General features: G+C 46.2%; 2 protein-coding genes and 1 long non-coding RNA gene across 12 annotated transcripts; 2 read left to right on the top strand and 1 right to left on the bottom strand.

The window, feature by feature from the left end:
• Nucleotides 1-4,080: 4,080 nt before the first annotated feature.
• On the bottom strand, nucleotides 4,081-41,920 carry LOC311515814 (uncharacterized protein). Of its 10 annotated transcripts, none has more exons than XM_084619169.1 (4): nucleotides 41,430-41,840; nucleotides 36,424-36,491; nucleotides 35,599-35,725; nucleotides 4,081-7,623 (listed from the first exon to the last, which is right to left on the bottom strand). In XM_084619169.1, the coding sequence occupies exons 3-4, from the start codon at nucleotides 35,630-35,632 to the stop codon at nucleotides 6,251-6,253; spliced, it is 1,407 nt and encodes a 468-aa protein (XP_084475295.1). In that variant the 5' UTR covers nucleotides 35,633-35,725; nucleotides 36,424-36,491; nucleotides 41,430-41,840; the 3' UTR covers nucleotides 4,081-6,250. The 10 variants fall into 10 exon arrangements, 9 of the variants coding, with proteins under 9 accessions (XP_084475295.1, XP_084475293.1, XP_084475296.1 ...); XM_084619167.1 differs by having other exon boundaries at nucleotides 4,081-7,626; XM_084619170.1 differs by having other exon boundaries at nucleotides 35,640-35,725; nucleotides 41,430-41,839.
• Nucleotides 17,809-39,041, top strand: LOC311515816. Its single transcript, XR_014710239.1, has 2 exons — nucleotides 17,809-17,899; nucleotides 37,215-39,041. It is a non-coding gene; the product is annotated as an uncharacterized lncRNA (long non-coding RNA).
• A 267-nt stretch (nucleotides 41,921-42,187) lies between the features above and the next one.
• Nucleotides 42,188-59,846, top strand: CCDC166 (coiled-coil domain containing 166). Its single transcript, XM_084619176.1, has 2 exons — nucleotides 42,188-42,328; nucleotides 55,834-59,846. The coding sequence occupies exon 2, from the start codon at nucleotides 55,859-55,861 to the stop codon at nucleotides 56,726-56,728; it is 870 nt and encodes a 289-aa protein (XP_084475302.1). The 5' UTR covers nucleotides 42,188-42,328; nucleotides 55,834-55,858; the 3' UTR covers nucleotides 56,729-59,846.
• Nucleotides 59,847-71,728: the final 11,882 nt, after the last annotated feature.

Genomic DNA, 71,728 nt, shown 5'->3' on the forward strand with positions numbered 1-71,728 from the left:
CAAAGCCCATTAAATGTAAATATCACTATAAACAGTACAAGTCTCATTCCTCCTTACCTTGCAAGATTAAACACTATCCATAAACTCTGGCCAGTCCAGATTAAACAGAAAATCTAAATTGCAGTAAAGAACAGTGTGATGGGGCAGAGCGGCCCCACACTGGTACCACAGGGGTTAACCCTTCCTTCCTAGCAGAGAAAGCCCTGCCCCGGAAGCTCTGCTGGGCAAGCTCCAACTGAAGAACAGGGATAAAAGCCTGCAGAGCTGCTCAGTTGGGGCTGACTGCTGGAGGGGAAGGAGGCATGCAGCCAGCTCCCAAGGAGGGACAGCCTGGGTGCCAGAATCCGGAGGCCAGCCAAGTTGGGATGCACCCTGATGGCCAGACGCACAGCAGGGGGACAGACCAGAGGACCCCCTGAAGCGGAGAACCTGGCGTTTATGGTAGGAAGTGACCCAGGGGAACTTTAGAGGCAAACGGCGTTAGAACCGCACTGACACTCAGTGTCTTGCAGGCGGATCCCCGCCGAGCTGGTAGCAAGGGGAGCTTGTCACTACCAGGGCCCTGGGTCGGGACCCAGTGGAGAGGGCAGGCCTGGGTCCTCCTACCACTCCCCCATACCGCAGGAATCCTATGGACTCTGGCGGCTAAGCCACACTACCCCGCTTGCAAGGGGAATTGTATAGACTCTGGCCATTAGGTTGCACTGCTCCAACATGGGGAAAGATTTATATGGACCCTGCCCATTGGGTTACGCTGCCCTGACACTTGGGACGATTAACCTGGACTTTGGCTGCTAGGCTGCACTACCCCGACCAAGGGCCGATTGTGTGGAAGGAGGCCATTAGGCGGCAACCGGATGCCCACAGAGAGACAGGTGTGTGAACTTGGGAGTGGCGACGTTCCTACACCCCACCCCTGCCACAAAGAGGCAGTGCAGTGCCAGGCCTGCCACAAACAGGAAATACCACTGGGACCACTGCCAAAAAACAGTCAAAGGAAATAGGTTCCAGAGTGGTAGCCATGTTAGTCTGTATTAGCAAAAACAATGAGGAATCCTTGTGGCTGTTTAGAGACTAACAAATTTATCTGGGCATAAGCTTTCATGGGCTAAAACCCACTTCATCAGACACATGGAGTGGAACATACAGTAGGGAGGTATAAATACACAGCATATGAAAAGATGGGAGTTGCCTTACCAAGTTGTGGGGTCAGTGCTAACGAGCCAATTCAATTTAAGTTGGAAGTAGACAATTCTCAACAGTTGACAAGAAGGAGTGGAAATCAGTTTTGTAGTGTTAATGAGGCCAGTGTAAACAAGGTGGCCCATTACAAACACATGACAAGAAAGTGTGAGTATTTAGCAAGGGGAAATTAGTTTTTGTAAAAACAATGAGGAGTACTTGTGGCACCTGAGAGCCTAACAAATTGATTTAGTTTTTATAGTGACCCATCCACTTCCAGTCTTTATTCAGGCCTAATTTGATGGTGTCCAGTTTGCAAATTAATTCCAGTTCTGCAGTTTTCCATTGGAGTCTGTTTTTGAAGTTTTTGTTGTTGAAGAATTGCCACTTTTAAGTTTGTTATTGAGTGACCAGGGAGATTGAAGTGTTCTACTGTTTTTTGAATAGGAGGACTTGTGGCACCTTAGAGACTAACAAATTTATTTGAGCATAAGCTCACCAGCAACCACACACCACACAATAGAACCACTAACCCAGGAACCTATCCTTGCAACAAAGCCCGTTGCCAACTGTGTCCACATATCTATTCAGGGGACACAGCCTAATCACATCAGCCACACTATCAGAGGCTCGTTCACCTGCACATCTACGAATGTAATATATGACATCATGTGCCAGCAATGCCCCTCTGCCACGTACATTGGGCAAACTGGATAGTCTCCATGTAAAAGAATAAATGGACACAAATCAGACGTCAAGAATTATAACATTCAAAAACCAGTCGGAGAACACTTCAATCTCTTTGGTTGCTCGATTACAGACCTAAAAGTGGCAATTCTTCAACAAAAAACTTCAAAAACAGACTCCAGTGAGAGACTGCTGAATTGGAATTAATTTGCAAACTGGATACAATTAACTTAGGCTTGAATAAAGACTGGGAGTGGATGTGTCATTACACAAAGTAAAACTATTTCCCCATGTTTATTGCCCTCCTCCCCCCCCCCCACTGTTCCTCAGATGTTCTTGTCAACTGCTGGAAATGGCCCAACTTGATTATCACTACAAAAGGTTCCCCCCACATTCTCCTGCTGGTAATAGCTCACCTTACCTGATCACTCTCGTTACAGTGTGTATGGTAACACCCATTGTTTCATGTTCTCTGTGTATATAAATCTCCCCACTGCATTTTCCGCTGAATGCATCCGATGAAGTGAGCTGAAGCTCACGAAAGCTTATGCTCAAATAAATTTGTTAGTCTCTAAGATGCCACAAGTTCTCCTTTTCTTTTTGCAGATACAGACTAACACGGCTGCTACTCTGAAACCTGTTTTTTGAATGTTATAATTCCTGATGTCAGATTTGTGTCCATTTATTCTTTTGCGTAGAGACTGTCCCATTTGGCCAATGTACATGGCAGAGGAGCATTGCTGGCACATGATGGCATATATCACATTAGTAGATGTGCAGGTGAATGAGCCCCTGATGGCATGGCTGATGTGGTCACATCCTATGATGGTGTCCCTTGAATAGATATGCAGACATAGTTGGCACTGGGGTTTGTTGCAGGGTTTCATTCCTGGGTTAGTGTTTTTGTTGTGTGGTATGTAGTTGCTGATGGGTATTTGCTTCAGGTTGGGGGGCTGCCTGTAAGCGAGGACTGGCTTGTCTCCCAAGGTCTGTGAGAGTGAGGGATCAACCTTCAGGATAGGTTGTAGATCCTTGATGATGCGCAGGAGAGGTTTTAGTTGGGGGCTATAGGTGATGGCTAGTGGCATTCTGTTACTTTCTTTGTTGGGCCTGTCTTGTAGTAGATGACTTCTGGGTACCCTTCTAGCTCTATCAATCTGTTTCTCCACTTCACCAGGTGGGTATTGTAGACAATGGATCGTGCGATGTGGCCTGGATGAAAGCTGGAGGCATGTAGGTAAGTATAGTGGTCAGTAGGCTTCCGGTATACGGTGGTGTTTGTGACCATCGCTTATTAGCACTGTCCTGTCTAGGAAGTGGATCTCTTGTGTGGACTGGTCCAGGCTGAGGTTGATGGTGGGGTGGAAATTGTTGAAATCTGGGTGGAATTCCACCTCGTGAAGTGAAGAAACAGATTGTCAGAGGCCTGAATAAAGACTGGGAGTGGATGGGTCACTACAAAAATGAAATAAATTTGTTAGTCTTTAAGGTGCCACAAGTATGCCTCGTTGTTTTTACAAAAACTAATTTCCCCATGCTAAATACTCACAGCTTCTTGTCAACTGTTTGAAATGGGCCATCTTGTTTCCATAGGCCTCATTAACATTACAACACTGATTTCCACTTCTTCTTGTCAACTGTTGAGAACTGCATACTTCCAACTTAAATTGAATTGGCTCGTTAGCACTGACCCCCGACTTGGTAAGACAACTCCCATCTTTTCATGTACTGTGTGTATATATATATTCTGCCTATTGTATTTTCCACTCCATGCATCTGATGAAGTGGGTTTTAGCCCATGAAAGCTTATGCCCAAATAAATTTGCCAGTCTCAAAAGTGCCACAAGGACTCCTCATTGTTTTGTTTTTTTTCCAAAGGAAATAAGGTTTCCTGTGCTCCAAGGTAGTCTGTTAGACAAAGTCACACACACATAGCTTTCTGCTCTCTTTTGCTCTCTAACTCTAATTTGCCTCAGGTGAACCTCCTAGGTGTCTAGAAACACCTAGAATTCCTGAAAATTCCTGCCACACACTCCTTGAGTTTCCTGGCTGGCTCACCAGCCTGTTGCCTGATTTTTAGGAGCTTAACATTATTGTTTATATAATATGGTTATAGGCTCACCAATTACTCTGATCAGAAGATAATAATGTTCTTGTCCCAGAATCAGGGTACACAGGTTTGAGAAGGACACTCACACAGAGAAGAAAATATAACCTTAAAGACTTTTATTGAGATGAAATGGAATAATAATAAAATAGATAATAATCAATCAGAATTACAAAGGAAATAATATTCTTCTAGTGGCACATCTGGTATTATATATTTTAAAGCTTTTTAGATAACCTGGTGGTAAGAGACAAAGGACCAGCCTTACCTCTGGCATGCCAAAAGAGTCTGATTTCCAGGTTCCCCAGTTCTCGAGTGGGAGGTGAAGAGCTTAGGAGAAGCTAGAGCACTAAAAGCTATAGAAAGACATCATAATCTAATAGAGTTTGACCCAACTAATTTAAGAATTAAGAACTATAGAGAACTATAAGACTAAGACTATAGAAGCTATAAGGCTAACTTAACATGGTAGGTTGCCCCTCTTATAGAGCCTGAGCACCAGGTGCCCTCCTTCCATGTCCAAACTTAATTTCCTTACCCACAAAAATCAAAGTACATTTACCCTATAGGCTGGCATGTTCGTGTGAATTAATGACATATTCATACCTATTAATGACACTTAGCTCATTCTTATCTCTTATTTCTGGCCTAACAAGTTATTTCCATGTTCTCTGTGGTGTACCTGTTAAGTTTATAGAGGACATGAACTTAGGTAGCCCTCTATCTTAATGTTTCCTCACTTATCTATGCTAAAGATCACAAACATATATATATATACACACACAAACACACTTTATGCATTAGCTTATTATCATTTATATAGGCTAAAGGTCCCAAATATATGTATGCAAATTTGCCTTAACTCAACATACAGGATGTTGCCTCTAGGTTTCTTGCATTACAGCCAAGAATATGCTAGCTAGGCCTATGGCTTACAAAATGATCACACTATGTTTGAGATCCATTCAAATTCCCCTTCCAGATCTTTGACACTTTCATCTCAGACCCTAAATTACTATGTTTTAGGATGAAAGAAAAAAACTGATTCCCAAGCAGAAGGCTGAGAACACTGAATCATATGACACATTGAGAAGTGGAGGTATAGAATGTGGAGAAGATAAATTCTACATGGCACAGAGGAAATACTGCTGGGGTAATTCAGAAGGTGGGAATCCCTCTGACTCACTACTTCAGGTGCCACAGAGGTTGAAAAAACACTTTTTTCCCTATCCCCAATCCTGGTCCTTTCTCTTTGTTATATTTAAATATATTTAAAATGAGAAAAATGGTACAATAACAACTGCTATTGAACACAACCCAGTGTAACTTGATGACTAACAATCGCTTTGCAGTGGGAGGAAAAGGATAAATGTAATTCTCCAAATTTGTTTAGGCTAGGAAAAGCAATGGAGGTTATGTCAGGGCTAAATTACCATGGCCACTATAAATGGGCTATTTTCTTTACTGAAAAAATAGTTGCTTTTACAACAGGATAGCTACCTCAAGGTAGCTAACTCCATGGAAAATACTAGTGGAGTCAAGGCCCAGGTAGATTTAACCTCCATGTACCTAGTTGAGGTCACTCTTGGTCCCCCTACCTGGGGCTGAAGGACATTCCTGTTGGAGGGACATACACTTCTATGACATAGGACAAAGCATTTGATGAAAAGGACTGGGATTCACCCCAAGGAAGGGTGAGCTGCAAAAGGGAAAAGCAGACTACTCAGCTGAGGGAGCTGAGAGGCCATGGTGACACAAATGCTGCCTTAAAGCTCACTACGTGGGAATTAGCAAAAGGAAAACAAAATATTTTCTCAGCCCTAGACAAAATTTTTATGGTGTTTATCTCCCTTGCAACTTTTCTGATGATAAATAAGGGCGGACCTCTGCTGGAAGAATTTCCCACACTCGGAGCATTCATAGGGTCTCTCCCCTGTGTGGATCCTCTGATGTGTAATAATTTGTGAGCTCTGAGTGAAGGTTTTCCCACACTCACAGCATTCACAGGTAAGGTTAAGATTCTGTCACAGGTATTTTTAGTAAAAGTCAGGAACAGGTCATGGGCAATAAACAAAAATTTATGGAAGCCACAACCTGTCCCTTTTACTAAAAAACCCAGGGGGTGGGGGGAGAACAGTGCAGCTGCTCCAGCCCGCTGTTCCAGAAGGCTGGCTGGCTGATGAGCTGTTTAGTGGGGGCCCCGCGGCTGACAGCTGCTCCAGCCCTACCCCGGAGGTCCTGGAAAGTCATGGAATCCATGACCAAATCTTATCCTTATTCATAGGGTTTCTCCCCTGTGTGGATCCTCTGATGCCTAATAAGGTTTGAGCTCCGATTGAAGGTTTTTCCACATTCACAGCATTTATAGGGTTTCTCCTCTGTGTGAATGCTCTGATGCCTGATGAGGTGTGAGCTCCGAGTGAAGGTTTTCCCACATTCACAGCATGCATAGGGTCTCTCTCCTGTGTGGCTCCTCTGATGTCTAATAAGGGTTGAGCGCCTACTGAACTTTTTCCCACAATAAACACATGTGTTATTTCTCTCTCCTGTGTGGCCCCTCTGATGTGTAACAAGGTTTGAGCTAACAGCAAAGGTTTTCCCGCACTCAAAACATTTATAGGGTTTCTCCCCTGTGTGGATCCTCTGATGTATAATAAGGTATGAGCTCCAAGCAAAGGTTTTCCCGCACTCAAGACATTTATAGGGTTTCTCCCCTGTGTGGATCCTCTGATGTGTAATAAGGTATGAGCTTGAAGAAAAGTCTTTCCCACACTTGCAGCATTCATAGGGTTTCTCTGATGTGTGGATCCTCTGATGTGTAATAAGGAGTGAGCTTGTAGTGAAGGTTTTCCCACATTCACAGCATTTATAGGGCCTCTCTCCTGTGTGAATCCTCTGATGTCTAATAAGATTTGAGCTATCAATGAAGGTTTTCTTGCACTCACAGCATTCATAGGGTTTCTTCCCAGTGTGGATCCTCTGATGCGTAATAAGGGTTGAGCGTCTACTGAACTTTTTCCCACAATCAACGCATGTGTAATTTCTCTCTCCTGTATGAATCCTCTTATGTATAATAAGGTGTGAGCTATCATTGAAGGTTTTTCCGCACTCACAGCATTCATAGGGTTTCTCCCCTGTGTGGATCCTCTGATGTGTAATAAGGCTTGATCTCCAAGCAAAGCTTTTCCCACACTCACAGCAGGTATAGGGTCTCTCACCTGTGTGGATCCTCTGATGTCTAATAAGGTTTGCACTATCAGTGAAGGTTTTCCTGCACTCACAGCATTCATAGGGTTTCTTCCCTGTGTGGGTCTTCTGATGTGTAATAAGCTGTAAGCGCCTACTGAACTTTTCCCCACAATCAACACATGTGTTCTTTCTCTCTCCCTTGGGGATTCCCTGCTGGGCCATGCTTTCCTTGAGGCCTTTGAGAGTTCCCTGATAATTAACAGATTTACCAACCTTCTGCGCTGGTTGGTTTCCCTGCCACTTCTCTGGCCTGTGCTGACTCTCACAGGTTTTTCCCTGCTCACATCTCCTGGACACACTCCCTTTGCATCTTTGCAATAACACCCCATGTGATTCCACTTGCTTGTGAACTTCCTGATGAGGATTCTGCTCCATGGTCTCACTCACCATCCCATCATCTGCTGGGACAGAGAAAGAAAAACCTTGGAAACAGGAACAGTAAAGGAGAGAACAAACCAAAAGAACAGGTGGAGATGGGAAAAAAATCAGGGACTGAATTTCCCCAAACTCTTCCCCAAGGGGGAGAGAGGAGGGGGTTAATTCTGCATCTAGTTCCCATCCAAACATACAGGGAGATGGGAGTTTGGGGAGGGAGTTACTGCCAGGAGTTAGTCAGGATGGGTTGGAGGCTCTGAGCAATATCAACCCTAAGGATATGACACCTGCTGGGGACAATCCTGAACTCAAAGAGTTCACAAGGTCTTTGTTGGGAATCCCAGCTGTTTCTTCAGCCAGAGTTGGTTTAATGATCCTTCACCTATGAAGCTTCCTCTCAGGAACTCTCTTTCCTCTGAGCCCTGGAGATCTGGGGCCCATGGCTCTTATCATAGAATATCAGGGTTGGAAGGGACCTCAGGAGGTCATCTAGTCCAACCCCCTGCTTAAAGCAGGACCAATCCCCAACTCAAAGCAGGACCAATCCCCAATCTTCCCCTTGTTCCAGCTGGGAGATGACATGAGGTTTGGAAACAGGAAACACTGCTCAGGAGAAAGAAGACAAATGAGATCAGGTGAACTCATGGGACACTCATCACACACACAAAAAGTTCTGTTATTTTAACCACAGCCCATTTTAAAGCAGTAAACTCCTGGGGCCAGCTCCCCAGGTGTTCAAAGGTGCAGGACACTCTTCTTATGAAGGATTTAACTGTGTCATGTCTACAAAGAACATTGTCCCCACCCCTTACCACTGCCCCCAGCCCTCCTGGCCCACATGAGCTCTTTGCCCCAAATCTTCCTCTCCCCAGCTCTCTAACACCCTCCCTTTCACTATCAAGACCCCCCCATTATCATCATTTTATTATTTCAATTACTGTAGCATCTGGTAGTGATAGTCAGGGACCAGGATCCCATTCAGCTGGATGTTTTACAAACACAGAACAAAAAACTGTCTCTGCCCCAAAGATCTGACAATCTAAGAATAAGACAAGAGTCAGATACAGATAGAAATTGGTGTGACACAGATGGCAATTTCCTGTAATATCCTGGACCACCCTTACTGAATTAAGTCAAACTTTATTGAATTAAATTTCAGTATCCTAGGTGTTCACTGTATTAAAAATATGAGTGTGTATGTATTACTGTGGGATGGTCTGTAACATCTCCAGGGAGAAGAACTGGACAATATAAACCCTAGGAAGTGTTATCAGCTTCAAAGGACTCTTTGAAACAATGTGCTAGACAAAATTAAGTGGGATTTCTAAGAAAAACTTGGGGGGGGGGTGAGAGGCAAATTCTCATCTCCACAGGAAACCTATGGAAGCTGTACCTGGAGGAGAAACCATTGCCTGATGATCACCTGTTACATGAAGATAAGTTCAGAGGCCCAAACTGGATAAAAGGATGACTCACAGATGCATGGGCATTCTTGTTTTGAGTTAACAACTGTTAGCTTGTGACCAATGAAAAAAGCTCCCGGTGGGGTGTGACAACAACAGAATAGCTAACTTGGGTATGACCCATTACAATGTAACAAAAGGCACTGAAATTTAATCAAGGCTATCTACTTGTAATCAAGACAATCTTGGAGTCATTGTGGATAGTTCTCTGAAAACATCCACTCAATGTGCAGCGGCAGTCAAAAAAGCTAACAGAATGTTGGGAATCACCTCTATGTAAATTCATGGTATGCCGACATCTTGAATACTGTGTGCAGATGTGGTGACCACATCTCAAAAAACATATACTGGAATTGGATAAGGTATAGAAAAGGACAACAAAAATGATTAGGGGTATCGAACAGCTTCCGTATGAGGAGAGATTAAAAAGACTGGGACTTTTAAGCTTGAAAAAGAGACGACTAAGGGGGGATATGATAAAGATCTATAACATCATAGAATCATAGAATATCAGGGTTGGAAGGGACCTCTGGAGGTCATCTAGTCCAACCCCCTGCTCAAAGCAGGACCAATCCCCAATTAAATCATCCCAGCCAAGGCTTTGTCAAGCCTGACCTTAAAAATATCATAACTGGTGTGGAGAAAATGGAGTAAGTAACACTTCCATATTCTTCTCATAACACAAGAATTAGGGGTCACCAAATGAAATGAATAGGCAGCAGATTTAAAACAAAAGGAAGTATTTCTTTACACAATGCACAGTCAACCTGTGGAACTCTTTGCCAGAGAACGTTGTGAAGGCCAAGACTATAACTGGGTTAAAAAAAGAAAAGATGGTTACTCACCTTTGTAACTGTTGTTCTTCAAGATGTGTTGCTCATATTCATTCCAATTAGGTGTGCGCCCGCCATGTGCATGGCCGTTGGAGAATTTCTACCCTAGCAACACCCAGTGGGTTGGCTGTGGAGCCCCCAGAGTGGCACCGTCATGGTGCTAGATATATACCCCAACCGACCCAGCACCCCCTCAGTTCCTTCTTGCTGGCTACTCTGACAGAGGGGAAGGATGGCAGGTTTGTAATGGATATAAGCAACACATCTCGAAGAACAACAGTTACAAAGGTGAGTTACTGTCTTTTCTTCTTCGAGTACTTGCTCATATCGATTCCAATTAGGTGACTCCCAAGCCTTACCTAGGCGGTGGGGTCAGAGTGAAGTACCGTAGATTGTAGGACTGCTCTACCAAATGCCACATCATCTCTGGCTTGCCGGATGATGGCACAGCGAGAGGCAAAAGTATATACTGAAGACCAAGTAGAAGCTCTACAGATCTCCTGGATTGGAACCTGGGCCAGGAAAGCCGCCAAGGAGGCCTGAGCCCTTGTAGAGCGAGTGGTGAGGGGCAGGGTCAGAGGGACCGTCGAATCGTGGAAGTCAACGAATGGCTATGCAGGTGGTGTCGGAGAGAAGGCTTTGGATTCTTTGACCATGGGATGGTGTTCCATGAAGGAGGAGTGCTGGGCAGAGACGGTCTATCTTTGCCAGCATCTTTGCCAGCAGGCTGGCTAACCTAGTGAGGAGGGCTTTAAACTAGGTTCACCGGGGGAAGGAGACCAAAGCCCTGAGGTAAGTGGGAAAGCGGGATACCGGGAGGAAGCACAGGCAGGAATGTCTGTGAGGGGAGTGCTCCTGCCTCATACTGGGAATGAGGGGCGATCAACAGGTTATCTCAAGTGCTTATATACGAATGCACAAAGCCTTGGAAACAAGCAGGGAGAACTGGAGGTCCTGGTGATGTCAAGGAACTATCACGTGATTGGAATAACAGAGACTTGGTGGGATAACTCACATGACTGGAGTACTGTCATGGATGGTTATAAACTGTTCAGGAAGGACAGGCAGGGCAGAAAAGGTGGGGGAGTAGCACTCTATGTAAGGGAGCAGTATGACTGCTCAGAGCTCCGGTACGAAACTGTAGAAAAACCTGAGTGTCTCTGGATTAAGTTTAGAAGTGTGTGCAACAAGAGTGATGTAGTGGTGGGAGTCTGCTATAGACCACCGGACCAGGGGGATGAGGTAGATGAGGCTTTCTTCCGGCAGCTCACGGAAGCTACTAGATCGCATGCCCTGATTCTCATGGGTGACTTCAATTTTCCTGATATCTGCTGGGAGAGCAATACAGAAGTGCATAGACAATCCAGGAAGTTTTTGGAAAGCGTAGGGGACAATTTCCTGGCGCAAGTGCTAGAGGAGCCAACTAGGGGGGCGCTTTTCTTGACCTGCTGCTCACAAACCAGGTAGAATTAGTGGGGGAAGCAAAAGTGGATGGGAATCTGGGAGGCAGTGACCATGAGTTGGTTGAGTTCAGGATCCTGACGCAGGGAAGAAAGGTAAGCAGCAGGATACGGACCCTGGACTTCAGGAAAGCAGACTTCGACTCCCTCAGGGAACGGATGGCCAGGATTCCCTGGGGGACTAACATGAAGGGGAAAGGAGTCCAGGAGAGCTGGCTGTATTTCAAGGAATCCCTGTTGAGGTTACAGGGACAAACCATCCCAATGAGTCGAAAGAATAGTAAATATGGCAGGCGACCAGCTTGGCTTAATGGTGAAATCCTAGCGGATCTTAAACATAAAAAAGAAGCTTACAAGAAGTGGAAGGTTGGACAGATGACCAGGGAAGAGTATAAAAATATTGCTCGGGCATGTAGGAATGAAGTCAGGAGGGCCAAATCGCACCTGGAGCTGCAGCTAGCAAGAGATGTCAAGAGTAACAAGAAGGGTTTCTTCAGGTATGTTGGCAACAAGAAGAAAGCCAAGGAAAGTGTGGGCCCCTTACTGAATGAGGGAGGCAACCTAGTGACAGAGGATGTGGAAAAAGCTAATGTACTCAATGCTTTTTTTGCCACTGTCTTCACTAACAAGGTCAGCTCCCAGACTGCTGCGCTGGGCATCACAAAATGGGGAAGAGATGGCCAGCCCTCTGTGGAGATAGAGGTGGTTAGGGACTATTTAGAAAAGCTGGACGTGTACAAGTCCATGGGGCCGGACGAGTTGCATCCGAGAGTGCTGAAGGAATTGGCGGCTGTGATTGCAGAGCCATTGGCCATTATCTTTGAAAACTCATGGCGAACGGGGGAAGTCCCGGATGACTGGAAAAAGGCTAATATAGTGCCAATCTTTAAAAAAGGGAAGAAGGAGGATCCTGGGAACTACAGGCCAGTCAGCCTCACCTCAGTCCCTGGAAAAATCATGGAGCAGGTCCTCAAAGAATCAATCCTGAAGCACTTGCATGAGAGGAAAGTGATCAGGAACAGCCAGCATGGATTCACCAAGGGAAGGTCATGCCTGACTAATCTAATTGCCTTTTATGATGAGATTACTGGTTCTGTGGATGAAGGGAAAGCAGTGGATGTATTGTTTCTTGACTTTAGCAAAGCTTTTGACACGGTCTCCCACAGTATTCTTGTCAGCAAGTTAAGGAAGTATGGGCTGGATGAATGCACTATAAGGTGGGTAGAAAGCTGGCTAGATTGTCGGGCTCAACGGGTAGTGATCAATGGCTCCATGTCTAGTTGGCAGCCGATGTCAAGTGGAGTGCCCCAGGGGTCGGTCCTGGGGCTGGTTTTGTTCAATATCTTCATAAATGATCTGGAGGATGGTGTAGATTGCACTCTCAGCAAATTTGCGGATGATACTAAACTGGGAGGAGTGGTAGATACGCTGGAGGGGAGGGATAGGATACAGAAGGACCTAGACAAATTGGAGGATTAGGCCAAAAGAAATATGATGAGGTTCAATAAGGATAAGTGCAGAGTCCTGCACTTAGGACGGAAGAATCCAATGCACTGCTACAGACTAGGGGCCGAATGGCTAGGCAGCAGTTCTGTGGAAAAGGACCTAGGGGTGACAGTGGACGAGAAGCTGGATATGAGTCAGCAATGTGCCCTTGTTGCCAAGAAGGGCAATGGCATTTTGGGATGTATAAGTAGGGTTATAGCCAGCAGATCGAGGGACGTGATCGTTCCCCTCTATTCGACATTGGTGAGGCCTCATCTGGAGTACTGTGTCCAGTTTTGGGCCCCACACTTCAAGAAGGATGTGGATAAATTGGAGAGAGTCCAGCGAAGGGCAACAAAAATGATTAGGGGTCTGGAACACATGAGTTATGAGGAGAGGCTGAGGGAGCTGGGATTGTTTAGTCTGCAGAAGAGAAGAATGAGGGGGGATTTGATAGCTGCTTTCAACTACCTGAAAGGGGGTTCCAAAGAGGATGGTTCTAGACTGTTCTCAATGGTAGCAGATGACAGAACGAGGAGTAATGGTCTCAAGTTGCAGTGGGGGAGGTTTAAATTGGATATTAGGAAAAACTTTTTCACTAAGAGGGTGGTGAAACACTGGAATGCGTTACCTAGGGAGGTGGTAGAATCTCCTTCCTTAGAAGTTTTTAAGGTCAGGCTTGACAAAGCCCTGGCTGGGATGATTTAACTGGGAATTGGTCCTGCTTCGAGCAGGGGGTTGGATTAGATGACCTTCTGGGGTCCCTTCCAACCCTGATATTCTATGATTCCATGATTCTATGAATACTGGCCAGATCATAGCAAGCACAGATACAGGAAGTGATCCACGAGATCCGCTGGGAGGAGACTGTGAGGCCCTTCATCCAGTCCACCACCGCGACGAAGAGCTGGGTCATTTTCCTGAACGGCTTCATATGCTCGATGTAGAAGGCAAGGGCCCTACGAACATCGAGGGAGTGTAGCCGTTGTTCCTGATGAGTAGCATGCGGTTTTGGATTAAAAAAAAGGAGAAAAATGTCCTAGTTGATATGAAAGGTCGATACCACCTTGAGAAGAAAGGCCGGGTGAGGTCGTAGCTGCACCTTGTCCTTATGGAAGATCGTGTATGGTGGTTCCAAGGTAAGAGCTTTGAGCTTGGATACACGCCTCGCCGATGTGATAGTGACAAGGAAAGCCATTTTCCAAGAGAGGTATAGGAAGAAACAGGTGGCCAATGGCTCAAACAGGGCCCCCATAAGCCCGGAGAGGACCAGGTTAAGGTCCCATGTGGGGACTGGCTGCCATACCTGTGGGTAGAGACGGTCCAGGCCCTTAAGGAACCTAAGGACCATGGGGTTGGCAAAGACAGATCAGCCATTCGCTCCCGGTGAAAAGCCGAAATGGCTGCCATGTGGACCCTGATGGATGACATCACCAGGCCCTGCTGTTTCAGGCTCAGGAGATAGTCCAAAATGAGAGGCATGGATGCTTGGAGGGGGGGTGGGGGTGCCACGGTGAGAGCACCAGCATGAGAATCGCTTCCATTTAACCATATATGTGGCCCAAGTGGAAGGTTTCCTGCTACCCAACAAAACCTGCTGCACCAAATGAGAACAGAGGAGCTCTGAGTGGCTCAGCCATGCAGCATCCATGCCGTGAGGTGGAGGGATCGTAGGTCTGGGTGACAGAGGCAGCCGTGATCCTGAGTGATCAAGTCCAGAAAAAGAGGCAGCGGAACCGGGGCGTCCACCGAGATCTCCAATAGTGTGGTATACCAATATTGCCTGGGCCACGCTGGGGCAACCAGAATCAGCCGGGTTCTGTCCCTGCGCACCTTGAGCAGGACCTTGTGTACAAGGGGAAATGGCGGGAAGGAGAAAAACAATCGGCTTGTCCATGGGAGTAGGAAGGCATCTGTGAGAGAGCCCGGGGAGCGGCCTTGGAGGGAGCAAAACGCTAGGCACTTCTGATTGCTGCGTGAGGCAAACAGGTTGAGCTGGGGAAACCCCCACTTTAGGAAGATGGAGTGGATGACATTGGGATGGAGTGACCACTCGTGGGATTGGAAGGACCTGCTGAGGTGGTCCACCAATGTGTTCTGGACCCCTGAGAGAAAAGATGCTACCAGGTGAGTGGAGTGTGCTATGCAGAACTCCCACAGCCGAATGGCCTCCTGACAGAGGGGGGAGGAATGGGCCCCCCCTTGCTTGTTGATGTAGAACATGGCTGCGGTGTTGTCTGTGAGGACTGCCACACAACTTCCATGCAACCGCTCCCGAAAGGCTTGACACGCAAGATGCACTGCCATCAGCTCCCGTATGTTGATATGGAGAGAAAGCGCTTGGATGGGGCCCACAGACCCTGCGTCTGGATGTCCCCGAGATGTGCGCCCCATCCCAGAGCTGATGCGTCCATGACGAGGGACAAGGAGGGCTGAGGGATGTGGAAGGGGACTCCTTTGCATACTGCACTGGGGTCTAGCCACCAGTGGAGAGAGGCCAGGACCTTTTCCGGGACTGTGACCACCAGGTTCAGGCTGTCGTGACCTGGGCAATAGACTGATGCCAGTCAGGCTTGAAGCGGGCAGGGCCGTAATCTGGCATGCCTGGTCACGTATGTGCAGGAAGCCATGTGCCCTAGAAGACTAAAGCATGTTCTTGCCGTTGAGGTTGGGAAGCTTTGAAGGCTCCGGATGAGGCCCGACAAAGCTTAGAAATGAGCGTCCGGCAGGACTCGGGCCTGCATGGAATCTAAGACCGCCCCAATGAATTCTATTCTCTGGGTTGGCTCTAGAGCTGACTTTGCCACATTGAGGAGGAGGCCTAATTGACAAAACGTGTCCTTGACCAGTTGAAGGTGGGATTGCACCTGTTCTTTGGTGCAACCACGGATGAGCCAGTTGTTGAGATATGGGTATACTTGTATCCATCTCCGACGAAGGAAGGTTGTCATGACTGCCATACATTTGGGGCAAGTCTTCACTACCCGCCGGAAAGGTTAACAGAATCTTGGGAATCATAAGGAAAGGAACGAGGAGTACTTGTGGCACCTTAGAGACTAACAAATGTATTTGAGCATAAGTTTTGTGGGCTAAAACCCACTTCATTGGATGCATGCAGTCGAAAATACAGAAGGAAGAGATATATATATATATATACACACACAAAGAAAATGAAAAAATGTTTTTCCCCCTACTGATAATAGCTCACCTTAACTGATCACTCTCGTTATAGTGGGTATGGCAACACCCATTTTTTCATGTTCTCTATGTATATATATATCTTCCTACTGTATTTTCCACTGCATGCATCCGATGAAGTGGGTTTTAGCCCACGAAAGCTTATGCTCAAATACATTTATTATTCTCTAAGGTGCCACAAGTACTCCTCGTTCTTTTTGCTGATACAGACTAACACGGCTACCACTCTGAAACCTGTCACCATATAAGGAAAGGAATAGATAATAAGACACAAAATATCATATTGCCTCTTTATAAATCCATGGTTAGGGTTAGGGTGCACCTCTGGTCACCTTGGCTAACAGCTACTGATAGACCTATTCTCCATGAATTTATTGAATTATTTTTTTAACTCAGTTCTTATTATGGCCTTCACAACATCCCCTGCCAATGAGTTCCACAGGTTGACTGTGCAATGTGGGAAGAATTTTGTTCCTTTTGTTTGTTTTAAACTTGCTGCCTATAAATTTCATTAGGTGACCCCTGGTTCTTGTGTTATATGAAGGGGTGAATAACGCTTCCTTACGCACTTCCTTATGCACTTTTTCCACACCATTCATGATTTTATGGGTTACTCTATTATATCCCCCCTTAGTAATCTCTTTTCCAAAATGAACAGTCCCAGTCTTCTTAATTTCTCCTCATATGGAAGCATACCCCTAATAATTTTTGTTGCCCTTCTCTGCACCTTTCCCAATTCTAATATTTCTTTTTTCAGAATGGATGACCAGAACTGCATACAGTATTTAACGTGTGGACATATGTTGGCTTTATAGAGTGGCATTATGATATTTTAAGTTTAGGTTGGACATTAGAAAAAAACTTCCTAACTGTCAGAGTAGCTAAGCACTGCAATAAATTGTCTAGGGAGGTTATGGAATTTCCGTCATTGGAGATTTTTAAGAGCAGGTTAGACAAACACCTGTCAGGGATGGTCTAGATAATACTCAGTCCTCATATGGGTGCAGAGGTCTGGACTAGAAGACCTCTTGAGGTCCCTTCCAGTTTTACTGTCTATGATTTTCTGTCTTATTAGTTATTCCATTTCTAACACTGTGAGAAACACCATAAACACCATTAAGTGTTAACACCATTTTTTGACTGCCACTGCACATTGAGCAGTTGTTTTCAGTGAACTGTCCACAATGACTACAAGAACTCTTTCTTGACTGGTAATAGCTAATTTAGACCCCATCATTTTGTATGTATAGTTGGGATTATGTTTTCCCATGTACATTACGTTGCATTTATCAACATTGAATTTTATTTGCCATTTTGTTGCCTAGTCACCCAATTTTGTGAGATCCTTTTGTAGGAGCAGATTTTTGCTAGACCAGAGCCCAGTAACATCCCTGAACCACTGCCCGCAGCTGGAATACCAATTGTTATGTTTATTGCTGAAAGCAGCTAAAAGGAGGCCTTTCTGAAACCTTAGCACACCTAACAGACCAGGAGGGGAGGATGAAGTGAGTTACCACGAAGCGTAAACATGACCCTCTGCCCTCCTGACTTGAGTTGTTTTTCCAAAGCATGAGGTTTTGCAAGATGGAAAGTCTGGCAATAGTTAACTATTGCTACACAGCTGGTTAACTGATGGAAAATTCCCTACTTGACAGGCTGAAAATCTCCACATTTAGCTTGTTCATCAAAAAACCTATGAAGCAGAATCTAAGTTATGTAACACTAACAAATTGGATATAAAAAGAGGAAAAAAAATCTGAGCTCAGTGGACACTTGGACACCTCTTATGTTCTCCTGCAGATGGAAACTTGACCGCTAGAAGTCTACAGTTACCCACTCAAGACCTCTTCAAGACCCTGGGTAAATACAAATCTGGGGGTGATTTGGGATGCTCTACTAACCTGTTGCAGACATGTGTAAGTGCTGGGGACTAAATAAAGCAGAAGCTTTGAGTGAAAGCACTTTTGTTTGCCTGCTTGTATCAATTATCTATCGGCTAGATGGCTGTCCCCACTGATTTATTTCCTCCCACCGCCTCACAAAGATTATGTGATATACTTATACCTTGGGGGAGCATCTTGTAATCCCAATATTCCCCATCTGTATATAATTGTGATATTACATATAAAGCATGCTTTGTAAGGTATCAGGGGAAATGTTATGACCTGCTGAAAGTCATTTCTCTATCCATATATGTATAGCATTAATGAAGTTACGAGAATTGTGTTGTATGGTTATCACTAAAACATACTGTAAGCGGGAGAATCAGCCAGATATCAGCTCCCCAGAGGCAACAGCAAGCAAAGTAACCAATGCCTGGGCGGGGTGTCAAACAACCCATCAACAGCCATTGTCCAGCAAGGGAGCTACAATTCAATGACTCATCTGCATAAGGCCACACCAGGGGAATTCCTCAACCTTGTCTGGTGAGTCAGCAATGCCCCCCAGACTTGCCTGGACTTGTGTTCTACAAGCACATGGACTGAGGTTATGAAACAGACACAGTGAGCACATGCAGGGCCCCTTTCTCCTTCCCCCACCTACGCTGCAAGCAACTATAACACTGAGAAGATGACAAGACTCCAACAGAGGAGACTGGCCTAGGTTTAAGGAACAAACTTGTATATTAAGGACTGCAATATCCAGTAGGGTGAGAAAAGCTGCTTAATCTAGTTGCTGCCCAATCTAATAGGGTTGAGAGTTTAGACTGCGTGCTTATATTTTATTTCTTTTGGTAACTAGACTTTTTGCTTATCACTTAATATCACTTAAAATCTATTTTTGTAGTCAATAAATTTGTTTTACTGTTTATCTTTACCAGTGAGTTTGTATGAAGTATGTGGCAAATCTGCTCAGGTTTTGCAAAGGGTGGTGTATATCCACTTTCCACTGGTGAAGTGGCGAACCAATTAATAAATGTGCACTGGTCATCTTGAGCAGTGGAAGACAGTATATTCCTGAGGTACTGTGCTGGGAGGATTTGATTCTGGTGCCTTTCTCTGTGTGATTCATGAGTGGCTCTCGGAGCATTAATGCAATCTAGGTGGGTGTTGGGTCTCCACATGTGGTTCTGCTAAGGGATAACAGCACCTAGAGGGGTTTGCTGCTGGTCACTAGTAAGGCATTGTGAGAGACAGCCCATACTGGAGAGAGTTAAGGGGGCACAGTGGTCCCACAGTCCCAGCACGCACCCTGGGGGTCCTGTCACAGTAAAGTTAACAAGAACTTTAGGTTCAGTAAAACCCAGGGGAAACAGAATTGGAGCTCCAAGCAAGAATTGGTGGAGAGAAAGGGGACGGCTGGGGCAAACCAGCAGTTTTGCATTGCAGTAGAAGGTAGAGGACAGTGAGGTGGGGTAGCTCCGTACAGTTCTCATGTCGTAGTTCACGAGTCAATTCATGGATAAATTCCATTACTGAGACTTAGAGCTCAGGCCAGTGGCAATTATGTTCAAAGGAAAGGAAACATCTGGAAAAGAATAATAGTTGGAAATTGTTTTGGGAAATAGCTTGACTGATTTTGAACAGGAGCATAGTAATGGTCTCTGGAAGCCTGGGAGCTTGACCAGCCCCAGAGAATTCCTGTAGCTCTGTAAGCAGATGTTAGCGACGTTAGTAGGTAAAGAGATAGGTCAGTTAAAGGCAAGATTGGAGGAATTAGTGAAATATCAAGTCGAGAAAGACAAAGAGATATCCAGCTTGAAGGCTGAATCAGACACCTTCTGGGCTCAGATAGTGGGAATACAAAAGCAAGTGTGTGATAGTAAGAGAGTGAGTAAGAAGTTGGAGCAGGAAGTGTTTGGATTGAAACATCAGACAATGGAGAATAAAAGAATTATTAAGGCCTTACTGTAGGATTCTCAGGATAAGATTGACGCAGATAATGGGGAATGTAAAGGACAAAGTTGTGCTCTCAGAGCCAGGTTGGGAGAGCAGAAGGTAACAGTGACTGCAATTTGAGGAAGGGTGATGGGTCAGAGGAGGATCTCCACTCGTATCCTTCTCATTATGGGTATGAGAGGGATGATCCTCATGAGCTTCCTTTTCCTTTGGGCTCTTCTGGGAATTTCCCATATGGTCCATTGCTTGAAACACTGGAAGAACTACAGACGCCGAGGCCCATAACCCCTATGGTGAGGAAGATTGGTCCCCAAGGGGGTAACCCAGGAGGGGAAGAAGGGTAGAGGTCAGGCCTTCACCGCTGACCAGGGTAGGGCAGCAGGGAAATTGGTTGGTTTGTTAAGCTGAAGCACAGTTTTGGGATGGCTGGCAAGGCTAGCTGGCACCCCCAGTCTCACTCCGGCAGATGTGGTGGCAACTCTCACTCTCCTCTCAGAGTCAGGACAGGGGCTAGTGGTATGGGTTACCAGATGCTTTGGTCCACAAAGCCCCACTTTTAGATTTGTTGTTGCTGTCGGTACTTTTTCTTGGCTTAGGTTTTCCTTTCTTTCTATGTCGTTCTTCCCCCTCCTTCCGTTTACTCTTTCTCTTCACAACCCCCCATCCTTCAACTTGTTTTTTCTCTTGTGTTTTTGTTTTGAAAGTTAAGGGTTAATATCACAGCTGAAAGTATTTTCCTGCCCTTGAAGATACCTTTGCCATGCAACAGAAAAGTTTACTTTGCTACTGCTACTTCGCAACTGCTTGGGAAACAGTTTTGAGAAAAGTAGAAAATTAACAAAAGAAAGATTGGGCCCAAAGATTATTATTTATTTTAGGGCCAAAAGGGGAGCTTCGTATTTTATGTGGAGTCAGAAAGAGGGACATTGGAACACAATTTGTTGTTAGATACAGGTGCTACTTATTCCTTGATGAATACCCTGAAATGAGAACCTGTTTGAATCTCTGGCTAGAGTTAAAACCTTACAGGGATTTAATGAGGCACAGAGTGTTGTTCCCTTTTGCAGAAACATTCTGTATCGGTTAGGGGAAAGGAAAATAAGGGGCAATTTGGTTTAATGGATTTTGGGAGGAAAAGGGATCCTGGGAATTCACGTTTTAAGGGAATTGAGATTGCTGGTTGATTTTGCTAACAGGGTCCTATGGGAAACGCCTCCTGGCACGTCCTGGGAATCAGTTCAGATTTCAGCGAGATACTGGATAGCAGCCCTTAAGGCATCTGAGGAATTGGAGTGGCCCTCAAAAGTCCTAGCAATTGCAGAAAAACACCGGAAGCTGTAGGCCAAAATTCTGATAGAATGTGGTAAATTTGAGGCAGAAATCCTAGTTACAGGCCCCAATCCCCCACCCCAGAAGCGGTATAAGTATCCAAAGGAGGCAGAAGCCATCCTGAAAGAAACATTTGATGAACTTTTGGGACAAGGAGTTTTAGTGGAACAGACAAGCCCTAATAATGCTGCTCTGTGGCCAGTCCTTAAAGGTGATAGCAGAACTTGGAGGCTTGTGGTACACTTAATTGGGTGAACCTACTGATGGCCCCCGTTGTGGCAAAGTATGAGGAGGTGATGGTCTCCATTGTAGGAGGGGCCCAGTGTTTTTCAGTTTTTGATTTGGCCAATGCTTTCTTTGCTATCCCTTTACATCAGGAAAGCTATTACAAATTTGCTTTTACATTTCAAGGGAAGCAGTTATGTTTTGCAAGGGTCCCCAAGAGCTGGAACGATGCCCCTATTAACTGTCATGCCCAGGTAGTCAAGATGCAAGTGGGAATGTCTGAAAAAGACAGTGTAATTTTTGTGTGTGGATAATATCCTAGTTTACACTCAGACCAAGGAAGAGTATCTAGAGGTACTGGACAGAATGTTACAAAAGATTCAGGAAGCTGGGTTTAAAGTAAGCCCAGCTGTGGTCCCAACAAGTAAATTATTTTGGAGTGATTTGGGAACACAAGGGGTGTCCCCCTGACCAACAGAGAGTTTTGCTGAGATTTTATTGAGGAATTTTCAAAGAAGGCAGCCCCACTGCATGAACTGTTAAAGAAGGGAGCAGGGTGAAACAGTGTTTGTGCTGCAGCTAGCAATTACAGTTAGGGGAATGGAAGCAGTACTGAGTCAGAACTATAGAACAAGGCTCTGCCCCATGGCTTATGCCTCCAAAACGTTAAGTGAAGTAGAGGGGATTTACTCCCTGTGAAAAGAAGGTTTTTGGCACTAGTTTGGGCTTTGCAGCATTGGGAATATCTGGTAGGATTGTCCCTTGTGTTACTGAAAACTACCCACTCTCCAGTAAAACATGTACGCACAGGCAAAATTAATAACAGTCATGTGTCCAGCCTCAGCAAGCCCTAGACAAACCAGGGCTGATGAATTTGCTGAGCTTCAAGAGGGTGCTAAAAGCACAGTTAAAAGTTCAAGAGTTCCGTCCCAGGGAAAAAGTGTGTGTGTGTGTGGGGGGGGAGGGTACGACTCAGGCCTGGATGGGTCTGAGTAAAAGTTAATAAGTTTAGCTTAAATGTTTTAGTGATACCTCCCTATATAGGGAGGGGAAAAGTTTGTTCTGCTTTGTGTTTTAGATTATTAACCATTGTGACAGGGTCGGGCCAGATGGCTACACGACAGTAACAGAAGGCAGATATATTAGCCCCAGGTTAAGTAGGTCCCTTTTCCCTGGGTAAGGTAACAGGGAAGGTTCCAGAACAATCAGGAACCTTCTGGAAACAATTAAAGCAGACAGGCTGATTAGAACACCTGCAGCCAATCAAGAAGCTGTTAGAATCAATTAAGGCAGGCTAATCAGGGCATCTGGGTTTAAAAAGGAGCTCACTTCAGTTTGTGGTGCGCGTGTGAGGAGCTGGGAGCAAGAAGCACTAGGAGCTGAGAGTGAGAACGTGGACTGTTGGAGGACTGAGGAGTACAAGCATTATCAGACACCAGGAGGAAGGTCCTATGGTGAGAATAAAGAAGGTGTTGGGAGGAGGCCATGGGGAAGTAGCCCAGGGAGATGTAGCTGTCGCACAGCTGTTCCAGGAGGCACTCTAGATAGCTGCATTCCACAGGGCCCTGGGCTGGAACCCGGAGTAAAGGGCGGGCCCGGGTTCCCCCCAAGCCTCCCAACTCCTGGTCAGACACAGGAGGAGTCGACCTGGACTGTGGGTTCAGAAAAATGGCCAAGCTGAGGGCTGCCATGAAGCTCCAAGGCAAGCAAATCCACCAATTTGTGCAAGACCCACCAAGGTAGAGGAGGAACTTTGTCACATCATATGGATGCTGGAAGATTTTGGAGACAATGCACTCCAGTGTGCTGCTGCTGGCATTTGGATTGCAGACCTGCTCTTTGGTGATGCGAATCAGAAACCCATTGTGTCTGAAGCATGGGGAGACTATCCATGAGTGACAGGAAAATGTAAAGTGAACTGTACCCTTGACATCACTACTGATCCCAACATCCCAGGAGAACAAATCACTCGTAGGCCCTTGGACTGAAATGACCCCACTTCAGTAAAATTGAAAGGCTTGGATTTGGACAAAGTAAATATGAGCGTGGGAATGAGCAAGAACTGGCAATGTAGCATGGTTTGGGTTGCAAATGGTCTACGCTGGTGCCTACGGAATCTCTACCACTTTGGTGGCAACTACAGCATCCTCATGTGGATAGTGGGGGAGCGGATTTGTTAGTGGGGAGAATTAAAAGCTACCCAGGTGGGTACAGTTGTCACTAGGTGGAACTGACAGGCTGTTGTTTAATTGTTGTAAGTCCAAATGTGTTCATTTGTGGACTGACATCCCCAAGAGGACAGCACTGGGGGAAAAGACAGTTCATTTTAGGCAAAAACAAACCCTTTCACCCCAACCACTGGACAAGAAGGTCTGGGGGAGGCAAGGCTACAGACAGTGATACCACGAGGGGAATGGAAGGTTCCTTTGCCCTGCATTTTGGAGGCCCTGTGTTCTCAAGAAATTTATAAGAGGGATAAAGAATGTTTTGATAATACTGTGGTTAAAATGGTGCCTTGGTAAAATAGTTATTAACATGCAGCCAATATGACAGGAAAATGGCTCCTCCGGGGACCCCATGGAATAAAAAGTACGAAAGTGTGAATTTTGGGACCACCTGTAATTAGTTTGGTCAGGGCATATGTGGTTCAAACCAATGTAAAGAAGCAATTGGTAATTAACCCCACCTACTCCCTCAAAAAGGCCATCACAGGCCTAAGCCTAGCACACTTTTTGGCACTAGAGCCCCACTGTGAGTGATCTGTCCAGCCATTATCTGAAGGCCGAGGAAAAACTGGATAAATTTACATAAGGTCCCCAAATCTGGCAAGGGCCGGGTAAGAAGGGATCTATGGAGAGCAACTGAAACGAGGGCAGGGGTTCTTAAGAGCATCAATGAGGAAGTATTAGCAAACAAGATAGATGGAATGGGTTGACACATATAGATTATGGGTGATGTTTAAAGGAATCATAGAATATTAGGGTTGAAAGAGACCTCAGGAGGCCATCTAGTCCAATCCCCTGCTCAAAGCAGGACCAACACCAACTAAATCATTCCAGCCAGGGCTTTATCAAGCCGGGCCTTAAAAACCTCTAAGGATGGAGATTCCACCACCTCATAGGTAACTCATTCCAGTGCTTCACTGTGGAATTTGACATGAATGCAACAAAAATGCCCTGAAAGTACATGATGTGTGTTTGGAAATGGCTGAAGGAAAATCCCATAGCTTATGATCCTTGTGTCATGGTATAGGATTTGGGGATGTGATTCTGAATTTCAAGTGCTGGAACTTAAATATAATCAGTTAAGAGAGACAAATACTTTGTACTCTGCTGTAAAACCTGTACCCCTTGGGATGACTTTAACTGTTTTACAGACGTTGCCTGTACACCCTGATTTGCAGAACCAGCTGCATGCAGCCAAACAGGAAGGGTGTAGAGTCATGGTTATTGTGCATCATAACACCAATGAAATTAAATGCATATTTGCAAGAACTGGCCAGGACCTAACACACCAGTGGTGAGAAGTATTATTGGAATTGTCCCCGACTGGCACAGGGATCTTGAATTTGGCCCTGCACCCCATTATAGTCATTTTGGTATTCCAAATAGTAGCGGTTTTCTTTTTCAGTCTGATGACATATTGGACCTGGCGCAAAACTCAGCAATTCCAAGTCCCCTGACAGATGAGCCAGTGGCTCTCTCACCATTGCTCTTACCCTTAGAAGGGGAGTATGTACAACTTGCCACCGTGTAGTCATCATCCAGATAATCTGGTGTGCTGAGTGTGGGATGCCAAGAAGAAGATCATTTGCTCAGTCTCAGCTGAGAGCCTTGAGCTTTTGCTGCATCACAGCTCTGGTGCAACCAGAGTCCTTTGTGGGGATGACTATAGGTAGATAAAGACCCCTTATGATAACAAAACAAAAACAAAAAAAAAGTGGGCTTTAAGGAGGGGACTGTAGGAGCAGATTTTTGATAGCCCAGTAAGGTGCCTGAACCACTGTCTGCAGCTGGAATACCAAATGTTATGCTTATTGCTGAAAGCAGCTAAAAGGAGGCCTTTCTGAAACCTTAGCACAACTAACAGACCAGGAGGGGAGGGTGAAGTGAGCGACCACGAGGAGTAAACATAACCCTCTGCCCTCCTGACTTAAGCTGTTTTTCCAAAGCATGTGGTTTTGCAAGATGGAAAGTCTGGCAATAGTTGACTGTTACTATACAGATGGTTAACTGATGGAAAATTCCCTTCCTAACAGGCTGAAAATCTCCACACTTAAGTGCTAAGCAGAAACTAAGTTATTTCGATGCACAAGCTATGTAATACTAACAAAATGGATATAAAAAGAGGAAAAAATCTGAGCTCAGTGGATACTTGAACACCTCTCATGTTTCCCTGAAGACGGGAAGTTGGCCACTGGAAGTCTAGTGACCCTGGGTAAATATGAATCTAGGGGTGATTTGGGGTGCTCTACTAACCTATTGTGGATGTGTATAAGTGATGGGGACTAAATAAAGTAGAAGCTTTGAGTGAAAGCACTTTTGTTTGCCTGATTGCATCAACTATCTATCGCAGAGGTGGGCAAACTATGGCCCGCAGGCCATATCTGGCCCGCGGGACCCTCCTGCCCGGCCCTGAGCTCCTGGCCTGGGAGACTAGCCCCCAGCCCCTCCCCTGCTGTTCCCCCTCCCCCGCAGCCTCAGCTCACTGCGCTGCCAGCGCAATGCTCTGGGCGGCAGGGCTGAGAGCTCCTGGGGCAGCGTAGCTGCAGAGCCCGGCCTGACCCGGTGCTCTGTGCTGCGCGGTGGTGTGGCTGGCTCCAGCCAGGCGGCACGGCTGTAGTGCCACCAGCGCTCCAGGGAGCGCAGTAAGGGGGCAGGGGGCGTTGGATAGAGGGCAGGGGAGTTCAAGGGTGTGGTCAGGGGGCGGGGGTGTGTATAGGGGTCAGGGCGGTCAGAGAACAGGGAGGTTGAATGGGGACAGGGGTTCCAGGGGGGCAGTCAGGAAGGGAGGGTTAGATGGGGTGACGGGGGGCACTCAGGGGTGGGGGGTCTGGGGGCAGTCAGGGGACAGGGAGCAGGGGGTGGTGGATGGGGCAGGAGTCCCAGGGGGGCCCATCAGGGGGCAAAAAGCGGGGGGTGGGGGTTGGATAGGGGTTGGGTGCCAGGCCACGCCTAGCTGTTTGGGGAGGCACAGCCGCCCCTAACTGGCCCTCCATACAATTTTGGAAACCCGATGTGGCCCTCAGGCCAAAATGTTCGCTCGCCCCAGATCTATCGGCTGGATGGCCGTGTCCCCATTGATTTATTTCCTGTCACCGCCTTGCAAAGCGTAAAGTTACCAAGAGCTTTGGGTTCAGCAAAGCCCCAGGTAACACCTTTGTAACTCTTCATAGTTTGCTTTGGACTTAACTATCTTGAGTAATTTTATATCATCCGAAAAATTTGCCACCTTCCCATTTACCCCTTCTTCCAGATCATTTATGAATACATTGAACAATACTGGTCCCAGTAGAGATCCCTGAAGGACCCTAATATTTACCCGTTTCCACTGTGAAAACGGACCATTTATTCCTACCCTTTGTTTCCTGTCTTTTAACCAGTTCCTGACCCATTACTTATCCCATGACTGCTTACTTTGCTTAAGATCCTTTGGTGAGGGACCTTGTCAAAGGCTTTCTGAAACTCCAAGTAAACTATGTCCACTGGATCACCCTTGTCCACATGTTTGTTGACCCCCTCAAGATTGGTGAGGCCTTAAAATTCTGCCTTATTTACTCTGTTGTTTAGCCATGGTGGTATTTTTTTAGTCCTCTTACTGTTTTTTTCCATTTGGGGTACACATTTAATTTGAGCCTCTATTATGGTGTTTTTAAAAAGTTTCCATGCAGCTTGCAGGCTTTTCACTTTTGTACTGTTCCTTTTAATTTCCATTTAACTAGCTCTCACTTTTATATAGTTCCCTTTTCTGAAATTAAATGCTACTGTGGTGGGCTTCTTAGATATTTCCCCACCCTCCACAAGGATGTTAAATTTAATTACATTACCGTCTCTATTATCTAGTGGTTCAGCTGTATTCACCTCTTGGACCAGCTTTTGTGTGCCACTTAGGAATAAATCAAGAATTGCCTCTCCCCTTGTGTGTTCCAGGATTAGCTGCTCTAAGAAGCAGTCATTAATCGTGTCTAAACTGTATCTCTGCATCCTGTCATGAGACAACACGTATCCAGTCAATATGGGTATAGCTGAAATCCCCTATTAATATTATTGAGTTTTCTATTTTCCTCTAATCTCCTTGAGCTTTTCAGAATCACCATCATAGTCCGTAGTATATTCTCTTACTCTTATTATTCAAGCACGGAATTTCTATCCATACAGATTCACTTAAAAAATTTACTGTATTTGACTATACATTTTCCCCCCACACACAGTGCCACACTCCTACCAGCACAATCTACTCTGTCATTCCTATATATTTTGTACCTTGATATTACCATGTCCCCTTGATTATCGTTCCACCAAGTTTCTGTGATGCCTACTATATCAATATCCTCCTTTAAAAGCAGGCACTCAAGTTCACCCATCTTAGTATTCAATATCTTCATTATTCAATATCTTCATAAATGATCTGGAGGATGGTGTGGATTGCACTCTCAGCAAATTTGCGGATGATACTAAACTGGGAGGAGTGGTAGATACGCTGGAGGGGAGGGATAGGATACAGAGGGACCTAGACCAATTGGAAGATTGGGCCAAAAGGAATCTGATGAGGTTCAATAAGGATATGTGCAGGGTCCTGCACTTAGGACGGAAGAACCCAATGCACAGCTACAGACTAGGGACCGAATGGCTAGGCAGCAGTTCTGCGGAAAAGGACCTAGGGGTGACAGTGGACGAGAAGCTGGATATGAGTCAGCAGTGTGCCCTTGTTGCCAAGAAGGCCAATGGCATTTTGGGATGTATAAGTAGGGGCATAGCGAGCAGATTGAGGGACGTGATCGTTCCCCTCTATTCGACATTGGTGAGGCCTCATCTGGAGTACTGTGTCCAGTTTTGGGCCCCACACTTCAAGAAGGATGTGGATAAATTGGAGAGAGTCCAGCGAAGGGCAACAAAAATGATTAGGGGACTGGAACACATGACTTATGAGGAGAGGCTGAGGGAGCTGGGATTGTTTAGCCTGCAGAAGAGAAGAATGAGGGGGGATTTGATAGCTGCTTTCAACTACCTGAAAGGGGGTTCCAAAGAGGATGGCTCTAGACTGTTCTCAATGGTAGCAGATGACAGAACGAGGAGTAATGGTCTCAAGTTGCAGTGGGGGAGGTTTAGATTGGATATTAGGAAAAACTTTTTCACTAAGAGGGTGGTGAAACACTGGAATGAGTTACCTAGGGAGGTGGTAGAATCTCCTTCCTTAGAGGTTTTTAAGGTCAGGCTTGACAAAGCCCTGGCTGGGATGATTTAACTGGGAATTGGTCCTGCTTTGAGCAGGGGGTTGGACTAGATGACCTTCTGGGGTCCCTTCCAACCCTGATATTCTATGATTCTATGATTCTATTTAGCCTTCTTCCATTTGTATACAAGCACTTATAAAATTTGTCAATATTTACTTGTCTGTCTTCATGTGATGTAATTGAATAGGGCTCTTTCATCTGACTGTTTCTCTTCAGCTCCTACCTTTCATAGAATCATAGACTTTAAGGTCAGAAGGGACCATTATGATCATCTAGTCTGACCTCCTGCACAATGCAGGCCACAGAATCTCACCCACCCACTCCTGTAACAAACCTCTAACCTATGTCTGAGCTATTGAAGTCCTCAAATTGTGGTTTAAAGACTTTGAGGTGCAGAGAATCCTCCAGCAAGTGACCCACGCCCCGTGCTGCAGACGAAGGCGAAAAACCCCCAGGGCCTCTGCCAATCTGCCCTGGAGGAAAATTCCTTCCCGACCCCAAATATGGCGATCAGCTAAACCCGGAGCATGTGGGCAAGACTCACCAGCCAGGCACCCAGGAAAGAATTCTCTGTAGGAACTCAGATCCCACCCCATCTAACATCCTATCACAGGCCATTGGGCATATCTACCGCTAACAGTTGAAGATCAATTAATTGCCAGAATTAGGCTATCCCATCATATCATCCCTTCCATAAATTTATCAAGCTTAGTCTTGAAGCCAGATAGCTCTTTTGCCCCCACTGCTTCCCTTGGAAAGCTGTTCCAGAACTTCACTCCTCTGATGGTTAGAAACCTTCGTCTAATTTCAAGTCTAAACTTCCTGATGGCCAGTTTATATCCATTTGTTCTTGTGTCCACATTGGTACTGAGCTTAAATGACTCTTCTCCCTCCGTGGTATTTATTCCTCTGATATATTTACAGAGAGCAATCATATCTCTTCTCAGCCTTTTTTTGGTTAGGCTAAACAAGCCAAGCTCTTTGAGTCTCCTTTCATAAGACAGGTTTTCCATTCCTTGGATCACCCTAGTAGCCCTTCTCTGTACCTGTTCCAGTTTGAATTAATCTTTCTTAAACATGGGAGACCAGAACTGCACACAATATTCCAGATGAGGTCTCACCAGTGCCTTGTATAATGGTACTAACACCTCCTTATCTCTACTGGAAATACCTCGCCTGATGCATCCTGTCATAAATATAAAGGAAAGGGTAACCACCTTTCTGTATACAGAACTATAAAATCCCTCCTGGCCAGAGGCAAAACCCTTTCACCTGTAAAGGGTTAAGAAGCTAAAATAACCACGCTGGCACCTGACCAAAATGACCAATGAGGAGACAAGATACTTTCAAAGCGGGGGGCGGGGGGGAAGAGAAACAAAGGGTCTGTGTGTCTGGGTGATGCTTTTGCCAGGAACAGATCAGGAATGCTCTTCATAACTCCTTAAGTTAGTAAGTAATCTAGCTAGAAATACATTAGATTTCCTTTTGTTTAATGGCTGGTAAAATAGCTGTGCTGAATGGAATGTAGATTCCTGTTTTTGTGTCTTTTTGTAACATAAGGTTTTGCCTAGAGGGATTCTCTATGTTTTGAATCTGATTACCCTATAAGGTATTTACCATCCTGATTTTAGAGGTGATTCTTTTACTTTTTCTTTAATTAAAATTCTTCTTTTAAGAACCTGATTGCTTTTCCATTGTTCTTAAGATCCAAGGGTTTGGGTCTGTGTTCACCTATGCAAATTGGTGAGGATTTTTATCAAGCCTTCCCCAGGAAAGGGGGTGTAGGGCTTGGCGGGATATTTTTTGGGGGGAAGACCTCTCCAAGTGGGCTCTTTCCCCGTTCTTTGTTTAACACGCTTGGTGGGGGCAGCATAGGGTTCAAGGACAAGGCAAAGTTTGTACCTTGAGGAAGTTTTTAACCTAAGCTGGTAAGAATAAGCTTAGGGGGTCTTTCATGCAGGTCCCCACATCTGTACCCTAGAGTTCAGAGTGGGGAAGGAACCTTGACACATCCCAAGACCACATTAGCTTTCTTCATGGCCATATCACATTGGCAGCTCATAGTTATCCTGTGATCAACCAATACTCCGAGGCCCTTCTCCTCCTCTGTTACTTCCAATGATGCGTCCCCAGTTTATAACCAAAATACTTGTTATTGATCCCTAAATGCATGACCTTGCACTTTCATTATTAAATTTCATCCTATTACTATTACTCCAGTTTACAAGGTCATCCAGATCTTCCTGTATGATATCCCCGGTCCTTCTCTGCATTGGCAATACCTCCCAGCCTTGTGTCAGTTGTCACGGAGCCCCCGGGCGATACTCTGGAACTGCTCCCTACAAAACCAGTCAGGACTCTGGGGAAGTCTCCTTTCTGTGAGCAGACTGTCTGCAGGACACACAGCTCACATAACTTCCGCCTTCCTGGGTCTGACCTCAGAGCATTCAGCATCCTCTGCCCCTCCATGCGTTTCCCACAGCAAGTCTGCCCAGGCGGGGTCCTGGGGAAGCCAGAGGGTCCTGCACCCCAACTCTGCAGTCAGACGTGACTCTCAGCCAGCCAGTAAAACAGAAGGTTTATTAGACGACAGGAACACAGTCTAACACAGAGCTTGTAGGTGCAGAGAACAGGACCCCTCAGCTGGGTCCATTTTGGGGGGCAGTGAGCCACACAACCAGGTCTGCACTTCACTCCATGTCCCCAGCCAGACCCAAATTGAAACTCTCTCCAGGCCCTCCTCCTCTGGGCTTTGTCCCTTTCCCGGGCCAGGAGGTCACCGGATTCCTTTGTTCTCCAACCCTTTAGCTCTCACCTTGCAGGGGGGAAGGGCCAGGCCATCAGTTGCCAGGAAACAAGGTGTCGGCAATTCTCTGTGTCCAGACCCCTGTACACACCTGCCCTCTAGGGCTCTGCAATGATCATACACCCTTATCCCACCACCTAGATACTTAAGAACTGCATAGGGGAAATTGAGGCACCCCCACAATATTCAGAGGAAACATTAAGAACAGTCCCGCTTCATTACAGTCATCCACAAACTTTATTAGCACATTCCTGCTTTTTGTGCCAAGGTCAATAATAAAAAGATTAAATAAGATTGGTCCCAAAACCGATCCCTGAGGAACTCCACTAGTAACCTCCTTCCAGCTTGACAGTTCACCTTTCAGTGTGACCCACTGTAGTCTCCCTGTTAACCAGTTCCTTATCCACCTTTCAATTTTCATATTGATCCCCAACTTTTCCATTTTAGCTAATAATTCCCCATGTGGAACCATATCAAATGCCTTACTGAAATCTAGGTAAATTAGATCCACTGCATTCCCTATGTCTAAAAAATCTGTTACCTTCTCAAAGAAGGTGATCAGGTTGGTTTGACACGATCTACCTTTTGTAAAACCATGTTATATTTTGTCCCAATTACCATTGACCTCAATGTCCTTAACTACTTTCTCCTTCAAAATTTTTTCCAAAACCTTGCATACTACAGATGTCAAACTAACAGGCCTGTAGTTACCCGGATCACTTTTTTTCCTTTCTTAAAAATAGGAACTATGTTAGCAATTCTTCAGTCATACGGTACAACTCCTGAGTTTACAGATTCATTAAATTTTTTTGCTAATTGGCTTGCAATTTCATGTGCCAGTTCCTTTAATATTCTTGGATGAAGACTATCTGGGCCCCCCGATTTAGTCCCATTAAGCTGTTCAAGTTTGGCTTCTACCTCGGTACCTTGGTAATATCTACCTCCATATCCTCATTCCTATTTGTCATCCTACTATTATCCCTAAGCTCCTCATTAAAGACTGAGGCAAAGTATTTATTTAGATATTGGGTCATGCCTAGATTATCCTTAACCTCCATCCTCAGTGTTTAGCCGTCCCACCTCTTTCTTTGTTTTCTTGTTATTTAGACAGCTATAGAACCTTTTACTATTGGTTTTAATTCCCTTTGCAAGGTCCAACTCTACACGGCTTTTGGCCTGTCTCACTTTATCCCTACATGTTCTGACCTCAATAAGGTAGCTTTCCTTGCTAATCTCTCCCATCTTCCACTCCCTGTAGGCTTTCTGCTTTTTCTTAATCACCTCTCTAAGGTGCTTGCTCATCCAGCTTGGTCTACAACTCCTGCCTATGTATTTTTTTCCCCTTTCTTTACTTAATCAACTTCTAGTCCCTCCTCTCTATATCCTCGTAAAGAACCCCCATTAAGAGATCCTCACCCAAAGGATCGGTCTGAGTCTGAATCATGTGTTGCCTTTCCCCCAGCCATTAGTTTAAATCTCCTCTATGAACTTTTTAATTTTACAGGTCAGAAATCTGGTTCCATTGTGGTTCAGATGGAGCCCACACTTCCTATATAGGCTCTTCCTTTGCCTAGTTCCTAATAAACCTAAAACCCTCCTCCATACACCATCATCGAATGATGAGTCCAAGAGACTGAAATTTACATGTGCAGCAAGACTAATGCTCTTTTAACAGCCAGAATTTCCAGGAATCTACCCTCACAGTAATTGGTTGGCTCAAGAGGACATGCTGTGGCCACTGAACCTGAGCTACATGCATCTGACTCTGAGCCTTATCACTGACAACATTCAGACAAAGCGTGTTGTGGATTTTTCTCACTTTTGGCAGGAGTTCTTCTTGGAATTTTTGCCTTGATATCAAAATCTGTGTTAAGAGCAATATTTTGAAGTGCTTTAAAATCTACATCGAGGTATTGGACTGGTTGCTACTTAAAAGTTTCACCAGCATAGCTCTGGCAGTTAGCGATGTGAAAAATCACATCCCTACCTGACATAAATTGCTGGCAAAAGCTCTAGTGTAGAAAGAGTTATAGAGGCAAACAAGTCCATTAAAAAGAAAGTCAAGGAAATTAAACGCCCATAAAGTACTTTAAAGCAGAGTTAAAGTTGCCCAGTGCTGCCTCATGCCATTCCAGCATATGGATGTTGGCAAAAGATAAAGCCTCTGAAAACCAGGAAATAAACTAAACTACATGACACCCCTGCAACACAACCTTAACTCTGCCCATATCCCCTAACCCTGGAGCAGGCAAATGTCACTGGGATTCAGTCAGGAAGCGTGGTGCAAAGGTTAAAAAACTATGCAGGGGAGTGGCAAATTTTCCATCTCTTGCAGTCTTCAAGTCAAGACTGATGCCTTTCAGGAAGATGTTTTCGTCAAACACAAGGTATTCAGCTCACTATAATGGTAACTGGCTGAAACTCCATGGCCTCAAAATGTATTAATCAATAGGAGTAAGGACTAAGCACATGCCATTACATGTTGTGTTCCTCAGATTTGAATACCAGCATTTATCTGCATGCACTTCAGCTGTAGCTTTAAATGAATGGTGGAAGGATAAGTTGGAGCAGCTTGGCATAGCTGTGACTGTGATCCGCAGAGAGGTGCATGTGAAACCAGACGAAACAGGTATTCCTCATTTCAGTGCTGAGCATTGTAGATTGTGTTAATAAAAAGTGACAAGTGTGTGTTCTTGTGTCACGGAGTCACCAGGCGATACTTTGGAACTACTTCATATGAAGCCAGTTAGGACTGCTTTGAGCAGGGGGTTGGACTAGATGACCTCCTGAGGTCCCTTCCAACCCTGATATTCTATGACTCTGGGGGAGCCTCCTCTCTCTGAGCATATGGTCTCCAGTGTAAGAAGCTTACACAGCTTCGGCCTTCCTGGGGCTGACCTTGGAGCATTCAGCATCCCCTTTTCACACCGTGCACTTCCCACAGCGAGTCTGCACCTGCAGGGCTCCTGGGGAAGCCAGGGGGCCCTGCACCCCAATTCCGCAGTCAGACATGACTCTCAGCCAGCGTAAAAGAGGAGGTTTATTTTTAGACAGGACCACAGCATAGAACAAACCTTGTTATTACAGACATCAGTGACTTTCAGCCAAGTCCATCTTGGGAATCCTGGGCTAGACACCCTGGATTCCCCCTCTTCCAGTTCCCCCAAGCAGACTGCCAGCCTCCAGCCACCTCACCTCTGACACCCCCTTCATGCCCCTCCTCCTTTTCGTTGCCTCGCTTCCTGGGCCAAAGGTGTCACCTGGTTGAACCCCCCTCCTGGGTCTCAGGTTACATAGCTGCAAATAGCTAGGCAGTCTCACCTGCCCCGAGAGCCTCAGCAAAAATCTCACACCCAATTCCCACCACCGAAGTATTGGTGCAGTACACAGGGAAACTAAGGTACACACAGTATCCGTACAGGACAGTAAGACTCACATGCAACATAGCAAGACTAATAAAACCCCCACTTCGTCACATCTTGCATGGGGATTGTCAGCAGTCTGTTGGCATACAGGACTCAGTGAGGGGTAACTGAAAGCAATGACTCAGAAGGAATCCTCAGTGCAAGCGTAAAGGGGTGGTAACGTTATGAAAGTCTGAGATGGATTGTATGCAGTAGGCTCAGTGTTTGAGTGCAGGCCAGGTGTAGGTAGCTTCTGTTCCCTACACCGGACCTACCCCAAGTTTTGCCTTAGCAAAGAGAAGGTGTTAGACTTTGTGCTATCCTGCTCCCGTGCGCTGTTCCCTAAGTGTTCTGTGGGAGGGAATGGTAGAGTGCTCATGTGTGTGTCATTGGCCTGTCGGGGTGTTGCTGAAACAAGGCAGAGTTGAGGTTGCATTGTGGGGTGTTGTGAATCTTAACTCTTCATTTCCTCGTCTAATAATCAAGGGAACAGGAATCCTTACCCAGTGAGGTCAAATTATCATAGTTCTCCTGCATGACTTGCCTGTAGAGAACTCTCTGAGCAGGGTCCAGCAGAGCCCACTCTTCCTTGATGAAATACACAGCCACCTCCTCAAAGCTCACTGGCCCCTGAAAGAGCAAGAGCCACCCCCTCAGAACCCGCTGCCCAGTGACAACCCCACTATTCACAGGGGTGGAGGGCCGATCATATAGAAGTTCTGGAAGGTGGACAGTCAGCAGAGTCCCACCCCCACCCCATCAGAGCAGCCAGGAAGCATCAAGGTGAGGGGAGAAAGAGAGCCCTTCACCACTCCCAGCAGATAGAGGGGGCAGGGGTCTTCACATACATCACTCACCTACTAGCCAGAGGTTGATACAGGAGATGGAGTCCCCAGCAGGGCACAGGGACAACTCCCTGGCAGGAATCCCAACACCCTCCCCAGTGCCAGCAGCGGGATGGGATGGGAGTCTTCCCTAGGCCGCAATGGTGAGTGCCCCTTCATATCTCATAGCATCCTCTAGCTAGTAGGTTCAGGCTCCAGCATCTGGGAATTTTCCCAGCCCAGTTGATGGGGGTTGTTTCCTGTTCCACAAGTTAGGAAATTTCCACTAACTCCATGGGTGTGTTCCTAGAATCTAGGCACCACAGTAAACAAATCCCAGCAGGTTTGTCACACCCTGTCCCACTCCCTTTCTCCACCCTGTGTATTTCCTGCCCCTTCCCCCCTCAGACCAAGTTACACCCTGCAGAAGCACCCACCTCCTATGTATTTACTGCCTTTCTCCATCCAACAGGAACCCACCAGAAACTCCCTGATAATCCCTACCTGAACTGGTTTCACTGCAGCTATTTCCCTTCCCTGTCCTCCAGGAGGATGGGATGTAACGCTTCAGCCTGTCAGGGCAAGAAGAGGACAGTAATGTTACATCACAATTCCCCCCAGGCTCTTTATTCCTAGAGGAATTCTGCACCACAGTGGTTGAAACAATGATCTATACAGTCATAGTTTATGTCAATAACATCACAGAAGAGTGAAAGCTTCACTCAGGGCTGGACCGCAGAGGCTCAACACCTGGAGGCTGAGTTTGAACAGCTGGAGACCAGGGCTATTAGAGGGGCACAGCGCGGGGCCATAAGGATCAGGGATGCCTTGAGGCAGCAACCTGAAGCTGAAAGCCACTAATATTTGGTGCTATGCTCGAGATTGCAGTGCTTGTAATGCTAGGAGGTGACTGGTGCATATGATGCAGTAAGTGGGTTTAACATAATTGCATAACATAACTGCACTAACTGGCTGACCCCAGACAAGCACACGAGCCATAAGACCCTCAAAATACTGAGTAGCCACAGGGGCAGGGTAAATCACTCTTCCCAGACCGTGCTGTACACTGGGCATGTGGCTCTTCGGAAGAGCCAGCATGCTGGATTAAAAGTTTTCATTTTCCAAGTATAACAAGGACGGGGGGAGGCGGGGGGGATTTTCCTCCAGGGCAGATTGGCAAAGGCCCTGGGGGTTTATCGCCTTCCTTTGTAGCTTGGAGCACGGCTCACTTGCTGGAGGATTCTCTGCACCTTGGGAGGCACTGATAATCGTTCCTGTCCCCATACTTTCCATAGGATGTGATCATTATGGAAGATATCTCGCTGCTGAGGGTGAGCAGGGAATCAGGGTCTTCTCCAAGCCTACAGCTTCCGCTCTGGCCCCTATGCAGCTCGCCTGTGTGCAGCAATGGTTCCCCCATGACGGCACAGCGGCCCGGGAAAGTTACCGTTAATGCGGCAAGAAACAAAGCAGCTCTGCCAAGGAACCTGCAACAGTGGATTGCCCAGTATCTCCAAGAGAGTTTTCTGGAGATTTCTGAGGGAGATTCCTGTGAAGTGAAGGCGTCTATCAACAACCTGTTCCGCCGCTCAGAATAGGCATGCGGTGGGAGACAAGCCTGCTTTCTGCAACCCTCCTGCTCCCAACAAATTGCTTCAGCAATAGAGGTATACAAGAAAGAAACTGTGTAAGGGCCTTCTCTCACTGTGACAGTCTGAGGCCCTGTTCTTAGGCCAATGCCTTTGGCTAAGCAGCAGAGGCAGCCATAAGCTGGGAAGCATCCGGTCACATCCTCACATTCCAAACTAGTTAATATGGGGCTGTTAGGAAGGTGATCCGATCTATCACTTCCAGAGAAAGGGAAAAGCCTAGAAGATGTAAAAGGAAATTTAGTTTGATAGTTTTCTGTCTGGTAAGAACTCACTTATCAATAGACACAGCTGGGAAACCCTTATGTCTTTATAGACGTAGTTGTGAAATCCTCACTTCTGTATTGTTTTGTCATTATAGTTCCTCTCAAGGTTCCTTCCCCACTCAGAACTCTAGGGTACAGATGGGGGGACCTGCATGAAAACCTCCTAAGCTTACTTTTACTAGCTTAGGTTAAAACTTCCCCAAGGTACAAACTATTTTATCCTTTGCCCTTGGACTTCCACTGCCACCACCAAACGTTTATCTGGGTTTATTTTTATTAGGAAAGCGTTGTTTGGAGACGTCTTTCCCCCCCAAAATCCTCCCAACCCTTGCACCCCACTTCCTGGGGAAGATTTGGTAAAAATCCTCACCAATTCGCATAGGTGACCACAGACTCAAACCCTTGGATCTTAAGAACAAGGAAAAAGCATTTAGTTTCTGAAAAAAAGGATTTTAATAGAAGTAAAAAGTAAAAAAGAATCACTTCTGTAAAATCAGGATGGTAAATACCTTACAGGGTAATTAGATTCAAAACATAGAGAATCCCTCTAGGCAAAACTTTAAGTTACAAAAAGACACACAGACAGGAATATTCATTCTATTCAGTACAACTTAATTTCTCAGCCATTTAGAGAAATCATAATCCAACGCATATCTAGCTAGATTACTTACTAAGTTCTAAGACTCCATTCCTGTTCTGTCCCTGGCAAAAGCATCACACAGACAGACCCTTTGTTTTTCCCTCCCCTCAGCTTTTGAAAGTATCTTGTCTCTTCATTGGTCATGTGCCAGTGAGGTTATCCTAGCTTCTTAACCCTTTACAGGTGAGAGGATTTTTCCTCTGGCCAGGAGGGATTTTAAAGGGATTTACCCTTCCCTTTATATTTATGACAGTTCCCACTTTGCTATTGTTTGTTTGCATGGTCTGTCTGGTTCTGTGATTCTGTCTGCTGTACAATTAATTTTGCTGGGTGTAAACTAATTAAGGTGGTGAGATATAATTGGTTAGCTAATCATGTTACATAATGTTAGGATTGGTTAGGTAAATTTCAGTAGAATGATTGGTTAAGGTATAGCTAAGATTATTACTATATAAATTAGGGGCCAACAGGAAGTAAGTTGGGATTCGAAAATAAGGAAAAAGGAACTTGGATTTAAGATTGCTGGAAGTTCACCCCAATAAACATTAAACTGTTTGCACCTTCAGACTTCGGGTATTGTTGCTCTCTGTTCATGAGAGAAGGACCAGGGAAGTGGGAGAGTGAAGGAATAAGCTCTCTAACACTCCTGATACACCTTACTGGGTTGTAAATTAACTATCAACTCAAGAAAGGGACCTACATGTTGCTGTAAAGAGCTCAACGAAAAACTGCACTCAGTGCACAGCTGCCGCAAAAAAGTTAATATTTGGATTCATGAGGAATGGGATGGAGAATAACACCAAAAGTTTGTATATAAATCAAGGGGGCAGCCTCTAATATCCTGGGACCACCATGGCTACTACACCACTGCATACAGTATATATATATTTTTTTCATAGATTCATAGATATTAAGGTCAGAAGAGATCATTATTAACATCTAGTCTGACCTCCTGCACAATGCAGGCCACAGAATCTCACCCACCCACCCCTGCAATAAACCTCACCTATTTCTGAGCTACTGAATTCCTCAAATCATGGTTTAAAGACTTCAAGGTGCAGAGAATCCTCCAGCAAGTGAGCCGTGCCCCAAGCTACAAAGGAAGGCGATAAGCCCCCAGGGCCTTTGCCAATCTGCCCTGGAGGAAAATTCCTTCCCGACCCCATATATGGCAATCAGCTGAACCCTGAGCATGTGGGCAAGATTCACCAGCCAGATACCCAGGAAAAAATTCTCTGTAGTAACTCACATCCCACCCCATCTAACATCCCATCACAGGCCATTGGGCCTATTTACCATGAAGAGTTAAAGATCAATTAATTGCCAAAATCATGTTATCCCATCATACCATCCCTTCCATAAAATTATTGAGTTTAATCTTGAAACCAGATAGGTCTTTTGTCCCCACTACTTCTCTTGGAAGGCTGTTCCAGAACTTCACTCTTCTGATGGTTAGAAACCTTCATCTAATTTTAAGTCTAAACTTCCCGATGGCCAGTTTATATCCATTTGTTCTTGTGTCCACATTGGTGCTGAGCTTAAATAATTCCTCTCCCTCCCTGGTATTTACCCCTCTGATATATTTATAGAGAGCAATCATATTTCCCCTCAGCCTTCTTTTGGTTAGGCTAAACAAGCCACGCTCCTTGAGTCTCCTTCATAAGACAGGTTTTCCATTCCTCAGATCATCCTAGTAGCTCTTCTCTGTACCTCTTCCAGTTTGATTTCATCCTTCTTAAACATGGGAGATCAGAACTGCACACAGTATTCTAGACGAGAATATATCAATCTTTGAGAATTGGAGAGGAAATAGGAAAAAAAATAGATAATGAGAGAAAACCACCAAGAGCTGAAAGGATTTTATACTGATTTAAATAAGTGAGAGTAGTGGGACAGTTTGAAGGGACTGTGTATGGAAATTCAAGAAACAGACAGTAAGTCTCCTGCCCACACACACCATTCACATGGGCAGCAGGGAGGCATTTGGGAAGCTGCTTTAAGAGAGCAAGTGATGGGCGCGTGGAACAGGAAGACTCCCTGGCAGTGGGGAGGGGCCAGCAGAAGAGGTGGGCATGTAACTGGCAGCTGATGGTTGGGGGGTGGGGAGCTGTGTTGGGCAGTTGGGGGTCAGGAGCTGGGACTGGACAGTCTCCACTGGGGACACTTCTTCCTCCTTTCTTCTCCTGTGCCCTTTCATGCCTTGTTGCTGGCAGAGAACGGTCATCCCATCCCACCCCACCCCAGAGGTAGCCATGTCTCAGTGCTGTCCAGGCTACACCCATTAACCTCCTTCCCATTTGCTGAATGACTCAGGGGAACAATTTCCCACCTAAAGATGGACAATTTGCAGCACATCAAATGGATGGAAAAATATCCCAAATTAGAGGAGAGTTAAAATTGACGGAGAGTTAGAGAGAAAATGAGGCAAAATCTGAGGAGGAGGCTAGAGAAAGGGTCAATAATTTGATAGAAAAAGGGAGAAATCTACATGGATTTTATATCCATTGGTGACAATTAGGGAGAAATGCAGGAGCACTGGTTGTCACTATTTAAGAGAGAAGTGATGAAATTAGAGAGGATTTCATTAATCCCCCTCACTGTGTCACCTGCTCGTCTGCCCCGGAGATCCCTGGCTGCAGAGACAGTTCAATCCAGCACATTTCACACCGTCCTTCCTTGCCCTCCATCTCCGGTTGATTTTCCATCCCGCCTGGGCCGGACCCCTCCGACTCCAGACACGCAGAGGGGAAACCGCACTGGGCCCCGCCCCTGCTCTTTCACCACCGGAACCCCGCGTTTTGCCTCTGGGGCAGATCCTGCGCAGCCCCCTCCAGCCCAGGCGCGTTCCCCACTGGGGAGCAGATCCCCAGGGGGTGAGACCGGCGGCTCCCGGAGCCTTTGTGCAGAGGCTCTTCCCGGCCCGCCCCTGCGCTGGCTCCGAGATCTCTCCCTCACCTGGTGTCTCGGCTCGGGACCGGGGCAGCAGAGCCTGGGGCTGGCTCCAGCCGGGGAAAGCCCGCCCGGGCTGGGCACAGACAGAACTCCAGGGAAGCTCTCTCCTGGCACAGCCCCACCGTGGTGGTGGTGGCAGCAGCGGCGGCGGCGGCCCAGCTCGGGCTCCGGCTCCCAGCTCACCCTGGAGCCGGCGGCGCGGCCTACCCCGTGTCTCCTCTTTGTTCCCCCGGCCCCGTCAGGAGCTACCCGAGCCCGCGCCAGGCAGCAAGACGAGCGGCCGCCAATCAGGGACGGACGAGGGAGGTGGCGCACTGATGCGCCCGCTACCCCTCAGCCAGTAGAAGGCCGAGGGTGCCTAGCGAAGGGAGGTGGGCAAATGGGTCACTTCCGCTTCTTGCAGGATGTGAGCGCCCGTCGCTGGGGCAGCTGATTGCGTCACTTCCGGTCTAAAGAGCGTCAGAGCGACACCGCCCAACCCGCACTGGTGCGCTTCCGTCCTCCGCAGCCCAGATGTGGGAGGGTTCTGGGCTCAGCCCAGCCCCCATCAATCCACCCTCCTCGTAGCACCCCGGCCCGCCCTACTCCCCAGCCCACCCGTCCTCCTCGGAGAGGGAGCGCAGAACCTATGGGGCCCGCGTTTTCCCGTGCCCCCCGCACAGAACCATGCAGGAGAAACGTGCCGGGGGACACGCGCCGCTTTCCCCGCAGCCCAGGCCGCGCGTCTGTTCCAGCGGGCCTGCCCTGGGAGCAGCCCCAGAGACGGGGGAGAGGGGGCTGCCGGGCGTGCCTGCGGGATCACCGGGGGAGGCTGGGCGAACGTGGGTGCCAACGCGAGAGCGACCCTGCCCCGCTCTCTTCCGACTGCAGCTTCCTGGCCTGTAAGGATCACTGTCCTGCTGGTAAGGAGAGTGAGTTTGTGTGTGTGGTTTTCGGAGGGGGGTGAGGGAGTGAGAGAACCTGGATTTGTGCAGGAAATGGCCCACCTTGATTATCATACCCATTGTGAAGAGAAAAGGAGGACTTGTGGCACCTTAGAGACTAACCAATTTATTAGAGCATAAGCTTTCGTGAGCTACAGCTCACTTCCTCAGATGCATATCGTGGAAACTGCAGCAGGCTTTATATATACACAGAGAATATGAAACAATACCTATTCCCACCCCACTGTCCTGCTTGGGGTGGGAATAGGTATTGTTTCATATTCTCTGTGTATATATAAAGCCTGCTGCAGTTTCCACGATATGCATCTGAGGAAGTGAGCTGTAGCTCACGAAAGCTTATGCTCTAATAAATTGGTTAGTCTCTAAGGTGCCACAAGTCCTCCTTTTCTTTTTGCGAATACAGACTAACACGGCTGCTACTCTGAAACCTGTCATTGTGAAGAGAGTGGTCACTTTGTTATGAGCTATTACCAGCAGGAGAGTGAGTTTGGGGGGGGGGCGGAGGGTGAGAAAACCTGGATTTGTGCTGGAAATGGCCCAACTTGATGATCACTTTAGATAAGCTATTACCAGCAGGACAGTGGGGTGGGAGGAGGTGTTGTTTCATGGTCTCTGTGTGTATATAAATCTCCTCACTGTATTTTCCACTGAATGCATCCGATGAAGTGGGCTGTAGCTCACGAAAGCTCATGCTCAAATAAATTGGTTAGTCTCTAAGGTGCCACAAGTACTCCTTTTCTTTTCATGAAATAGTAGATTTCTTGATTCTAAAGAATGGAAGGAGTGAAACCAGCAGAATAAGGACAATGGACTTCAAAAAAGTAGCTATTAACAAACTCAGGGAACTGGTAGGTAAGGTCCCATGTGAGGAAAATCTAAGGGATAAAGGAATTTAGGAGAGCTGGCAGTTTCTCAAAGAGACAATATTAATGGCAAAATTGCAGGCTATTCAGATGAGAAGGAAAGATAGACAGCAAGAGGCCAATATAGTTCCATCAGGTGCTCTTTAATTACCTGAAAATCAAAAAGGAACACTATAAAAAGTGAAAATATGGACGAAGGAGTACAAAAAGCAAAACACAAGCACATAGGGACAAAATCAGAAAGGCTAAGGCACATTTAGCAAGGAACATAAAAGAAAATTGGAAGAGGTTTTTTAAAATATGTCAGGAGCTAGAGAAAGATGAAGTAAATTGTAGGTCCTCTGCTTAGCGGGGAAGGAGCACTAATAACTGATGACCTCAAAAAGGCTGAGGTGTTTAATGCCTATATTACATTAGCCTTCACTAAAAAGGTTAATGATGACCAGATATTCAACACAATTAATATTAACAAGGGGGAAGGAACACAAGCCAAAATAGGGTAACAGCTTTAAGATTATTTAGATGTATTATAGTCAGCAGGGCCTGATGAAATTCATATTAAGGAACTAGCTGGAGCAATCTCATAACAGTTACCAATTACCTTTGTGAATTCAAGGAGCAGTCCCAGAGGACTGGAGAAGGACAACATAGTACCTATCTTTAAAAAGGGAAACAAACAGGAGCTGAGGAATTATAGACCAGTCAGCCTAACTTGAATACTTGGGAAGATACTGGAACAAATTATTAAACAATCCATTTGTAAGCACCTAGAAGATAATAGGAATATAAGGAATAGCCAGCATGCATTTGTCAAGAACAAAACATGCCAAACCAACCTAATTTCCTTCTTTGCCAAGGTTACTGTCATAGCAGATGGGCGGAAGCAATAGATGTGATATATTTTGATTTCAATAAGGCTTTTGGCACAGTCCCAGATGACATTCTCATAAGCAAATTAGGGAAATGCAGTCCAGATGAAATTACTATAAGGTGAGTGGTCAACTGGTTGAAAGACCATACTCAAATAGTAGTCATCAATGATTCATTGTCAAACTTGGAAGGCATATTGAATGGGGTCGTGCAGAGGTCATCCCTGCATCCGGTATTATTCAATATTTTCATTAATGACACATAATGGAATGGAGCAGACGTTCATAAAATTTGCAGATTATGCCAATACAGGAGGGGTTGCAAGCACTTTGAGAACAGGATTAGCATTCATAACTGTTAGGGGGCTTATTCCTTCACCCACTTACTTCCCTGGTCCTTCTCGCATGAACAGAGAGCAACAATACCCGAAGTCCAAAGGTGCAAACAATTCGATGTTTATTGGGGTGAACTTCCAGCAAGCATGATTCCAGTTTCCTTCCTTAGTATCCTCCTTCCCAGCTCTGACACCACAGAGCCTTATACCTGTGTCCCTGTTCCCATTCCTACCTTTAGCCAAACATGATTCCAACTTCCTTACTCCCATTCCCTGTTCCCATTTCCCCCTTTAGCAAAACATGATTCCAATTTTCTTACCCCCATTCCCTGTTCCCATCCCCCTTACCCACATGCCCATGCCCACAGAGTTTTCATGCACACCCACCAAAGCAACAATCTAATCCCCCAGAGCCATCCCAAGGCTCAGTGTTCCCATCATTCCTCCCCTTTTCCTTTTCTTTTACCTGTGCGCACACACACAAAATTCTGTTTTGCCTAACATCCCTTGCACTGTAATTACTCTTTTTACACAACTGTACCCAATTACACTTCCATCTTGTACAACTAGACACAACCAGCGGCAGCCAAGTTAAGTTCCAATAGAAACCCCTTCCATCCTTTAGTGATTTTGATTACATTACCCAAAAGTCAAATAATTTTGATCAGATTCTCTCTCTGCCTGCTGCCTGCAGCAGTCCCTTATAGACCATTTCTGTGGGAAAAGGGCCCATTTTCCCTCAGAATAGCTGTAAAGGTTTCTGTGGACAGAAGCATAGTGGTGGTAGTAGCCACTCTACCTGACCTCCTTGGATAATTTAATTACGAAGCTTCCATCCAATGTGACTGCACAGAGTTGCACATACAGTTACATTTATATAACTGGGTTTTATCATTAAACAAAAACTTCCTTCTTGACATCTCACATAAGTATCCAAAGTACCCTCCATTAAAACTTCAGAAAAACAAGAGTGTGGAAAGGCAGGTTGCACTTTAAAACTTTTTTTTTTTTTCCTCCACTCCCCCAGGACCAAGTCTCAGATCCAGTCTCTAAAGGTGGTCTGTTAACTCTGCTTTTGACTTTAAACCCTTTTGTACCAAATCATCTTTCACTACCCCTAACTAATTTACAACCCTTCAGCAGCCCTTGCTGAAGCAGCACCAAACTTGAAAGATTACTGGCAGCTTCCCATAATGCTGCCCTTACTTCAAACCTCTCACAAGCAGACTGAAGTGCCTCCTTTCCCTGGAAGGCATTCAGTCCCCATGGGCAGGGACCTTCTTCCACTACCCATATACCAAGGAGGGTGGGCTCCTCAGCCACCCCCCATACCTCTGGGTCCCCTAACACTTCCTCCATTTCCTTTTTAATCTCATCCCAGGTTGACCCCTGTACCTGGTATGGGCCCTGGTTCTCCCTTATCCATTTATCCAAAAATCCTTTACCCTGGCTTGCCAGAACCCGCAACTACCATCACGAGAGTTCGCGATACCCCCTCCAAGCAGCTGCGCGGACTGTTGGGGAGGGGGATTTACAGGCTGCCACTCACCTATCCAATGCGATGCATCCGAGTCACCGGCACCAAGATGTTAGGGGGCTTATTCCTTCACCCACTTACTTCCCTGGTCCTTCTCGCATGAACAGAGAGCAACAATACCCGAAGTCCAAAGGTGCAAACAATTCGATGTTTATTGGGGTGAACTTCCAGCAAGCATGATTCCAGTTTCCTTCCTTAGTATCCTCCTTCCCAGCTCTGACACCACAGAGCCTTACACCTGTGTCCCTGTTCCCATTCCTACCCTTAGCCAAACATGATTCCAACTTCCTTACTCCCATTCCCTGTTCCCATTTCCCCCTTTAGCAAAACATGATTCCAATTTTCTTACCCCCATTCCCTGTTCCCATCTCCCTTACCCACATGCCCATGCCCACAGAGTTTTCATGCACACCCACCAAAGCAACAATCTAATCCCCCAGTGCCATCCCAAGGCTCAGTGTTCCCATCATTCCTGACACATAATGGAATGGAGCAGACGTTCATAAAATTTGCAGATTACGCCAATACAGGAGGGGTTGCAAGCACTTTGAGAACAGGATTAGCATTCATAACAACCTCAACAAATAGCAGAATTGGTCTGAAATCAACAAGATGAAAGTCAATAAAGACAAATGCAGAGTATTTCACTTAGGAAAGAAAACTCAAATGTACAGCTACAAAATGGAGAATAACTGTCTAGGTGGGAGTACTGCTGTAAAGAATCTTGTGGTTATAGTGGATCACAAATTGAATATGAATCAACAATGTGATGCGGTTGTGAAAAAAGGCTAATATATTCTGGGGTGTCTTAACAGGAGTGTCATATGTAAGACATGGGAGGTCATTGTCCCGCAGAACTTGGCACTGGTGAGGCTCAGCTGAAGTACTGTGTCCATTTATGGGCACCACATTTTGGGAAAGATGTGGATAAATTGGAAAGAGTCCAGAGGGGAGCAACAAAAATGATAAAAGGTTTACAGAAGTTGACCTATGAGGAAAGGTCAAAAAAACTGGGCATGTTTAGTTGTGAGAAGAGAAGACTGACAGGGAATCCAATAACAGTCTTCAAATATGTTAAGGGCTGTTATAAAGAGGACGGTGATCCGTTGTTCTCCATAAAATTCAACAAAGACAAATGTAAAGTGCCACACTTAGGGAAGAAAAAAACAAATGAACAAATACAAAATTGGGGCTAACTGACTTGGCAGCAGCACTGTGGACAAGGATCTGGGAGTTGTGGTGGAGCATAACTTCAACATGAGTCAGCGATGTGATGTTGTTGCAAAAAAAACAAATCCAATTTTGGGTTACATTAACAGAGGCATAGCGTGTAAGTCCTAGGAGGTGATAGTACTGCTCTACTCGGCACTAATTAGGCCTCAGCTGGAGTACTGTGTCCAACCTTGGTCATAGCTGTATAGAAATGATGTAGAGAAACTGGAAAGGATTCAGAGGTGAGCAACAAAGATGATCAAAAGGATGGAATGCAAGTCGTATGAGCAAAGGCTGAAGGACCTGGGTTGTTTAGTTTGGAAAAGGGGAGATTAAGGGGGAACATGATAGTCTTCAAATACTTGAAAGACTGCCATAGAAAAGATGGAGAAAAGTTGTTCTCTCTTGCAGAGGGCAGGACAAGAGGCAATGGGTTCAAACTACAGCATAGCAGATTTAGATTAAATCTCAGGAAAAACTTCCTAACTGTAAGAACAGTAGGACAGTGCCACAGACTGCCTAGGGAGGTTGTGGAAGATTCTTTACTGGAGGTTTTCAAAAGGAGTCTGGATAACCATCTATCTGGGATGGTTTGGACACAACAATTCTGCATCTTGGCAGGGAGTTAGACTAGATGACCCATGTAATCCCTTCTAACCCTACGATTCTATGTCCACTGAAGGCAGAACAAGAAGTAACAGGCTTAATCTGCAGCAAGGGAGATTTAGGTTAGATATAAGGGAAAACGTTCTAACTATAAGAATAGTTAAGCTCTGGAATAGGTTTCCAAGGAAGGCTGTGGCATCTTCACCATTGGCGCTTATTAAGAACAGGTTGGACAAACACCTGTCAGGGACGGGCTCAGTTTACTGGGTCCTGACTTAATGCAGGAGGCTGGACTTGATGACTTCTTGAGTTCACTTCCAGATCTACATTTCTATGATTCTCTGAGGCCTGGTCTACACTACAGAGTTAGGTCAATGTAGGGCAGCGTACGTTGACCTAACTCTGTAAGCATCTACACTACAATGTTGCTCCGGCCCATGTAAGTCACCCGCTATGCCGACCTAATAACTTAAGTGCTATGCCTCTCACGGAGGTGGAGTTAACATAGTTAGGTCAATGCAGTAGCAGTGTAGACACTGCATAAATTACGTTGACTTTAGTGGCCTCCAGAAGGTGTCCCACAATGATCCACCATGACCGCTCTGGTCACCATTTTGAACTCTGCTGCTGGCAGCCAGGTAAACAAGAACACACCCTGCCCCTTTTAAATTCCCTTTCTTGTTTGCTTGGCATGGAGAGTGCACATAGCAACCGCCCAACTGAGCATGCTGGCTCCATGCTGCAAACGTGCTGCTGCCTGGAGTACACAGGAGGTGGTGGATCTCCTAGGTGTGTGAGGAGAAGAGGCTGTGCAGGCACAGCTCCACTACGGCCCTAGAAAAATTGATATCTACTAGCAAATTGCTCAGGACATTGGGGAGAAGGGCTACAAGAGGGACATGCAGCAGTGCCATGTGAAAATCAAGGAGCTGCACAGGGCATACCAGAAGGCAAGGGAGGCAAACAGTCACTCTGGTGCAGAGCTGCAGACCTGCCGCTTCTACAAGGCACGGCATGCCATCCTCAGCGGTGACCCCACTCCCACCCCCAAGGGATCAATGGATACTTTGGTGAAGCTGGAGTTACAGGCCACTGTAGTGAACCCCGAAGAGGAGGAGAATCGGGGACAGGGGGATCCATTGACGCTGCAAGTCAGAACCTCTTTTTGACTCAAGCAGTCAAGCCACTCCCAGCAGTTCAGCATGGGCGAGCCTGATGCAGGGGAAGGAACTCTGGTAAGTATCCAGTTTGCTTTAATATTGCAGGGACACATCTGTTCATTTACTCTCTTTTAATCATGCTGCAAGAAGTAGTGAAATAACCAATAGAGATAGAGTTGCTATCTGCTTATCAACAGTTAGGCAGAGGGGGCCCTGCAGAACAGTTTGTTTAGGTGTACCAGGATGGCCTGTGAATCCTCCTTGGAGATCTCAAGGATGCTTTCCTGGAGGTAGTCTTCAATCCTCTGCAGAAAGTTTCTGGGAAGGGCTGCCTTATTTCTTCCGCCACAGTAGGACACTTTCCCTCACCACTCAGCAATCACTTCTGCAGACACCACTGCAGTACACAGACAAGCAGCACATAGACCTGGTCTGCAGCTGGACATATACAGGAACTGTCCCCTTTCAGCATCCCTTACCCTCAGGAGTAAGATTTCAGCTAAAGTCACCACAGCCTGTGGAAAATGGTGCCGGTATTCAGTTAAATTGCCATATCCGCATGTCCTCATGTCTGTGAGCTCCCTTGCTTATTGGCCCAGCTGCCACCCCACCCTCCCAGGCCATACTGACCATAGCTGGGACTGCCATTGTGCTCTGTGAATCCCAGCAGAAGTGGGAATGTAGTGCTTGTAACTTGAGTGGATAAAGGGGAATTAATGCACTCACAATAGTACCTCTTGTTGAGGTGCCGAGGATCCCACTATTATTGGGCTTGCCGAGCCGACACACAGGACCACACAAAGACTGGAGTCTTTGGTTACGAGATTACCATTTATTGCAGCAGGGACTTAGCCAGAAGAGAAAGTAAAGCAGTACCACCCATTTACCTCTCCTACATCCCAAGGAGTGAGCGCTGAGATCCTTTTCCATTTCCCCTTTATTGTAAACATCAGCCCTCCCACTCCCCAGGTGGGCAATTCTGGTCTCGGTCTTGGCCCAATAATTGGCCTCTACAAACAGTTCCAGGAATGTGGCCTTCCACATTCAAAAGTTCTGCAGCCACTGCTCATCATCCCATACCTGCATAACAATACGATCCCAAAAGTCAGTGCTTGTTTCTCAGGCCCAGAACTGGTAGTCCACTTTGTGCAGCTGCACCGTGAATGCCAACAACCACCTTGAATTGTTTGTTTCCATGGTGCACAGCAAAGCAGCATGCAAGGAATGATTATATTCAGTCTTGCAGCTCTAAAAATACTGCAGGATCAGTATTGCGTTGTGTTTGTAACGCTCATCACAATACTGAAGAGCAGTGTAGGATTCATGCTTCTCGTAGAGATGGCAGACAGGCTTTGAAAAGAGGCACAAAACATAATAGGATGCCCATGAAATGCTGGGATGGAGAAAACTGCATCATCGGACGTTGAACCCATGTGCCCAGTCACACCTTCACCACTCAGTGCCCCCATGATGTACTGCAAACCCTTCCCACAACACCTTGTGCTACATGGTGGAGAGTTGCACAGTTGGATAGCTATCAGTGGTGCATGTTAGGGGGCTTTCCTTTCACCCCCTCCCCTGGTTCTTGTCATGCAGACAGAAAGCAGAAGACCAGAAGTCTGAAGTGCAGGCAATGCAATGTTTATTGGGGTTAGCTTCAAGCAAGCATATCCATAGCTCTTACTCCACAGAGCCTTGTTTCCCTCCCCTCCTCCTTAGCAGGCATAAATATACCTCTAGTACACACCCTTAGACTCATGACACCCCAAAACGGAACATGACCCTAAATTGTAAGAGGTGAGACTGAGGTCTTTGTCCCACCTCTTTTGTATCCGATGGGAGGGATAAGGACCGAGGTTGTATTTCAGTCAGGGACAGGCATTTCTTTGGCCTTAGTAAAAACAATGACGAGTTCTTGTGGCATCTTAGAGACTAACAAATTTATTTGGGCATAAGCTTTCACAGGCTAAAACCCACTTCATCAGAATTCATAAAAAAAAAAAAAAACTTCAAAAACAGACTCCAACAAGAAACTGCAGAACTGGAATTAATTTGCAAACTGGACACCATCAAATTAGGCCTGAATAAAGACTGGAAGTGGATGGGTCACTACAAAAACTAATTTCCCCCTGCTGAGACTCACACCTTCTTGTTGAGTATTTGAAATGGGCCACCTTGATTATATTGGCCTCATTAGAACTACAAAAAGTATTTCCACCCCTTCTTGTCAACTGTTGAGAGTAGCCCACTTCCACTTTAATTGAATTGGCTCATTAGCACTAACCCCCCCACTTGGTAAGGCAACTCCCATCTTTTCATATGCTGTGTATTTATACCTCTCTACTGTATTTTCCACTCCATGCATCTGATGAAGTGGGTTTTAGCCCATGAAAGCTTATGCCCAAATAAATTTGTTGGTCTCTAAGATGCCACAAGGACTAGTCATTGTTTTTGCTGATACAGACTAATATGGCTACCCCTCTGAAACCTTTGGCTTTAGTGTTTTATACATTCCCTGCCCCCAACCCTCTTCCAACTGGTTGCTTGATCTTGCCTTGAGATAGGCGTTGAGGCAGTCTTCAAGTGTACACTCATATTATACTCCCACCATACCCAGTAACACTTTAGCTGGTCTTATCTGTTCCCATTATACTAACAAACCCATCTGACTAGGGTGAAGAAACACATGGTGTCTTTGTTCACACATATTAGTAAGGATATACGTGTATCATAGAATATCAGGGTTGGAAGGGACCTCAGGAGGTCATCTAGTCCAACCCCCTGCTCAAAGCAGGACCAATCCCCAATTTTTGCCCCATGTCCCTAAATGGCCCCCTCAAGGATTGAGCTCACAACCCTGGGTTTAGCAGGCCAATGCTCAAACCACTGAGCTATCCCTCCCCCGTATCAAAAATCAAATGGGCAAATGAAACGCAAAATTCTATCTCAGGTGGATATACAGGCCTGACTTCTACATTGTCACTAGCTCTCCTAACAGTGCACTGCTCTCTGCATCGATGCAAGTGCTGCTAGTGAGGATGTGCACTGACACAAGGAGCGTAGTGTGGACATGCAAAATTGACTTAATTATTGTGGAAGCTGTATGTCGTAACATAGGTCAACTTAATTGTGTTGTTTAGACATAGCCTGAGTCTATATCCATGTGCCCAGCACAGGATAATACTGAAAGGGAGACGTTTTAGTAAGGATGGAGGGAAGGGACTCTACACATCCAACTGCAGCAGAGGAGGTTCAGAGGTGTAAAATAGCTCATTCATCTCACTTAAATATTCTCAGCTGAATGATAACACCACATGTAGATGAATATATTCTAAAACACTAGCTGGGAGACACATGAATGGCTCCATTCATATCAGGGTGTTCCTTTCCTTCCTCCCCAGTGCTGAAGACCCTGTGATACACATCAAACATGCCCATTCTAAACACCTGACCCCCAGTCCCAGCCGTGTGTTCTTGGTGCATGATCTCAGCATACCTGTTCTCAGCTCAAAGAAGCAGGGTTTCCACAGAGAAACCCAGAGAAGCAGGATTTCCCCAGATCCTGGCTTACATGGGGAGGGGGGCAGAGAGAGGGGCTCAGACACCCTCAGAGGAGCAGGGACTCCCAGATCCTAGAACACATGAGACGGTACAGAGGAGACTCAGACTCTGCCCCCTCACAGGGGGTAGGGCTTCATAGAATATCAGGGTTGGAAGGGACCTCAGGAGGTCATCTAGTCTGACCCCCTGCACAAAGCAGGACCAATCCCCAACTAAATCATCCCAGCCAGGGCTTTGTCAAGCCGGACCTTAAAAATATCTAAGGAAGGAGATTCCACCACCTCCCGAGGTAATGCATTCCAGTGTTTCACCACCCTTCTAGTGAAAAAGTTTTTCCTAATATCCAACCTAAACATCCCCCACTGCAGCTTGAGACCATTATTCCTCGTTCTGTCATCTGCTACCACTGAGAACAGTCTAGACCCATCCTCTTTGGAACCCCCTTTCAGGTAGCTGAAAGCAGCTATCAAATCCCCCCTCATTCTTCTCTTCCACAGACTAAACAATCCCAGTTCCCTCAGCCTCTCCTCATAAATCATATGCTCCAATCCCCTAATCATTTTTGTTGCCCTCCACTGGAGGTTTTCCAATTTTTCCACATCCTTCTTGTAGTGTGGGGCCTAAAACTGGTCACAGTACTCCAGATGAGGCCTCACCAATGTCAAATAGAGGGGAACGATCACGTCCCTCGATCTGCTGGCAATGCTCTTATGTATACATCCCAAAATGCCATTGGCCTTCAGGCAACAAGGGCACACTTGGGTCATTCAGTCCTTCATTCAAAGCTTCAGTGTAGCAAAGCTCCTCCAGAGGTAAGAAGCAGGACTGAAGACAAGATGGAGGAGCTGCAGCAGCTTTTTATATTCTCTTGACATGTGGTCTTTCTTTCTTTGTTCCAATGACAAGCTGTCCATCACATGGCCTGGAAACACCTCAGTTCTGTCCATAGGCATATTCCTGCATACCTTGCTGAGTCACAAGGAGTGTCTGTCTTCTCTCAGTGGGTCAGTTGTATAGTTGATGGTCCTTAATGGGCCATCAAGCAGGCTAGGCAGAGCTGACACCAACTTGTCTAGGGTGTCACCCAGAAGCATAGCATAAGTTTGAAATACAGACAGTATTGAACCAATATTCATAACTTCAACTACAAAAATGATACACACATATACACAGCATAATCATAACCAGCAAACCATAACCTTATCTTAGACACGTTATTTGACCCCCTTTATACAAGATTTGGTACCACTACAGGTGCTTGGTTGTAACAATGTTCTATATGGTCCCAGTTCAAGTCAATAACTTCACACCATACTATGCACATTTATGCTGCAAATTTCAAAGCAATTCAAGTAACTGTGAAGATTTTAGATTACTTAGAAACTGGTTTTATCTATAAAAGACCCAGCAGTCTGCCATAATATATATATTTTTTAATTAAGAGGAAGGCTAGGTAGGGCAGCTAACAAAATTTCAGAAAAAGACATTTTAATGCTCAGGCCATAAAGCAGTTTCCTGGTAGATAGCATAGATATAAGGTCCTAAACCGGACATATGCATCAGTCACTAGCTGTGTCTCCCTTACTTTGCCCCATCTCAGGCCAGCACAATACAATCAGGGTAGTACCCCTTATTTACTTTCACAGGAAATTCAGTTCATTTTTCACTACCCTACAAATGTGTAATGTGCTTCAGATTTTACTACTGAAAATGCATGGCTGCATTGTAGAAATTGTTGGGGAAAAAATGGGAGGTCTTTCTGCTAGGGAGGAGACTGCTCTGGCTTTTAGTACCCAGGGAAAAAACAGGAGTTTTGTTTTGGGCAACATAACACTTAAGCAACAGAGATTTTCCTCCCACTTTTTGGGCAAGGATCAGAAATTAGTTTAAATTTGAACATCTCATTTCCCACTGAACCAAAACTCCAAGGCAACTACCTGTCCCACTGAACTTCTTAATTATTATTATATCCATCCAAAAAGGAGAAGCTCTTAGCAGGAACATCCATCTAAAAAGATAACAGGACCCCAGTATTTCCCCTGTATTGTAACAAATGCCCTTGTTTGACTCTTACCATCCTCCTGCATTACAATGAGATAATGTCATCTTTGTAAATAGGTACATAAAAATATAACATTTTAACATTATCCACCACACTGCATTTAATATCCATGTTGGACCCTTATATCTCCATGTCTTTCAGTCACTTATATAAGCACTTAGCAATGTTGAAATTTAAAATATTATCATTAGGCTTCAATGTTAACACCCCATTGAGATTAATGGTTTATATAGACAGATGGCATTGCACACAAGTCAGGTTTTGAGGGTTTAATTTGCAATCATGAGAATTATACTGGGGGTGTAAGAATGGGAGGAAGAGTTAAGATTCTCAGATATCAAGAGCATTATTATTCAGCATATTCCAACACAAAGACAATTATGTGGTAATTTATGCACCTCTGTAGGTGCACTATGCACTGGGCCCTTCCCATTCATCATCATGGACACACAGAGCTTGCCCTGTGATGTCATAATATTCTGTCACCTTGGATACACATGACTTTCAAGAGAGTCCAATCACACCACTGTGTTCAACTGCTTACTGCGTGGCAAAGGCCGCACAGCTGCTAACAGCCCCTAGGGGCCAGCTGTTGGAGGTTACTATCCTACTCGTTCCTGGGAGTTCAGTGACAAACTACCCAAAGGTTTATTAAGAGCTCAGGAGTGGGAGAGAAGGTAGAACAATTGAGGTCAGAGATTTTCAGACATATGCTTCAGACCTTTGGGGGCTCCCTTGGTGCTCTGAAGCCTGGGGCCTTACTTCCTTCACATGCCTGGAAGCATTCTAGTTCTCAGTGACTCCCTTCCTTTCCACACACAGGGAATTTGACCCTTAGAGTATTTCATGTATCCTCCCATACTCATACAGTTCTGCCAAAGTCCCTCAGTCCTGGCCCACAGGCCCTCTGCTATTCCAGTCCTGGGCTCCCTATCATGCTGCTCAGCCTATGCCCCTCTGTTATTCCAATCATACTCTCCCCAAGTCATCTCTCTTCTGATATCTCTCAGTACTGCTATTCTAGTCCTGGCTACACACTTTCTGTCCTCCCTCCCCCTCCCCCCAGCTCCTCCATCCCAAATTCATCCTGAATAAGAGACCAAGCATGAAAAATTTCAGGCCAACCAGTTAAAGTCTACCAACATTTCAATCAGTTAAAAACGGGAGATTTATGACTAGAGGGGTTAGCCAACCTTAAAATGTGTTCGTAGTTCTTCACCTACAATATATAACCTCCCATGCTATTGTATTTTGCTAGTACCCTTGGCACCCCAGCACTGAACATGGCATCCAAGAAAGAGAAGCCAGAACAAAAAGCTGAAGATATTGGAAAAAGCAAGCAAGGAGCAAACAGAAAGGAAGAGGATATATCCAAGGCAAGGAGCAGCACAGAACCGTTTGTCAAAGAGAGGGAGCAATATCTGGAGAAGGAATATAAGATCCTGACTGAGCATGTGCACATGTACATGAAGCGAGTAGAGCACTTCCTGTGGGAGAATGAGTTCCTGGATAAGGAGGCCCAGAAGATTCGGGAGGACAGCAAAGCCTACATGACCTATATAAGCAAACATACTCAGAAACACCAAAATGCTATCATTACACTAAACAACCAGAACCACTTCGATCTGGCAGAGGTCCGAAAGCAGAAGGAAGAATTGATCTCACAGTACACAGCTAAAGAGAAGGAAGTGAGGAACCAATTGATGGAGATGGAGACAAAGTATTCTCTTATGAAGAAGGAGGTTGAAGACTTGCAGCCCTTCAAGGACCTTCAGTTGGAACAGCTGAGCAGAATCAAGGAGCTGGAGAAAGAACTGCTGGTCACAAAAATCCAGCACTCAGAGCAAATGCACAAGGTCAAGAGCAGATTCCTGCAAGTAAAAGCTAAATATGAGCTGGACTCTCATCAGAAGGTTCAGTCTCTGGCCAAGAGAGCTGAAGAGGAAGCTGTACGCAGTCTAATCCAGCACACCAAGCAGGTGAAAGCAGAGAATTGGCGACTGCGCCATGAACTGCTCAGCCTCATCCGACGCTCACACATCCTCAAAACCTTCAAGCTTCAACTAAGAGAGCAGCAACAGCAACTCCTCCGGGAGTACCATTATAGCCAAGACCTCACACGCATGCGCCATTGGTTAAATAAATCAGCATAGGGCTCAAACAATGAGGTCAACAGCTTTGGCAGCTCCCTCAAAAGCATCACATCAGCCAAGATCAGACACATCCCTACTTCCCTCACTAGTGCCAAATCATAAAGTGAAGGTTAAATTCAACTTTCATAGTTAAGTGACATTTGAAAGTGCAATTCCTTTTCGCCACAATATAAGTAACTAAAATTTCCCTCTCTGGAGGCAGACTATGATGATCAATAAATTGATGCTTTCCTACCAGCAGATAATATTCTTGATTAAAAAAAGACAGGGGAGGGAATGGAGAGAACAACAATAAAAAAGTAAGAAGTTCTTGAGTGCAGGTACTAGTTTCTGAGGGTATGATTGATCTCATGATCAGCTAATATTATGGTCAGGTCTTCAGCCCCACTCTAATTCCTCTGCATTACTTTGGCGGTATAAAGAAGTTGTAAAGATGGACTCTCTGACCAGATGAGGAATCCTTACATAGCACAGAACAAACATATCTGAAAGAATATTTTGTGGCTACTGCTGGAACATGTAGTCATTCCATGCTGTGTTTGTACACACTGCAGACTTGAACTGTTGAAAGTCTGCTATCCCCATCTACACCAGTTTTCCAAACCCAAGTCACTGAGGTAGAAATCCAGACAGAAACCTTAAATTATGTAATCCCAAAACCAGTGTTCAAAAGAGAGAACACAAAGAAATAAACACATGAGCAGCATATAGGTGCACTTACGGCAGACAAATCCCTTTCACGTCACACAATGTAAGCAAAAATCAGGCTATTCAGCCTTTGGCCATAAGCTACAAATAACAATAAAAGCCAATATTCATTGATTTCCCCATTTGACTGTTCCTGTTAATTGTTATCATCCCTGATCATCTCATCTCCAAAATTGTTGGCAATCAGTCTATTTCTGATAGCTTAAAGTCACCTCCTCGTCCAGGTACATCAATACTTACTGATCCTGAGCTTCCTCAGCAGCCCCATTAGCAGGGGCTATGACTGCCATTACTTCTGCATTCTCACAACAAGGGTAGCCTATATCTTACGGCCATTTTGTGGTGCATACAACACATCAGGAGTATCCTGCTAATGTTTTCCATGACGGATAGTAACGTGTCACTAGAGCGAATCATAGAATATCAGGGTTGGAAGGGCCCTTAGGAGGTCATCTAGTCCAACCCCCTGCTCAAAGCAGGACCAATCCCCAACTAAATCATCCATGCTGTGGATATAAAAAGAAAAAGCAAGAATTGGCTGGGCTCGGCTGATCCACAACGTCTGATCTATTCGCTAGCCCAGGGGTCTCCAAACTTTATGAGACGAGGGCCATATTAGATTTCTGAAGGAGCTTCACGGGCCGAAGCAACTGTGAAAGAAATTAAGTATATGCAAATATATGCAAAATCATTAAAAAACACTGTTCTACTCTGTGTCAGCATTGCATTAAATTCTAAATCAGGTATAAAAGTTAATCGATGCAGGTTCTGTGAATACGTTAAAAATTATTTCACTTTTTTTTAAATTTTATTTCTAAAGACCTCACACATCTGTATCATACAAATACTGCCTGTTTCCTTCTTCCTGTACCTGCTCAGCTGTAGCAATGACTCTCCCCCAAGTTGGCTCCCCTTTTGGGGGGACCCCAGCTCCCAAGGGCACTCACCCCATCGCACAGCTCAGCTGTACTGCCGCCCCTCATAAGCTGCTGCTGGCGGCCCCTCCCCAGCCTGCTTGGCATGCCTACTCAGCTGTTTGCCACTTCTCCCCTGTTGGTTGGGGAGCCGGGCAAATGGAAGCCCCAGGCCGGATCTGGCCCATGGGCCGTAGTTTGGAGACCCCTACTCTAGCCTGTAAGCAGTCCCTTGGGAGTGACCCCTTTATTGTGCTTGGCCCCAAAGACCCATATAGGTCTGTAGCAAAGTGACAACTCACCGGCGCAGTGCCTCCTGCTGGTCATCCAGGAATTAGCTCTTTTCCAGCATATGGAGTACCCTGTGCAGGCCAGTGTCTCGCCTGCCACTGGCCCCGTGTCCCTCCCAGACCCCAGTGCCTTTTACCTCAGGGTTCTGCCCTAGCCATGGGTCCATGCTCTGGGTCTCCCCTCCCAGGGGAACCCCCAACCCTCTAAACCCACCTTGCCTCAGTGGCTACTGCCAGTCATCATCTAGCCCCCACTCACTGGGGTGAACTACAGTCTGTCATGTCCACTCATCACTGGCAAGGAGGTTAGGACTGCTGCCTTTGCCTATTCCCAGACTGTATCTCTGCAGCCCCAGTATCTCTGTAAGCCTTCATCAAGGCCTGCAGTTTTACCAGACTGGAGCTCCCCAGCACTGCTCCAGTTTGGGTACCTTCCTCTCAGGCAGCTAGCCCTTCTCCCTCCAGGGCTGGAGAGAGACTCCTTTGTTGCCTAGCCCCACAGCCCTTTTATCAGGGCCAGCTGGGCCCTGATTGGCATGGCCCCAGCTGTGGTTGCATCCCCAATCAGCCTAGCTTGACTGCTTTTAATCCCTGCCTACTGAAGTGATGTTGAAATGCCAATAGTGATCCTGGGAGACCCAGCCTATCCCTTACTCCCATGGTTCATGAAGCTGTTGTGACACTCTATACTTTGGGGGAGTGCCCTGTAAATCCCATATTCATAATTTATATATAATTGTGATTGTCATAAATATAAAGGGAAGGGTAAGCCCCTTTGAAATCCCTCCTGGCCAGAGGAAAACTCCTCTCACCTGTAAAGGGTTAAGAAGCTAAAGGTAACCTTGCTGGCACCTGACCAAAATGACCAATGAGGAGACAAGATACTTTCAAAAGCTGGGAGGAGGGAGAGAAACAAAGGGTCTCTGTCTGCTGCCTTTGCTGGGGATAAACCAGGAATGGAGTCTTAGAACTTTTAGTAAATAATCTAGCTAGGTACGTGTTAGATTATGATTTCTTTAAATGGCTGAGAAAAGAATTGTGCTGAATAGAATAACTATTTCTGTCTATGTATCTTTTTTGTAACTTAAGCTTTTGCCTAGAGGGATTCTCTATGTTTTGAATCTAATTACCCTGTAAGGTATCTACTATCCTGATTTTACAGAGGGGATTTCTTTACTTCTATTTACTCCTATTTCTATTAAAAGTCTTCTTGTAAGAAAACTGAATGCTTTTTCATTGTTCTCAGATCCAAGGGTTTGGGTTTGTGGTTACCTATGCAAATTGGTGAGGCTTTTTATCCAACATTTCCCAGGAAAGGGGAGGGGTGCAAGTGTTGGGAGGATTGTTCATTGTCCTTAAGATCCAAGGGTCTGGGTCTGTAGTCACCTAGGCAAATTGGTGAGGCTTTTTACCAAACCTTGTCCAGGAAGTGGGGTGCAAGGTTTTGGGAAGTATTTGGGGGGAAAGACGTTTCCAAACATCTCTTCCCCAGTAACCAGTATTTGTTTGGTGGTGGTAGCGGCCAATCCAAGGACAAAGGGTGGAATATTTTGTACCTTGGGGAACTTTTTGACCTAAACTGGTAAAGATAAACTTAGGAGGTTTTCATGCAGGTCCCCACATCTGTACCCTAGTGTTCAGAGTGGGGGAGGAACCTTGACAGTGATATTTAATATAAAGCATGCCATGTGAGGTATCATGGGAAAGGATCTGCTGAAAGTCATTGTTCTAGCTAAATATGTGTATCATTGGTGCATATGAAGTTATGAGACTGTGTTGTATGGTTGTCACTAAAATATGCTGTGAGTTGGGGAATTGCCCAGATATTAGATCCCCAGAGACAAGTAGAAGAGAGCTAACGAACACCTGGGTGGGTGTTGAACAACCATCAGCAGCCATTATCCAGCAAGAGAATTACAATTCAATGACTCACTTGCACAAGGTCACACCAGGGGAATTGCTCAACCTTGCATGGTGACTCAGCAATGCCCACCAGACATGCCTGGACTTATGTTTTCCAAGCACATGGAATTAAGGTATAAAACAGAACACAGTGGTTCCACTCTTCGTCCTTCCTCTTCTCCTCCACCTCTGCTGAAGGCAATGAGAATGCTGGAGCTGAAGATACTGGTCCTGAGGCTACAAGGGAAATCCCTGGAAAGACTGTGACCAACCTTCAATATCCAATGGGGTGAGAAAAATTGCTTAATCTAGATGTTGCCCAGTCTATAGGTTGAGAGTTTAGACTGCATGCTTATATTTTATTTTATTTTTGGTAACCACTCTGATTTTTGGCCTATTCTTTAAATCTATCTTTTTGTAATCAAACTTATTTTAATGTATATCCATACCAATGAGTTTGAAGTGCTTGGTAAATCTGCTCAGGTTACAAAGGGTGGTGTATGTCCACTTTCCATTGATGAAGTGGCAAACCAATTAATGAACTTGCATTGCTCAAGAAAGCATCTTGATCATTGCAAAATGGTATATTCCTACCATACAAGGCTGGGAGCTGGGGACAGATTATTCTGGTGCCTTTCTCTGTGTGATTCATGAGTGGCTGTGAGAGCATTCAGGCAATCTAGCTGGGTGTGGGGCTCCACATGCAGTTGTACTGAGTGGTAACAGAACCTGGAGGGGTTTGCTGCTTGCCACCAGTAAGCCATTGTGAGAGACAACCCAGAATAGTGAGTAAAGGGGTCACAGCGGTCCCACAGTTCCAAGTTGCACTCCAGGGATCCTGTCACAGCTGGACACCTGCACAGCAACAAGGACCGGTTCAACAATAGGCTCAGCAAGTGCAGAATGGTGGTTGAATGTGCCTTTGGCCATTTGGATGATCGCTGGTGCAGTTTTCTCACTAGGTAAGACCTCTGTGAAAAAAATATCCCCATCATTATAGCTGCCTATTGTGTGCTTCATAATATCTGTGAAGCAAAGGGAAAGAAGTTTCCACAGGGGTGGGGCATGAAGGTGGATATGCTTTCTGCTAATTTTGAGCAGCCTGATACCAGGGCTATAAGAAGAGCTCAATGTGGAGCAGCGTGTCACAGGGAAGCTTTGAAAATCCATTTTATTAATGACACACAGTAAAGCGTGCTGCTTTTCTGCATTGTGCCTACACGTAGTCTGAACCTTGCTGCGCTTGCTGTCTGTGTAGTAATGTTATTTTGGAAACACACCTCTTGCTTTGCTCTGAATATAACTCTCAGCCCCCACCATCGACCTCCACTAGAGCCGCCTCCCAGCCTAGTGCCGGAGAGACGACCCAATATGCCATTCAACCCTTTGCCTCTCCTAAGGCACAGCCATTGAGGGGACGTGTATTTGGTGCCTGGGGAATGGGCAGCAACCCAGCAACTCATCCCTCTTGGGGGCCAAAACAGTGGCTGCCATGAGTGAAGGGCGCGTGGGCTACTGGTTAGAGCAGTGGTTCCCAACCAGAGCTTTGTGTACCCCAGGAGGTCTTCCAGGGATACATCAACTCAGCTAGATATCTAGCCTGTTGTAAAACTAGGCAAATAAAAAGCACTAGCGAAGTCAATACAAACTAAAATTTCACAGACAATGATTTGTTTATACTGCTCTGTATACTATATACTGAAATTTAAGGACAAGATTTATATTCCAAATGATTTATTTTATAATTATAAAAATGAGAAAGTAAGCAATTTTTCAGTAATAGTGTGCTGTGACACTTTTGTATTTTTATGTCTGATTTTGTTAGTTTTTAAGTGAGGTGAAACTTGCGGGTACACAAGACAAATGAGACTATTGAAAGGGGTACAGTAGTCTGGAAAGGTTGAGAGCCACTGGGTTAGAGTATGGAGGGGATGGGAACCAGGACTTCTGAGCTCTATCCACAGCCCTGGCTCTGTGTGAAGTTGTGCACATCCCTCAACCCCAGAGCCTCAGTTTCCCGGTCCCACCCCTCCCACCCATGCTATGAATTAATAAAGACAATTTCATTTTCAAGACATGGACTTTTATTACACACAGAAATAGACACTGAAAGATTTGACAAAGAATTAAACCATGGAAATACAGGGGAATAAAACTGGGAGGGGGGAAACATCTCTTTAAAAACAAAGCGATCTCGTCTGTCATACATCAGTGTACGTGCGGCTGTTACTCTTGGCACCTTACCTTGGGGTTGAGTGGAAGGGACATTGCTTTGGCCCCCATCGACTAGTGGAATGTGTACGAGGGGGGCAGGGAGAATACGGTGATGTAGAATGCCATTCTGTGGGGGCTGCAGAGGGAGTCAAGCCTCAAGGTGTTTCTCCTGAAGGTCAACAAAATGTCTCAACGTGTCTGTTTGTCCCTTCTGAATCCCACACATGACCTGCTGCATGCCACGCTCATTCTACTGGGCTGCTTTCCTGCTCATAATGTCCATGTCCAGTTTTTCAGAGAGAGCAATCCTGCACACCCTCTGCTCAGTGTCCACTGTCCCAGAGGTGTTCATTATCTCATTAAACAGGTCTTCACATGTTCTCTTTAGCCTTTGTCTTACCTGGGAGAGCGTCTCCGCTGGTGTGGAGGAAGAGCTGAAGGACACACTTTCATGTGTAAAACCTGCAAAACGCAAAGGAACCATTGTCAGTGCAGACCCAAGGTCTAGTGCAGAATTGCTATATAAAAATCACCCCCCTGAATCCCCACAAGTGTAAAACAGAACATTTTCATTTCTACAAGGTATTCATTAAACCAATTTGATGTCCCAGCTCTGGTGAGTATAGCTTGGGAACAGGGGCGCCGGACCATCTGCAGTGGCGGGGAGCAACCCATGGCCAAACTGGAGGTGGCCAGGGGGCAATGCCACCTCCCTTTTGTAACATGGATATTGTCTGGAGGTTGGGGACCAGTGTTCTCCTTCCCAAACTGCAAGCCTTGGCAGAGGCAACACTGGGGGGAGGGGGGGGGTGCTTGCGGTGGCTTATGGCTACCACAACATTTTCCTTACCCTCCTGTCCTGTTGCCACTGCTGCTCTCCAGCATCCAAGGCACGCCCCTCCCTCCCCCACTGCCCCCAGCCCAGTTCAGAAGCCGGGCCCAGGCAGTGTTAAGAGCCTCCGAGAGAGACCTGGATAGTGTGCGGAGGCCCAGACGCTCCACCTGCCCTAGGTGGGGGCAGGGGATGGGGTGCTAGAGAGCAGCCCTGGGCCCATGTCCCCACATCCCACCTGCCCAAGGCTTGCATTTTCTGTGGTCAGCACTGACACCTGCCACCCAAACTATGGCCATGTATTGTAAAGCATGGAGAAAGGAGCGGAAAATCACAAGTGGGGGGCACAGACACTATTGTTTGTGGTTTGAGCAATTTAAATGGAAACTACCTCCGTCTCCCATAAGTGACTCTAGTTGATATCATGCTCCTGAGAGTAACAGAGGCGGCAAGAGAACAGCTGCTGTAAGAGTCTGGTTCAGACCAGGTCCTTATGCTGCTATGCTGTGTACTGTGATGATACTAGCTGAATTAATACTGGAGTGGCATGGCAAAGTGTCCTACCATGGTGGAAGAAATAAGGCAATCCTTCCCAGAAACCTTCTACAATAGATTGCAGACTACCTCCAGGAAAGCTATGGAAGATTCCTGGGACATCCCTGTGTATATACACAATCTTTTTCATAGGGCACCCTCTGCCTAGCTGGTGCAGCCACTGGGAAGCAGATAGCCACTCTATCTCAACTGTTTTTTTAAAATAAAAAATAGCATATAAGAACATATGACCCCAAAATGTTAATTGGAGTTGCATACTCACCAGAGGTTCCTTCTCCAATGTCATGCTTGGCCATGCTGCTGTACTGTCATTGGCTGGACTCCTCATAAGAACATAAAAATGGCCATAGAGGGTCAGACCAAAGGTCCATCTAGCCCAGTATCCTGTCTTCCAACAGTGGCCAATGCCATGTGCCTCAGAGGGAATGAACAGAACAGGTAATCATCAGGTGATTCATTCCCTGTCACCCATTCCCAGCTTTGGGGTTACAAACAGCTCCTGGCTCTCCAGCACAATGGATCTCTCACTCGCCTGTCTCCCATTCTCCTTCGCCTCTGCCTCATCCCAGACCTCCTGCTCAGGATTGCCTGCAGTGGCCCAGGACCTGACTCCTCGGAGGTATCCACGCTGCTCTTGGGGGTTGAGATGGGGTCGTCACTGAGAATCACATGCAGCTCCTTGTTGTTGGGATGGTGCCAAATTGGTGTGGCCATACTGAATTAATGGTGAAAGCATAACTTGACATGATGTAGGGTATGTGTACACTACGAAATTAGGTCGAATTTGTAGAGGTCAGTTTTTTAGAAATCGGTTTTATATATTCGAGTGTGTGTGTCCCCACAGAAAATGCTCTAAGTGCATTAAGTGCATTAACTCGGTGGAGCGCTTCCACAGTACCGAGGCAAGCATCGACTTCCGGAGTGTTGCACTGTGGGTAGCTATCCCACAGTTCCCGCAGTCTCCACTGCCCATTGGAATTCTGGGTTGAAATCCCAATGCCTGATGGGGCTAAAACATTGTCGCGGGTGGTTCTGGGTACATATCGTCAGGCCCCCGTTCCCTCCCTCCCTCCCTCCGTGAAAGCAGCAGCAGACAATTGTTTCGCGCCTTTTTTCTTGAGTTACCTGTGCAGACACCATACCACAGCAAGCACGGAGCCCACTCAGGTAACCGTCACCGTATGTCTCCTGGGTGCTGGCAGACGTGGTACTGCATTGCTACACAGCAGCAGCAACCCATTGCCTTGTGGCAGCAGACGGTGCAATAGGACTGGTAGCCGTCATCATCATGTCCAAGGTGCTCCTGGCCATGTTGACCAGGAGCACCTGGGCAGACATGGGTGCAGGGACTACATTAGAAGTGACTTGACCAGGTCATTCTCTTTAGTCCTGCAGTCAGTCCTATTGAACCATCTTATGGTGAGCAGGCAGGCGATACAGATTGCTAGCAGTCCTACTGTACCATCTTCTGTCAGGCAGGCAAGAGATGAGAATGGCTAGCACCATCTTCTGCCGAGCAGCCATGAGATGTGGGTGGCTTGCAGTCCTTCTGCACCGTCTGCTGCCAGCCAAAGATGTCAAAGATAGATGGAGTGGATCAAAACAAGAAATAGACCAGATTTGTTTTGTACTCATTTGCTTCCTCCCCTCCCCCACCTAGGGGACTCATTCCTCTAGGTCACACTGCAGTCACTCACAGAGAAGGTGCAGCGAGGTAAATCTAGCCATGTATCAATCAGAGGCCAGACCAACCTGCTTGTTCCAATAAGAACAATTACTTAGGTGCACCATTTCTTATTAGAACCCTCTGTGAAGTCCTGCCTGAAATACTTATTGATGTAAAGCCACCCCCTTTGTTGATTTTAATTCCCTGTAAGCCAACCCTGTAAGCCATGTCGTCAGTCGCCCCTCCCTCCGTCAGAGCAATGGCAGACAATTGTTCCGCGCCTTTTTTCTGTGCAGATGCCATACCAAGGCAAGCATGGAGGCCGCTCAGTTCACTTTGGCAATTAGGAGCACATTAAACACCACACGCATTATCCAGTAGTATATGCAACACCAGAACCTGGCAGAGCGATACCGGGCGAGGAGGCGACGTCAGCACGGTCATGTGAGTGATCAGGACACGGACACAGATTTCTCTCAAAGCATGGGCCCTGCCAATGCATGCATCATGGTGCTAATGGGGCAGGTTCATGCTGTGGAACGCCGATTCTGGGCTCGGAAAACAAGCACAGACTGGTGGGACCGCATAGTGTTGCAGGTCTGGGACGATTCCCAGTGGCTGCAAAATTTTCACATGCGTAAGGGCACTTTCGTGGAACTTTGTGACTTGCTTTCCCCTGCCCTGAAGTGCATGAATACCAAGATGAGAGTAGCCCTCACAGCTGAGAAGCGAGTGGCGATAGCCTTGTGGAAGCTTGCAACACCAGACAGCTACCAGTCAGTTGGGAATCAATTTGGAGTGGGCAAATCTACTGTGGGGGCTGCTGTGATGCAAGTAGCCCACGCAATCAAAGATCTGCTGATATCAAGGGTAGTGACCCTGGGAAATGTGCAAGTCATAGTGGACGGCTTTGCTGCAATGGGATTCCCTAACTGTGGTGGGGCCATAGATGGAACCCATATCCCTATCTTGGCACCGGAGCACCAAGCCGGCGAGTACATAAACCGCAAGGGGTACTTTTCAATAGTGCTGCAAGCTCTGGTGGATTACAAGGTGGATCACAACATCAACGTAGGATGGCTGGGAAAGGTCCATGACGCTCGCATCTTCAGGAACTCTGGTCTGTTTCAAAAGCTGCAGGAAGGGACTTTATTCCCAGACCAGAAAATAACTGTTGGGGATGTTGAAATGCCTATAGTTATCCTTGGGGACCCAGCCTACCCCTTAATGCCATGGCTCATGAAGCCGTACACAGGCAGCTTGGACAGTAGTCAGGAGCTGTTCAACTACAGGCTGAGCAAGTGCAGAATGGTGGTAGAATGTGCATTTGGATGTTTAAAGGCGCGCTGGCGCAGTTGACTGACTCGCTTAGACCTCAGCAAAACCAATATTCCCACTGTTATTACTGCTTGCTGTGCTCTCCACAATATCTGTGAGAGTAAGGGGGAGACGTTTATGGTGGGGTTGGAGGTTGAGGCAAATCGCCTGGCCGCTGGTTACACGCAGCCCGACACCAGGGCAGTTAGAAGAGCACAGGAGGGCGCGGTACGCATCAGAGAAGCTTTGAAAACCAGTTTCATGACTGGACAGGCTACGGTGTGAAAGTTCTGTTTGTTTCTCCTTGATAAACCCCCCCGCCCCTTGGTTCACTCTACTTCCCTGTAAGCTAACCACCCTCTCCTCCTCCCTTCGATCACTGCTTGCAGAGGCAATAAAGTCATTGTTGCTTCACATTCATGCATTCTTTATTCATTCATCACACAAATAGGGGGATGACTACCAAGGTAGCCCAGGAGGGGTGGTGGAGGAGGGAAGGAAAATGCCACACAGCACTTTAAAAGTTTACAACTTTAAAATTTATTGAATGCGAGCCTTCTGTTTTTTTGGGCAATCCTCTGTGGTGGAGTGGCTGGTTGGCCGGAGGCCCCCACACCGCATTCTTGGGCGTCTGGGTGTGGAGGCTATGGAACTTGGGGAGGAGGGCGGTTGGTTACACAGGGGCTGTAGTGGCAGTCTGTGCTCCAGCTGCCTTTGCTGCAGCTCAACCATACACTGGAGCATACTGGTTTGATCCTCCAGCAGCCTCAGCATTGAATCCTGCTTCCTCTCATCACGCTGCCGCCACATTTGAGCTTCAGCCCTGTCTTCAGCCTGCCACCTACTCTCTTCAGCCCGCCACCTCTCCTCCCGGTCATTTTGTGCTTTCCTGCACTCTGACATTATTTGCCTCCACGCATTCATCTGTGCTCTGTCAGTGTGGGAGGACAGCATGAGCTCAGGGAACATTTCATCACAAGTGCGGTTTTTTTTTCCTTTCTAATCTTCAGTAGCCTCTGGGAAGGAGAAGATCCTGTGATCATTGAAACACATGCAGCTGGTGGAGAGAGAAAAAAAAAGGGACAGCGGTATTTAAAAAGACACATTTTATAAACCGTGGCTACACTCTTTCAGGTTTCAGACTAACAGCCATGTTAGTCTGTATTTGCAAAAAGAAAAGGAGTACTTGTGGCACCTTAGAGACTAACCAATTTATTTGAGCATAAGCTTTCATCAGCTACAGCTCACTTCATCGGATGCATACTGTGGAAAATACAGAAGACGTTTTTATACACACAAACCATGAAAAAATGAGTGATTATCACTACAAAAGGTTTTCTCTCCACCCACCCCACTCTCCTGCTGGTAATAGCTTATGTAAAGTGATCACTCTCCTTACAATGTGTATGATAATCAAGGTGGGCCATTTCCAGCACAAATCCAGGTTTTCTCACCCTCCTCCCCAAAAAAACCCACTCTCCTGTTGGTAAGCAGGGTAAACCTTGCTGTTAACATTACATACATAGCACATGTGCTTTCGTTACAAGGTCACATTTTGCCTCCCCCCACCACGTGGCTACCCCCTCAACCCTCCCCCCTCCCCGTGGCTAACAGCGGGGAACATTTCTGTTCAACCACAGGCAAACAGCCCAGCAGGAATGGGCACCTCTGAGTGTCCCCTGAAGAAAAGGACCCTATTTCAACCAGGTGACCATGAACGATATCTCACTCTCCTGAGGATAACACAGAGAGATAAAGAACGGATGTTGTTTGAACGCCAGCAAACATACACTGCAATGCTTTGTTGTACAATGATTCCCGAGTACATGTTACTGGCTTGGAGAGGTAAAGTGTCCTACCATGGAGGACACAATAAGGCTGCCCTCCCCAGAAACCTTTTGCAAAGGCTTTGGGAGTACATCCAGGAGAGCCGCGAATGCCAGGGCAAATTAATCCTGTCACATGCTTGCTTTTAAACCATGTATAGTATTTTAAAAGGTACACTCACTGGAGGTCCCTTCTCCGCCTGCTGGGTCCAGGAGGCAGCCTTGGGTGGATTCGGGGGGTACTGGCTCCAGGTCCAGGGTGAGAAACAGTTCCTGGCTGTCAGGAAAACCGGTTTCTCTGCTTGCTTGCTGTGAGCTATCTACAACTTCTTCTTCTCCTCCTTCTCCTCCTCCTCCCCAAAACCTGCTTCCGTGTTGCCTCCATCTCCATTGAAGGAGTCAAACAACACGGCTGGGGTAGTGGTGGCTGAACCCCCTAAAATGGCATGCAGCTCATCATAGAAGCGGCATGTTTGGGGCTCTGACCCGGAGCGGCCATTCGCCTCTCTGGTTTTCTGGTAGGCTTGCCTCAGCTCCTTCAGTTTCACGCGGCACTGCTTCAGGTCCCTGTTATGGCCTCTGTCCTTCATGCCCTGGGAGATTTTGACAAAGGTTTTGGCATTTTGAAAACTAGAACGGAGTTCTGATAGCACGGATTCCTCTCCCCATCAGATCCCGCACCTCCCGTTCAGTCCATGCTGGAGCTCTTTTGCGATTCTGGGACTCCATCATGGTCACCTCTGCTGATGAGCTCTGCATGGTCACCTGCAGCTTGCCACGCTGGCCAAACAGGAAATGAGATTCAAAAGTTCACGATTCTTTTCCTGTCTACCTGGCCAGTGCATCTGAGTTGAGAGTGCTGTCCAGAGCGGTCACAATGGAGCACTCTGGGATAGCTCCCGGAGGCCAATACCATCGAATTGTGTCCACAGTACCCCAAATTCGACCCAGCAAGGCTGATTTAAGCACTAATCCACTTGTCAGGGGTGGAGTAAGGAAATCGATTTTAAGAGCCCTTTAAGTCGAAAAAAGGGCTTCATCGTGTGGACGGGTGCAGGTTTACATTGATTTAATGCTGCTAAATTCGACCTAAAGTCCTAGTGTAGACCAGAGCTTAAATATGGCTGAATGGCTGCAGAGGATCCTGGGAGAATCTTTTAGCAGAAGCAAATCTGATAAAGAACTGGAAAAGTCTGTGTGTACGATTGATATTGAACCTATTTGTTGGCAAATATGGGCCCATGCAAAAGTAAATATCCACGTATAAAGTTCCAGCATGGAACACAGGTCGACCTGGTTATAGTGACCTTACAGCAGGAACATCATGCGGAGAGCCAGAGTGAATGATTGATAAGTATGTAAACATAGGGTGATCTTCATTCAGTACCACCCCTCCAGCCCCTTCTAAAAATACCAATTAGGTAAAAATTAGTAACCACATGCCCACTGGGCATGCTTTTAAGACATGTGACTTCTTTGAGGAAAAAGAGTATAAAAATCAAGCAAATTAAATTACTGTTGGGCTTACTTAATTGACACTTAAAGAAGCTTGCAACGCTGCCTCGACAGAGTAACCAATCACTCTGCTATGTGGGACTGTGAACCAGAGGGGTCTCAAGGCAACCGAGGTCTTGCTTCGCAGAATCCAAAGCAGACCAGAAGGCTGAGAAGAACAGACAAGGAAAGAAGAAGCCGTCTATAAAATTGGTAACCACTTTCTCTGTTTGCCAAGCAGGAACTGTGTGAGGCCACCGCAGGGCCTGTTTGTGTATGTTAGTAAAAAAGAGACTCATTAAGGGGAATGTATAGCTCTTAATGTCTAACATAGGAGTTATGTGCTTGATATAACCCCTTACCACTTGTGTAATTCCTTCTCAATAAACTGCTGTGTATTGAAATTAATTACTGTGGACCTTTTTCACTAGTATGACAGTAAGTGCTCCACCAGGAGCCAGTAAAGATCCATTTCAGGGGTAGTAGCACCCCCTGGTGTCAACATTTGGTAGCAGAGGAGGGTTTACTCTTGTATCTAAGGATTTAACTCTTCTCTAGATAGGGGATTGAACCCAGTTACAGTCCCCTCCCATAAAATAACCTTCCTCCAATCATCCTAGTCATAGGCGCCGACTCCATCGGTGCTCTGGGGCTGAAGCCCCCACGGGGAAAAAATGGTGGGTGCTGAGCACCCACCAGAAGCCCCCCCCATCAGAACCTCCCCCTCCCCCCTCCTGCCTGCTGCAATCAGCGGTTTCAGGGCGCAGGAGGCTCAGGGAGGAGGTGGAATGGGGTGGGAAGAGATGGGGTGGGGGTAAGAAGAGGTGGAGGGGGATGGGTGGAGTTGGGGGGAGGGCATGGGGCAGAGCTGGGGGCCGAGCACCCCCTGGCACATTGTAAAATTGGCACCAATGATCCTAATAGCCCTTCTCTACACCTGTTCCCATTTGAATTAATCTTTCTTGAACATGGGTGAAGAGATCTGTACACAGTATGCCAGATGAGGTCTTACTAGTGCCTTGTGTAATTTCCATTTCTACACACACATCCTCGTTAGTCATCCTGCCTTTGTCCTCAGGTTCTACCCTAAATTTATCATCCTTATTGAAAACTGAGGCAAGTATGCATTTAGTTTTTGGGCCATATCTAGATTATACTCAATCTCTACCCTACCATCACTGCAGAGCGTTCCCACTTCTTTTCTTATTCTCTTTTTATTTATATGGCTAAAGAACCCTTTATTATTTGTTTTAATTAGATTTGCATGGTCTAATCCCTCTTA

Source organism: Lepidochelys olivacea (assembly GCF_965140295.1).
Source record: "Lepidochelys olivacea isolate rLepOli2 genome assembly, chromosome: 2".
In the NCBI taxonomy this organism is placed as follows: Eukaryota; Metazoa; Chordata; order Testudines; family Cheloniidae; genus Lepidochelys; species Lepidochelys olivacea.

Bases quoted from the DNA above. Each gene is read 5' to 3' on its own strand.
- LOC311515814 (XM_084619167.1), bottom strand. From the start codon at position 35,632: ATGCAGGAGAACTATGATAATTTGACCTCACTGG. The intron at 7,627-35,598 runs GTAAGGATTCCT...TCTCTGTCCCAG, and splicing joins TGATAATTTGACCTCACTGG to CAGATGATGGGATGGTGAGT.
- CCDC166 (XM_084619176.1), top strand. From the start codon at position 55,859: ATGGCATCCAAGAAAGAGAAGCCAGAACAAAAAGCTGAAGATATTGGA.